This window comes from Cynocephalus volans, chromosome 10, assembly GCF_027409185.1.
Source record: "Cynocephalus volans isolate mCynVol1 chromosome 10, mCynVol1.pri, whole genome shotgun sequence".
NCBI classification, from domain to species: Eukaryota; Metazoa; Chordata; class Mammalia; order Dermoptera; family Cynocephalidae; genus Cynocephalus; species Cynocephalus volans.
Window position 1 is genome coordinate 34,442,013 of NC_084469.1, and position 72,089 is coordinate 34,514,101.

Here is a 72,089-nt window from a genome sequence, read left to right on the forward strand (position 1 = left end):
GTTTAGTGGCTGAGGACCTAGCCAAGTGGACTAGGCCCAGTACAGTTACAATATTTCATTATACTGATGATGTGTTACTAACCTCTGATTCTCTTGCAGATTTAACCCAGGCAGCTCCAATGCTGCTAAGCCATTTGGAACAATGTGGGTGGGCCATGAACACAGCCAAAGTGTGAGGACCTGGGCTGTCAGTCAAATTCTTGGGAGTGGTCTGGTCAGGTAAAATGAGAGTCATCCCAGAAGCTATTATAGATAAGATACAGGCATACCCTCCACCGACAACAGTAGCTCAGCTACAGACATATTTGGGACTTCTGGGGTACTGGAGAGCTTTCGTACCCCATATGGCCCAAATGGCATACCTGCTGTATTCATTAACAAAGAAAGGAGCCCCCTGGGATTGGACTGAGGAAGTAGAACTGGCTTACCAGGCTACAAAGAGGGCAATACAGCAAGTACAGGCTTTACAAGTGGCTGATCCCACTATAAATCTTTTGAATTAGACGTACGTATAACCCAAAAAGGGTTAGGATGGGGTTTGTGGCAAAGACAAGACCGATTCTGAACACCTGTAGGATTCTGGTCTCAGCTCTGGAAGGGCGCTGAAGTGAGTTATTCTCTAAGAGAGAAACAGTGGCTGTGTATTCTGCCTTGATGGCCACTGAAGCTATCACAGGAACTGCCACAGTCCTAGTAAGGATGACATACCCCATACTAGGTTGGCTGCGCACATGGGCAACCACCCATAAAACGGGCATAGGTCAGACTCCCACTCCATCTAAATGGGGAGCATATATAGAACAAAGAAGCACTGTGTCAAGGAGTTCTCTATCTAAAGAGTTGCAAACTGTGCTAGGACCAGTAGAGGTTGTGGAGGAAACTTTGACACAACCATTACCCCTGGAGGTGGAAGCCACACCTTTCCATAAGGGACAGGGACCTATCACAGAGCAAGCTTGGTATACAGATGGCTCCAGCATGGGACCCTCAGCATCGTGAATGGCTGTTGCTGTCCAGCTCTTAACCGATACCATGTGGTATGAAAATGTAACAGGGCAAAGCAGTCAACAGGCTGAATTGAGAGCAGTATGGATGGTGATAAAAAATGAGCCTGGGCCATTAACCATCTGTACTGACAGCTGGGCTGTGTACAAAGGTTTGGCCCTATGGATCTCTACTCAGAAATATCAACAGTGGATGGAAGGCCACTGACCCATGTGGAGACAACCCATGTGGCAAGAGTTATGGCAATTAGGACATGAGAAGGAAGTAACTCTTTTCCGTGTCACAGGAAATTCCCTTAGCCAGTCCAGGCAACGATGAAGCCAATGCATTGGCTAAGGTAAGATGGCTGGAGAGATCCCCAACAATTGATGTAGCCCAGTGGTTACATCAATGAATGCAGCATGCTGGCAGCAAAACTATGTGGATGGCGGCTCAAAGATGGACCCTGCCTATAAAATGGGAAGATGTAGTAAACACTTGTCATGCTTGTCCAGTATGCACTCAAGAGAGTCCACACCCCAGCAGGTGCCGCATACAAATGGGCAAATAACTCAAGGGAGGGTGTCCTTGACTTGATGGCAAGTGGACTTTGTCAGACCACTGCCAAGGTCAGAGAATTCCACATACATTTTCACAGCTGTTGATACAGCTACTGGTCTTCTGTTTGTATGGCCTTGTAAGGCCCCAGAGCAGGTAAGCACTGTGAAGGCACTGAATAGCCTTATGGCCATGTATGGCTGGCCTGTAGTCATAGAGAGTGATAATGGAACCCACTTTACTGGACATGAGGTACACAATTGGGTTTCCCAGTTGTCCATTCAGTGGAAGTTCCATGTGCCATATCATCCCCAGGCAGTGGGAATGATTGAACAGTACAATGGTCTTTTAAAAAAGGAACTAAGGCTATCTGCTCAACCCCCATCCCTGAAGGGGTGGACATGGCGATTATAGCCGACAGTCAGGATTCTAAATGAGAGACCCCACAAGGGCGGGCCCTCTCCAGTGGAAGCTCTGTCACATAGGGCTGCAGCACCTATACAGCTGCAAGTCACTACTAAAGATAAGCTTTTGAAGCCAGGACACAGCAAGAATGGAAATATTCTCTTACCAGCCCCATCCTGTTTCCAACAGGGACAGACAGTACAATGGGAATGGCCTTGGAAATTAGAAGCCCCCCCATATATGCTGGGTAGGCCTAATAGGGCCTTGGGGGAAAGGATTAGAAGACTTGCAAGTTTCACCTGAGTGACAAATACCTGGCCTCCCTAAGTAAAAGTAACATGGCCTGGAACAGATAAGTTCTCTATTCCAAAGGGCACATTCGTATTATCATGGCAAATTATAAGTTCCCCTATACTGTTACATGTAGAACCTACAGATCCAACAGTGTTAGCAGATAATGTATGGTATCATAAACCAGGTAAGACACCTATTCCTGCAACCATCCTTTCTCAGGATGGCAAACTGGCATGTATCCTACCAGAGGGGCGAGAACTCCCCCTATTGGTACCAGTAACCCTATGCCTTTTCTCCCATAGTGTTGTGGCTGCGGGCACCAACATACATTCGTGTGGCCAATGAGTCGGCTTGCTGAATATGCACTGAACTTCCCATCAGCATGGCTACTGGATTCCCGTGGAATATCACCCCAGTGATGACTACTAACTGGACGTGTGTGGCTAATAGTTAAAAGGGTAGAACTACGGGACAAGCCTTAAGGCATATTGAAGAGACAATAGGTTATATGAATGTAAGGGTCATTTATCCTCATTAAGGGAACATCGCGGAATATTCTGAATGTGTAGATTGTATGGTGAGGGACCCTAAAGGGGTGGATTGTAGGGAAAATATAGGAAAATAGTCAGGGCCCTTCAGATGTTCAGAATCTTGCCAAACATTTGCTGTAAATATCCATGTGTGCCCAGATGTTCCTTGGTTACTATCTAATGTAATGGCATATGGGCACCAGGTGTCCTGGGTTATGGACCTAAGTGTAAAGGACTAATGGCTCTGATATACGGCACTTCTCAGGAGGCTCCAGGAGGCCACTAGGGCGGCTACTCCTAGCTCTGAATAAAGCCTATTAATTTTTCACCCACAGCTTCCAGGATCTTGTCCTATTACCTAGCTCATGGACCTGCATGTGGAGGGTTTGTGACGCAGTCTGTACAACAGTCTTGAGTGGTCTGTGAGCCCTAGCCCTAGCTTGACACACAGTCACCCTACTGTGCAGTAGAACACCAGAACTTATTCTTATCTAATTGTAATTTTGTACTGTGAAGCTAGGGCTTACAGACCCCTCAAGTCTGCTGTATGATTGGGTTACAAACCCTCCACACGCAGGTCTGTGAGCTGGGTAATAGAAAAAAAGGTTCTGGGAGCCATGGGTATAGAAAAATGAATGGGTTTTATTCAGATCTAGGAGCAACTGTCCTAGTGGCTTCTCTGAGAGTTCTGAGAAGCACTATGGACCAGAGCTGTTAGTCTTTTATACTTAAGTCCATAACCCTGGACACCTGGGTGCCCACACACAATTTACATTAAGTAGTAACAAGGAACACCCAAGGATATTTACAGCAAATGCTCGGCAAGACTCTGAACATCCGAGGGGCCCTGACATTTTTCTATTTTTCCCAACAATCCACCCCTTCAGGGTCCCTTGCCGTACAATCTATGTGTTCAGAATCTTCCGAGATGTTCCCTTAGCAAGGATAAGTGATCCTTACATTCATACAACCTATCGTCTGTCCAGTATGCCTTAAGGCTTGTCCTTAAGGTTTGTCCTGTAGTTTTGTTCTTTCAATTATTAGCCACACATGTCCGGTTAGTAGTCATCTTTGGTATGAAGTTCCGTGTATATTCAATAAGCCAACACATTGGTCACACGAACGTATGTCTGTATCCAGTTGACTCTGGTGCCCGCAGCCAGAACACTATGGGCGAAAAGACAGAAGGGTTATTGGTACCAATAGGGGGAGTTCTCGCCCCTCTGGTAAGATACATGCCAGTTTGCCATCCTGTGAAAGGATGGTTGCAGGAGTAGGTATCTTACCTGGTTTATGATACCATACTTTATCTGCTAGTACTGTTGGATCTGTAGGTTCTATATATAACAATATAGGGGAACTCATAATTGGCCATAATGATAATACAAATGTGCCCTTTGGAATAGAGAGCTTATCTGTTCCAGGCCATGTTACCTTTACTTGAGGAGGCCAAGTACTTGTCACCCAAGGTGAAATTTGCAAGTCTTCTTATAATCCTTTCCCCCAAGGCCCTATTAGGCCTACCCAGCATATATGGGGGGCTTCTATTTTCCAAGGCCATTCCCATTGTACTGTCTGTCTCTGTTGTAAACAGGTTGGGGGCGGTAAGAGAATATTTCCATTCTTTACATATCCTGGCTTCAAAAGCTCGTCTCTAGTAGTGACTTGCAGCTGTATAGGTGCTGCAGCCCTATGTGACAGAGCTTCCACTGGAGAGGGCCCACCTTTGCGGGGTCTCTCATTTAGAATCCTGACTGTCAGCCATAAGCACCATGTCCACCCCTTCAGGGATGGGGTTTGGGCAGATAGCCTTAGCCTCTTTTTTAAAAGACCATTGTATCACTCAATCATCTCTGCTGCCTGGGGATGATATGGCATATGTAACTTCCACTGAATAGACAACTGGGAAGCCCACTTCTGAACCTCATGTCCAGTAAAGTGGGTTCCATTATCACTCTCTATGACTACAGGTCGGCCATACGTGGCTATAAGGCTATTCAGTGCCTTCACAGTGTTTACCTGGTCTGGGGCTTTACAAGGCCATGCAAATGAAGACCAGTAGCCGTATCAACAGCAGTGAAGATGTATCTGAAATTCTCTGACCTTGGCAGTGGTCCAACAAAGTCCACTTGCCATTGAGTCAAGGGCACCCTTCCTCAAGTTATTTGCCCGTCTATATGGGGTACCTGCTGGGGGTGTGGACCCTCTTGAGCACATACTCGACAAGCATGACAGGCATTTACTACATCTTCCCATTTTATAGGCAAGGCCCATCTTTGAGCCACCATCCCATCCACATGGTTTTGCGGCCAGTATGCTGCATTTGTCAATGTAACCACTGGGCTACATCAGTAGCCAGGGCTCTCTCCAGCTGTCTTACCTTAGCCAAGGCATCAGCTTCATCATTTCCTGGACTGGCTAAGGGGAAGTGTCCTGTGACATGAAAAAGGGTCACTTCTTTCTCATGCCCCAATTCCCATAACTCTTGCCACATGGCTTGTCCCCACAGGGGTCGGTGGCCTACCATCCACCATTGATATTTCCAAGTAGAAATCCAAAGGGTTAAACCTTTGTACACAGCCCAGCTGTCAGTACAGTTGGTTAATGGCCCAGGCTCATTTTTTATCACCATCCATACTGCTCTCAATTCTGCCCATTGACTGCTTTGCCCTGTTCCATTTTCATACCACATGGTATCTGTTAAGCTGTCCACGATGCTGAAGGTCTCATGCTAGAGCCATCTGTGTACCAAGCTTGTTCTGTGATAAGTCCCCATCCCTCATGGAAAGGTGTAGCCTCCACCTCCATGGGTAAGGATTGTGTCAAAGTTTCCTCCACAGCATCTACTGGGCCTAGCACAGCTTGCAATTCTTTGGACAGAGGACTCGTTGACACAGTGCTTCTTTGTTCTATATGTGCTCCCCATTTAGATAGAGTGGGAGTTGGAGCTATGCCTGTTTTAGGGTTGGTTGCCCACGTGGGCAGCCAACCTAGTATGGGATGTGTTGTCCTTACTAGGACTGTGGCAGTTCCTGTGATAGCTTCAGTGGCCATCAAGGCAGAATACACAGCTGCTAGCTGTTTTTCTATTAGAGAATAGCGTACTTCAGCACTGTTCCAGAGCTGAGACCAGAATCCTACAGGTGTTCAGAATCGGTCTTGTCTCTGCCACAAACCCCATCCTAACCCTTCTTGGGTGATATTCACATCTAATTCAAAAGGCTTAGTGGGATCAGCCACTTGTAAAGCCTGCACTTGCTGTATTGCCCTTTTTGTAGCCCAATAAGCCTGTTCTGCTTCCTCAGTCCAATCCCAGGGGGCTCCTTTCTTTGTTACTGCATACAGTGGGCATGCCATTTGAGCCACATGTGGTACAAAAGCACTCCAATACCCCAGAAGTCCCAAATATGTCTGTAGCTGAGCTACAGTTGTGGGTTGAGGGTATGCCTGTATCTTCTCTACAATAGCTTCTGGGATGACCCTTGTCTTACCCGACCAGACCACTCCTAAGAATTTTACTGACAGCCCAGGTCCTTGTACTTTGGCTGTGTTCATGGCCCACCCACATCGTTCCAAATGGCTTAGCAGCATTGGAGCAGCCTGGGTTAAATCTGTAAAAGAATCAGAGTTGAACAACACATCATCAATGTAGTGAAACATTGTAACCGTGCTGGATTTTGTCCACTTGGCTAGGTCCCCAGTCACTAAAACATGACAGATGGATGGGCTATGCAGATAACCTTGGGGCAATACTTGAAAGGTCCACTGCCTCCCTTCCCAGGTGAAGGCAAACTGATCTTGGCTATCGGCCAAGATTGGAATAGAGAAGAAAGCATTTGCAAGGTCCAATACATAATGATAAGTTCCCAGCTGAGTCATCAGCTGATCCATCAAGTTGTGATCCGAAGGCACAGCTGCATGCAAAGGAGGCATTACTTTGTTTAATTCTCAATAGTCTACAGTAATTCTCCAGGTACCATCAGGTTTTTTCACTGGCCATACCAGAGCATTAAATGGGCTATGAACTGGATGAATAATGGCAACTTTTCCTAATTCCAATATAGTGGCACCTATCTCTGCATGTCCTCCCGGTGGGTGATACTGCTTTACATTAACCACATGTCTTGGCTGGGGTAACACCTGTGGGTCATGTTTAGCATATTCCTGTAACACAGGCTTTATTGTCTGTATTTGTAGCTGAAACTCTCCAGCTGTTGTTTGCAGGTACAAGCCATAAACTACATCCATACCCAAGATGTACTCAGCTACTGTGATATATATATATATATATATACACACAGTGTACACACGAGGGGGCAATCGTCCTGTGCTTAATGGCAGTGACACAGCTTTGACTTCAATAGTATGTCCTCCATATCCATCTATATGAACTGTGGCCCCTGGAAACTTATCTGGATTGCCATATATTAGGCTACATTCTGCGCCTGTATCTACCAACACCAAAACACCCTGCACATTAGTCCTTGACCAGCCTCTGGTCCTCGCCTGCCCTCAAAAGATGAGTACCTTGGCCTGCTCCCTAATCAAACTGGAGCTTTTCATCGGCTTCCTCAGAAGCAATCAAAAAATCCTTTAAGTCCACCAAGCGCACTTTGCTACCTGTTTCTGGATTTTTAGTGAAACATTGTTCAGGGCGCAATTGGTGCCACAAGGCAAACAGGACCACATTTGGCTGCCAGTCAATTTTCCTGCTATCAACGCCTGCTGCAAGCAAGTCAAGCCACATCTGTTTATGGCTAGTCTTGCTTGGTCCCCTCAGGATAAGATCCTGATCATTTCTTAGGAGTTGGGTCTTAGCCACCTTCCAGGCCTCTTTTGCTTGTCTTTTCTCCTCTACTTCACCTAAGCTGGCTATCATGGTTGTTACATCATGTATAGGATGACCAACGTATGAGACCAGTATGGCCATCAGTGACCCAAAGGATGTTGATGGGGCATTTTGCAGCACTATGTCTCTCATGCTGCCTGTAAAATTTTCATCATCCGGGCCATGGGTGTTCACATTAAACATGGACTGCCTCATCCCCAGCTCCCGAATTATTTGAATCAAGTCAGTATATGTTTGCCATTTACTCACAGTCTTGGGCAGTTCTCCAGCATTTGCCCACACAGTTCAGGCAGCTGCACTCACCCATTCCATTAAGGAGTGATTACCCAGCGCTGGTGCATATCTGTGCTGTTCTGTAGCCTCTGCCTCAGGGACAGGTACACGGCGATGGAGGCCAATTTTTCCATCTCACCAGAGCATATCACACTATCCACCCCTAGGTCCCATAACCACAGCAGCCAGGCAGCTAGGGGCTCCCCCTGTTTCTGCCAGAACTATCTCCCTAAATCAACTAATTCAACCTGGGTATATGGGCCATAGGTAGTGAATTCAGTCACCTCTGGATCACCCTCTCATTGTCCACCTGGTCCTATAGGCTGCTCGTGTTTCAGTTTCTGGTGCACAACAGGTCTTGCCTGGAGACACAAAGTCTCCTCCAACTCACCACTGGGTTTGTCATTCTTCCAGGTGTGAGAGGCAGGGGTGCCCAGTTGCAGCACATCATCCTCCAGACAGATTATCCGTGCTTCCAACAGCTCTGCTTTCTTCTTTAAGTCTCGATCAGTTTGTATGATAGTGAGCAGTAGCCAGCCTCCAGTCAGCAGAAAAGTGGCCACCAGACACCATATACTCAAGGATAGTCACATTTCCTCCCCCTCCCAAGATGCTCTCTGAGGTCACACTGCTTCATGGAGTGCCTGGTCTATGCTGACTTGTAGTATAGTCAGCCGCAACCAGATCCCGGTCAACAGGAAAGTGGCCAGAGGGCACAACATATTCAGGAGTAGCCACATTTCCTCCCTCTCCAAGCGGCTTTTGGCTCCTGTACCTGCTCAAATATCCTGCCGACTATGCCAATTGTAAAGCTAGGGCTTACAGACCCCTCAAGTCTGTTGCACAGACTGGGTTACAAACCCTCCACATGCAGGTCTGTGAGCTGGGTTATAGAAAAAAAAGGTTCTGGGAGCCGTGGGTATAGAAAAATGAATGGGTTTTATTCAGATCTAGGAGCAACTGTCCTAGTGGCTTCTCTGAGAGTTCTGAGAAGCGCTGTGGATCAGAGCTGTTAGTCTTTTATACTTAAGTCCACAACCCTGGACACCTGGGTGCCCATACACAATTTACATTAAGTAGTAACAAGGAACACCCGAGGATATTTACAGCAAATGCTCAGCAAGACTCTGAACATCCAAGGGGCTCTGACATTTTCCTATTTTTCCCAACATGTACCCATTGGCCAACCTCTCCCTGTTTTTCCTTCCTCGCAACCCTCTGTTAATGGAGTACTACTGCCAGACAGCAAGTGAGCTTTTAAACAAATTAATTAATTTTTAAATTTACCAATAAAAATTGTATATGTTTATTGCATACAACATGATGTTTTGAAATAGGTATACATTGTGGAATGGCTAAATCAAGCCAATCAATACATGCACCACCTCACACTATTTTTTGTGTGAGCACACGTAAAATCTGGGCATGAGATTTAAAACACATGGGCTTTGTTATTCAACACACAAGGTCCTGGTTTATGTATCAGTGAGCCAACCTGATTTGCCATTGGGCACCCCCTCCCAGTCCCTGCCCCAGCTTTCCTGGTATTGGCACACTTTCACCCCCCACCTTTCCAACCCCACCTCAAGTATTCACAAACTCTTCAGAGCAGGAGCAGTCAGCTCTAGAGTCTATGACCTTGTCCTACCCTTCCTCATCCCAGTGACCCAGACCTGAATGATTTGGTTCGTCTTTGCTATAGAGTTACAATTACAATAAGACCTTGATGCCTTAGTTCCAAACTTAAAACCTGTTCAATGTAAAGAAAGCCTTGATAAGAGAATTGACTAAAAGGTAGTATAATTGATTTGTTTCTGTTCACTTATTTTAATAAAGAGTTATAACAAAAGGAAAAAAGGAGGAGATAATTCCCCCACGTGTTTCTTTTAGTTTTTGTTACTGATCCTTGACCAGTACTGTTAGTCCATCGACATCTTGGCTAACTTGTGTTTCAAGCTATCCCTTTCCACGACCAGGTCCAGGACCACTAGGGTGGTCTTGGCTGCATGGTCTAGAAAGCAACATGTATATGGATGGGGTTGGCTGAGCATGGCCAATAAGTTATTTCCCATTTGTGGCAGCAGTAACTGACAATCCAGTTTCATTATATGACCATTCGGTGATTTCTGTTGGGATAATGGGAACTATTCTCTCAACTGAGAGACAACTGTGAATCTGGTTTGTTAGTCTTTCTGTCTCAATGTGAGTACAGATTGATTAAAAGAGTTTTCATACATACTGGAAAAGAAAACAGTTGTCAGATATCTAGACTAATGAGTCTTTGTGATTCTGATTATACTTTTTCACCTGTGGCTGAATTTGTGGCATGGAGGGTACAGATTCTCTGCATGACAAATTGGAAAAAGTCATTACTTCTCATTGTCTGAGAGTAAAATACATTCCTACCTTTAAAGAGTGTTCATTAAGTTATACAGTCTGTTAAAGGAACTCAGTTCAGATTGATTTATAGAGACTAAAATACACTTGTATAAGTCTACTTTTCCTAGAAACCCACCAAAAGAAACTGAACTTCTAAATTTACTGAATGTTTGAACTTATAGAAACAAAATCTCTTCTCACAGAAATTATTAGCTTATTAGCATGGCCCCCTAAGAATCTAAATCCACGTGATCATATTGCTTTAATAATTTTGGTTTAAAAGCAGCCATATGTCTTTTCCCCAATTTGATCTGTGTGGAATATAACATAAGCACTTAATATTTGAAAAAAAGTATTCAACTAAATTGAATTATTCTGAAGAAAAGTTATTCAATAGTGACTAATTTCTATGGTGTGCCAGCTTAAACATAACTTCCAAGATCCTTAGTTAACTTTGAGACCCTAATCAAATTAATTACTGGGCAATCTTTTGATACCTAGATAATTTCTACATAAGACAGAATATTAAAACATTGGTCACCAAACATTATTTTAATAAATATACACATTTGTTTGTTACCTGTATAGGCTGCAGAGGCATTGTATCTTTAGGTTCTTAGAAGACGATTCTTCCATGGGTCTTGCATTTCTGCACATCTTGCAAGCAGAGGCACTGCCTGCCTGTGTTCTAGGCTGTCCTTTCAAGGATATTTGTACAGTAAACAGCTGTGGAAAATAGAGATAGTGTTTCCCTCCAGAACAAAGAGCAGGTGTCTTTACTATCCAGTGTGATAAACACATCAGGGCAAAGGAAATGCAAGCTAATTGCCTATTATAAAAGATTTGGGTCCCCAAAATTCAGTGTTCCTCAGCTGTGGGGCACAGCATCTACCTGGGCCCCTCTCCATCACCCCCTTGGACATGGGAGAAGGGAACTGAGGCAAACATGATGCTCAAGCTGTTGCTGTGCTGGAATGACATCCTTTATTTCTCATCCAGAAATGTCTTATCTTCTATTAGCATCTATGAAATGACGGCAGACGAACTCATTAACTTGAAAACAGGGTCAAAATCTCAGATCCTTCAAAGACAATCTCAGATTATTCGTATTTCTCAACAAGGCTGTGTTTCTTTTTTTAAAAAAAAAATTTTGCCACTTTAAAAATTGTAAAGGGAATGTGTGTGACTATATGTCTTTGTATTTGTGTAGTCATGAGCCCTGATGGATCTCTAGATGCTTGTATATGACAGACAGTCCTCAGTTACCTATCTCCCAGCTTTATGTGTGAAAGCAAAATTTGTTACCTTGATTAACAGTAATAATTAATCAAAGCAGTTGAAAGGGGGTGGAGGGAAGGGTGGAAGAAGGAAGGAATGAGGGAAAGAGAGAAAGCAAAGACCACAACAATACATCAGACTTTCAGAAGGAGAGAACAAACCTAAGGATACTAGAGATGGCAGGGAGGGAGGGAGAGGATTTGGGAAGTGATAGGTCAGGAAAGGGGCATAAAGATACATCACAATTTTTTTTTTAAAAGGTGACCAGAAAGGGGATCTTAAGCCTTGACTTGGTGTTGTCAGCACCACACTCTCCCAAGTGAGTCACGGGCTGGCCCTAAGAAATATCATGATTTGTAAGAATGAATATACTAATAATAAATAAAAATGTAAAAATAAATTAATTAATTACTTGAAAATATGGTAAAAAAAATCAAAGTGGTTGAGACTATACTAAAACAATGATGGCAAAGAAATTTCAATGTGTATTCAGGAAATAGGAGATGTTTTTGTTTATCAAGGGAAAAGAGAGTAGTTTTTACTTAAAGTGTTTAGTTACTTCAGAATTTGAAATGTGATAGTGAAGGAAAAAGCCTAAATGGATATAAGAAGTTGTTAGAAAGTTTGCAGAAATGAAATTTATTTTCTTTAATTACTGTGAAAAGAAGCAATGACATGTTAAAACTCTGGCAACATTGGCTTAATTTTAATGAGTTTATTAATAAAATTTTTGAAAGCATAAAAATTCTTTTCTGCCAAATATCACATTAATTCGAGGCTGGTATTGTGTTCTTTGTGTTAAGTAACAAATTGGTCTTGGAGTGCTCAGTCCGCTCTAAACAGCAAGCACTGAAAGTTAGTCTCTATCAACTACACAGTCTGCTCAGACAGCAGAGATTCTGCATCTCATTCTAATAACTTTCTGTGCTTTATGCTGGATTTGTGATCCCTGGAATATGAAAACAAGCAAAAGCTCCTCACTCCTGAATGTGTTCAGGTTTCCTACAATTGTGTTACTCGCTGCTGTTTTTATTTTTTAAAGATTGCACCGTCAACTCTATGTATAACCATTCCTTATTTCTGAGCATTTATGCTACTATCCTAATCAAATAATTAATCTTCTCTGATAACTCTTTTTTTTTTTTTTTTTTTTTGGCAGCTGGCAGGTATGAGGATCTGAACCTTTGCCCTTGGTGTTCTAACACCGCACTGTAACCAACTAAGCTAACCAGCCAACCCAATAACTCTTTTAATTTTGTTTTCTCAAGATCAGACCCTAAATTGAGAAAAATAAAAATCTGAAAATGCCTGTTACCCTAACCTATCTTTGGGGTTTCCCAGAAGGCCACTGGACAACCACAAAGACTTTTACTTTAGAGAAAGAGAGATGCTACCATTTAAAAGAAGAGGCTTTGGTGTGCTCCATATTCTTAATTCTGTTGATTTGGTTTGATGTGCTCCATATTCTTAATGATCTCAACACTATTTTAAGAACTGCATGGGAAGAGCTGTCCAATGAAAAAAGGAATTCAACCATCCCTAGGTTAGTTATATATTGGCAAAATGTTAATAATATAAACATATTTTGGAGATTGTACACTCCACAATAGACTGAAAAGTCCTGGAGATTTGTCAATGCCTTCAGTGTCCATAAAATGTTCTTACTCTTTAGGAAACGTCAATCAAATCCTCACAAAATAATTCAGTATTACATTTCAATAGGTAGCATTAGTCTACTCCATTATGATATTGCTGATTATTATAAAAAGTTAACTGTAGCTATTCAGCTTTATCAGCATGTGGTTTCTGTTTCCCTCTGATGCTTGCCAGAAGACCCTGCTATAAGCTACATGGTTTTTAAAAAAGTGTGTCTTCAACAAAGAAGAACAGTCTCAAAGTCTCATGGAAGGCATTGTACCAAGTATTTTTAAATACTATCATTTCAAGGAATAGACTTATGAATATGGACTTCTAAGTAGACATCACTTAGACAACTGTCATTTCTACCATCAGACTGAGTCAGGATTTCGAGGACTATTCCAGTCCAGATGCACAGGACTTCATGAAACTTGAATGCTGACCCGCCACCAAGCAGAACGAGAACTAATTAAGTAGGATTGCATAAGCTGATGAGGGGAAATAAACTTGAGGTTTGGGGTTCAGAATATTACTGGTATTATTTTAATGTTCTATTTTTGAAAGTTTTATAATAAAGTCCTTTCTCTTTCCTCTTGAACTATCTGCAGTATTTAATTTAGTAAAATAGTCTTTGACCATTTATGTTCTCACTAATCCCTCAGGATTCAGGAAAAAATACTCTTTCTAAATCTCTTTACTTTTATTATTTATTGATTGATTCATTCGTTCATACATTTATTCATTTATTTTTGGCAGCTGGCCATAAATCTCTTTACTTTTAATGGCAATGTAATTATTTGCATAGATTCAATAGGATTATGTCCTTTTTTACCATGACATTGTTTGAAAACTCAATTATGTGACAAAATCATTTGAATTTTCTGGAGTGTCATATTTGAGATACATTTTATTTAATCAGGCATTTCAAGTCCACCATTAAGGAACAGGTACTTACAAAGCCCTCATAGGAAGTTGATCTGGTACCTGTTCTAGGTAAGGAAGGTTATTTACTGAGGAACCAGGAACCTTAGCAGATTTGGGGACCTTGGGAAAGTAGAATTCACCTACATTTATAGGTACCACAGGCAAAAGCTGGTGAAAATAAATTTCTTTGGTTTGGTTTTCTAACCTCAGAATAGAAGAGCAACTAAAAGCAATAATTTTTTTTTTAATCTCTGAAGTGATAGAGGCTGCAGAAATACAATATATGTAAATACAGCGTAGGTTAATGAATCAGGCCAAAACACGAGACAAGGGTGAGTTGATCAACTAGTTGGTTGCTTGGTTGGTGGGTGGATTGGTTTTGGTGATCAAAAACAATCTTTGTAAATTATTTATGCTCACAAAGAGGAGCTGACAAGAAAAAACTTGGAGAAGAGCAAAAGGACAGCTACATATCATTTCCGTTGTGATGCTGGATATTGTCTCACAGGCCCAGCTGAGGGTTGCCTAATTCTATAGGGACATGTACCTTCATTTCACTTACTTCTTGAATAAGACATTTTAAAATCCTAAAGAAAAAAACAGCCAAATAAATAATTCTTGTTTGATAGCAAATGCAAATAAATTTTGTCCAACAGACATCAAACTAGTTCCGTGTAGCAGAAAAGGTAACCCCAAATGTGCAGTTTTATTTGACAGTCAAGAATTAACCAGTTTTGCCTGTAATTTAGCAACCTTATTCCCACATTCTTCATTTCAATAACTAAAAACACTTCTGTGTCTCCTACACTCCTTTGAACCAGCTCTACCATTTTAAGTTTCCCTCATTAATGAGTTACATAAATCTTAAACTCACTTTGAAAAATACAATGCGTAAGGCAGAAAATTAAAGCTGTGCAGAATGATACAAAATGAAAGTACACAGTAGGTAATATTTGGAGCACTAGGCTGAGGTGTTTTTACCCCAAACATTAAGCCTCTTGGTACCCACTACCCTGCCCACCTCTCAGGTACAGTGATGGCCTTTCCCTTTCTCACAGTGGGCCCCGTGCTATCCTCACTAGCGACCACTGCCCACTTTAAAGAACCGGTGACAGCACCTCATAACTTGCCTGTCCTGTCAGGGCACAGCCTGAGCAGGGCAGAGGCATCTGCTCCTGGAAGTTGGCTGTCCTTGATCACCTAATGGCATCAGGTCCCCAGGCTGAGAAGGTTCCCTGATATTCTTCCTTTTCTTTACAAACCCTCAGCCCAACCCTGACCCCAGATTACTGACTAGATGCTATTGTGGAGCCTCTGATAGACCTGAGACCACCTGAGGACTCTTGTGCACGTGGCTGCACTGAATTCCAGTATTTGCTGCCCACAGAACCAGCCGAGTGCCACTGCTCCTTTTGGGATCTCCTGCACACTGGGCAGTGCCCTCCAGACCTCATCAGTCCTGCATCCCTTCTGGGCACTTCCTGCCGAAACCTCTCTCCGTATCAGCCTGATGGTTCTCATGGGGTGCTGGTGGGCAGGGAGAGGTGAAATGTGTTACCTCCCAAGAGCTAAATCCTGTCTTTGCCATACTTTCCCTCTGACCTTGTCCTCTTTACTTCTAATGGACACTAATGGAGACCCTCCTAGGTGCCAGGTGGTTTTCTGACATGGGTAACACAGCAATAAATGGGTCCTGCCTTCTCTTAATGAACTTAGTCATGAGCTAGTTCTTAATAGCTAAGATGCTTCCCCTGGTATGCTAGATTGATTGAAAAAATAGCAATCTTCACCCCTCCATATATCCATTCTCTACACAATATGACTTTGTAGTTCCTCCCACCACAAGGTGGAGTCTATTTCTCCCCTTGTTGAATCTGGGCTGCCTTGGGATCTTCTTTGGCCAGTGGGATGCAGCAGCAATGATGCTTCAGTTCCAAGCCTAAGACTCTGGAGTCCTCACACTCTTCCAATTACTCTCTTGAAACTGCCCAGCCACTATAAGAACAAGCCCAGGCTAGCCTAATGTGGCAATCATCCTCACTGTCCCAGCCCATAGCCAGTCAAATGTCAGACATGGGAGCAAGGCTACTCCAGACCAGCCAACCCACAGTGGACCACAGACACGTAAACAAGCCCAGCCAAGATAAGCCAAACCTGACCAGACCAGAAAACAACCCAGCTGACCTGTAGACTCATGAGCTACAATGAATGTTTACTGTATAATCATTGAGATTTGGGGTGGTGTAGTGGATTGAATTATATCCCCCTAAAACTTACTGAAGTTTGAATTGTGTCCCCCAAGTTTCATGTATTAGAAACTTAGCCCCCACTGTGACTGTTAAGAGGGTGGGAAATCCTATTACGGTAATTGAATGGTGGGGCCTTGAAGAAGTGATTTGATTGTAGGACTGTGCAGTAGTGAATGGATTAAAAATAGTGGCCAGGGGTGTGGTTCTGAGGGATTTAAAAGAAGAGGAGAGTCTGTCTTTCTCCTTCTCTCTGCTCTCTCTGCCTCCACCATCTTGCAATGTGAGACCCCTGGGTCACTGTCACCACCACCAGATGGACTTTGGACTTCCCAGCCTTAGAAACTGTAAGGAATAAATTTCATTTTCTTTATAAATTACCCAGCTCCAACTATTTTGTTATAAGCAACAGAAACAGATTAATACAGGTGGTTTGTTACATAGCCATAGCCAACCAATACACTTGGGAATCTTACACACTTCTCCCAACAACTCTGGGATCTTCACGGAAATTACACAATTGCTTTTCCTGATCACCCAAAGTTTACACAGCTCTTAAGTGACAGAAAAGTTCTGAACTCAGCTCTATATGAGAAGAAAATGCTCTTTTCACAATAACGTAGGACTTTCCAAGACCTCATCTAGCTCCTCCACTCTGCCATTTTTAGGTTGCCAAAAATCAGGCAACGCAAAATACATGAGGTCTCACAAAAGAGTATATACTGTGTGATTTCATTTCTATGAAATTCTAGAATGGGCAAAACAAATCAAGAGTGAGAAAAAGCAGATCATTCATTGCCTGGGGATGGGAGGGGCTTAGATTGCACAGGGGCAGGAGGGAACTTTGGGGGTGATGGAAATATTTTATATCTGGATTAGAGTAGTACTTACCTAGGGATTTATATTTGTCAAAAGCCACCTCTGCTCTTTAAATAGGCGCATTTTATTGTGTAAAAATTATACCTCAATAAAAAGTGAAGGAGAAAAAAAATTCAAAATGGTAGCAATGCTTCTAATCTCCCAGGATTTATTCCTCTCCCAGAGAGGTCTTGTTAGGAGGTCTCTGGGGAAGAATCCCCCTCCCCACTGCCATTTCTGTGACCCAGCGGTCTAACCAGAAGAAGCTCAGTGACTCTCCTAGGTGACCTTGCTCAGGCCAGCCTCACAGACCCAGTGGTAGGGCTCCTGGCAGACGTTGTCATTCCACATGCCATTGGAGAGGACATGAGCACAGTCCTCACCTCCACCCAGCCTGTGCCCATGCCAGTCATCTGGCTGGCCTGGCTTCCAGTTCCTGAGGGGAGAAGAGAGCAGCAAGCTAGGAGGGTGGATAGAGTAGGATTCTGGTCTGGGAAGGAGGAGTCAGATCCCTGAGTGGCAGGACAGAGGATGCGGGGTGCAGAAAGCCAGGGCCCACTCACTGGAAGTTGGTCTCATAGTTTGTTCCATCCACCCATTTCCAGGTTCCTTCAGGGTCGCTGAGGCCTATCCAGGCATAGAAGGGGCCTGTTTGTTCCTGGACAAAATTCTGGGGTGACAGAAAGGTAATGGTGACTTCTCCCTATCCCAGCCAACTCCTCGGACTAGTGATTCTAAACTTCAACTGTCCATCAGCTCAACTGAGGAGTCTGGGGAAGTGCATCTTAATGCCCAGGCCAATTAAATATCTGAGGGTGTGGTTCCCATGGCAGGAGTTTCTAAAGCTCCCAGGTTAGTTCCAACATGCAGCCAAGATTGAGAACCATTTCCCCTCCTGGGAGCTGAATACCAAAGACCCTCACCTGCTCCTCTCTGGAGTTGATGACCACCAGGTGGGCGTTCTCCAGCTGGCAGTACCTCTCAGCCTCGGGCCAGGACTTCATGGAGTGAGAGAACCAGTAGCAGCTGCCCTCGTGCTCCACCCAGTTAACCGGGCAGCAGGTCCTTTCGGAGCCTGAGGGGACAGAAGGAGGGTGAAAGGGATGAGGCAATGCTGGGGCAATGTGGGCAGGAAAGTAAGGCTGGGTGCCCCCCCACACCCTCCTCACCATTGCCCTGGAGAACGGCCATCTGGCAAGTCAGGGAGTTCAAGCCCTTCACCAGCTGCTGGACCCACAGGAGCATTTCTGAATGATCTGGACACACACAGATGGGTAGTGGGGACAATGGCCTGGGTAGAGCTTCTGCTCAGTGAGTCCTGGAGCTCAGATGCCCAACCGTCCTGCCCTCCCATGCCCCTCCTGCCTTCCCGCGCCCCATCTGACCTGCCTTGACTTCCTGCTCCTGTTTCTCCAGCTTGCTTTGCAGAGAAAGCACCTTGTCGTTCAAGCTACGGACTGCACAGGAAGGCGGCTCAGCACCAGCAGGCTGCTCCAGCCCCACCCCCACCTTACATACACTCTTGTAGGGTCTCACCTGCTTGCAGTTCCTGCTTGTGATCCTCCACTTCGACTTTCAGAGATGTTATCGTTTCTTGCAGGCTGCCTCCTGGAAGACGTGGAGATTCCTGCTCAGAAATCAGCTGCCCCCCACATTTCCCCACCCCCAGCCCAGGCCATCCGAGCCAGGCTCACCCCGGGAAGTCAGTGCCTGGACCTCAGCCACAGTCTTTGAGGTGAAGTTGCTGAAATTTGTTCTCAGGGTCACCAGATCCCTCTGAAACTTGGAATCTGATCAGGTAAATGGGATGATCAGAATTAAGGTTTGTCAGATCCCCTCTGTGCCCAACCAACAGGGCACTTCACATGCATGTCTCATTCGGTCCTCACAGCGACTCAGTGGGGCAGGCACCAGTGTCCTCCAATACTGCACATGAGGAAACTAAGAGAGGTGAGGTAATTTGACTACTTCACCCAACTAGTACGTGACAGAGCCAGCTGCCATCCTGATCATGGGTGCATCACTGTCCCCCCACTGTTCCCACCAATCACCCCATTAATGTCACCATCAGTGCCTCAGCAGTCCCATTGTGGCCCCTATGACTATTGATAGCACTGCCATTGTCTTGACCCTCATTGTTGTCCCTGTAACTGCCCCAAACTCTGTGTCCATCAGTACCCTTGCTAGGCTCCTACCACAGCCTCCATCCCTGCCCACCCCTGCACCCCGTTATGTCTCCTCCCTGCCCACCACAGGAGACCCACTTTGGGATCCGACCACACAGATGACAACCAGCAGCAGGAGGCTGAGGCCCACGGAGAGCAGGAGGAGGCGGGGCCCGGCACAGAGACTCCGCAGCAAGTTCTGGGGAGGAGGTGGTCCTGCAAGAGGAGAGGGTGTCAGGATGAGCAGGGCCCAAGATGTAACAGGTCCTGGAGACCTGTCTGGGGATGACGGTGGGTGCGGGTAATGCTGGGGGAGGACAAGACGAGGAGGATTGTGGGCAGGGGATGCCTGGGTCTGTGACCTCACGGACCAGCACAAGTCCTCAGCCACATGGGCCCCTCACACCCTTGGGACCCATGAACACAAATACACCCAGACAGGATGATGGCGATAGGTGCAGTCCTCTCGTCAGAGCAGGGAGGTGGCAGAAGACATGGAGAGCTGGGAGCAGCCGGGCCTTAGCAGGCTTATCTCATGTGTGCTATCAGGTTAGCAACGAGCTTCCCTTCCAAGCCCACCCTTCCCACCCCCTCCCCCCACACATACCTCTCATCCCCTCCCTGCAGAGCATAGGAAGCCACGTCCACTGTGGTCTTCCCTGTCCCTGTCTTTCTGAAGACCCTGAATCCTCATCATACTGGGCCCCCACACCGACCCCCTCAAAGTGGGGGACCCACCCGTACACATGGCACAGGTACAGACAGATCCTTCTCAACATATGCAGAGGGCTTTGTACAAGAGATCATTTCTCCTTTCCTCTTACCATTTCTCAGCTCCTGGTTTTTCTCCTCGCTCTCTAAGTGCTGGAAGTTGCTATACTGCATTGCCATGCCTGGACCAACTCAGCCCCTGATGCTGCCAGAGCTGAAATGGAGCAGGCCCAGTGTCCAGGCTGGGCAGAGCTAGGTAAGACAGGAGGCTGGGGCTAGTCTGGAGCTGAGGTCAGGGCTGCAGCTGAGGTAAGAGGTGAGGGCCAGGGTGAGAACAGGTCTGGGGTTAGGGCTGGGATGAAAATGGGGCTGGGTTTGCAGCTCACGTTAGAAGTGGGCTCAGGATTGGGCTTTGGGCTGGGATTGAGTTGAGTCTGGGATTGAAACTGGAAGTAAAGTTGGAGTTAAATTTGTTGTGGGGACTGGGTCTAACATTGGGGCTGGACTTGAGGTTGTGTCTCATGCTAAGACTGGGGTCAGTACTCATGTTGGAGCCATGGATGGAATAGGGAATCGTCTCAAATCTCCCCTTGGTAATTAAATCTCAAACTTCCCCCTTATATTTCTTCCTATTTAGTACCACCCAAGACCCTAAGTCCCCCTCTCCCTGCTTCCTCTAACAGTTCTTTGACCCCTCTGTCTCACCTTCATTCCCAGCCCAGTTACCTGTGGAAAGTCTGGAGGCTGATTCTTGGGTTTGTTGTGCAGCAATGAACAGAGGCAGAAAGTCAGCATTGGAAGAACTAAATACTGGAGAGTTGGGGTGGGGTGACCAAAGGAGGAGCCACACACGTGACCGGAGCCCTGCTGATCTTCCTGTCTGACAGCCCAGGGTCCATAATCTGGGACATCCCATTTCCTCAACTTTGGATAGTAAATAATAATCAGAATGAACTGAAATTGGAACACACCCAGAGATTGCATGTGTGTGTGTGTGTGTGTGTGAGACAGAGAGAGAGAATTAGGCACGGGGCCAACTTTGCTCTCCTCCAGGGGGTGTCTACTCCCTTTCCCCTTTTTTGGAGCTCCCCTGACTTCCTCATTTTTACCACCTGGGAAAAGGAGCTACCCCAGAAGGGACCAGGGGCACCGTCTGCTGCTTCTCCTCTGCCCCACACTTCCTTTCACTTCCTGCCTCTGAATTTCCCAGAACTGCTGGTGTCTGCATCATGGCATCCCTGAACCCAGAGGAGCCCGTTCTCTGCTCTTGCTCAATCCTGGCCTGAGTTCCTGGCATCTGAGCGTCCTCTGGGGCCTCAGCCGTCAAGGTCCCCAGTTCCAGCCTCACTCTCCTCTTTCCACTCAGAAAGAGGGCGACAGAGAATAGGCCTTCCTGGCTAGAATGGGAGGGGAAGAGCCGGGAAAAAGAGCAAACTTTTACCGAACATCTAGTCTGTGACAGGGACTGTGCCAGACCCTTGCCTTATATAAACATTTGATTCCCACAAGCACTTTGGGAAGCATTTTGGATGATAGACTAAGGCTCAGAGCCCAAGATCACCCAGCTTGTAAAGAAGACAGCCAGAGGTCAAGGCCAATGCCACCAACACGCTGGCCTGGCTCCCTGTACACGCACTGTCTTCACAAACAGGATTCCAGTTCATCCCTGCCAATCCCGCTGAGCAGGCCACCCTAAATCCATGCACACATCCTTTTCAAGAGGAAGGAAACCAAGCATGTTACAAGGTGGAGAAGGAGAGCAAATATATTTTAGGTTACACTTCCTGTGTAAATGGGATTGTGTTCTGCGGCTTGCTTTTTTTTTTTTTTTTTTTTTTATTGAATTAGCAATGTATCGGGAAAATTTCTCCACACCAATTCATAAAATGTACTTTATTCACCTGCGTCTCATTTCATCAAATGTACCATAATTTATTAATTAAGCATTTTGCTATTGACAGACATTTATATTGTTTCCAGTATTCTTCTTTTGCTCTTATTTGTTATTTGGTATTTTGAATGTCACCAGTTGGGTTTTCGGAAGCCAACTCTGAGACTGAATTTGGGGTGTATGCTATTTATTAGGGATCAACCCCTGGGACAGGAAGCGGAAAGAAGGGCTGGGCAGAGGGAGAAGCTGAACAGACATGGAGACCTGACAGAGCTTCAGCCAGCTGACATGGGGGGGACTTTATAGCCTCAGCTCTGTCAGTCACCGGATGTGGGTGGCTCCAGCAGGGATGTGACCTCAGGGAAGTGGCTGTCGGAAGATCACATTCCCCACAGCTGGACACCACGTCCTTCCTGGAAGGGGATCTGGGCAGCTGATCTCTGTGTCTACTATAGTGTTGCATCGTGTTTGCATATTTGGGGATAATCAACATTTTTACATTGTTGAATCTTTCCTGCAAAGAACATGGTGTGTGTCTCCATTCACTCAATATGTGCATTTATGCATCCATTCAACAAGTACCTACAGAGCATCTGCAGTATGCCAGGCACGCGCCTTCGGAGGAGGCACGCTGAGGTGGGAGAACGGGGTGTATGAGGATCATTCATTTGCCAGAGATGCCAGACATTTTACAGAGAAGTGAGCTAGACAGGAGAGAGAAGCAGGTAAGTCACAGGGGGGAAATGGATGCCAGTTCTTTAAGGCCTTGGAGGCTGTCATTAAGGATTTGTTTTTACTGAGACTGAGGGGTAAACTTTGGAGCGCTTGAAGCCAAAAAATGAGACAACCTGACCTAGATGTTAACTGTAACATGTGGCAGTTGTGCTGTGAATTTCATGAAAAAGAACAAGTGTGGAAACAGACAGCCCAGGTAAGGAGCTACTGTAACATCCAGGTGAGAGATGATGGTGGTGTGTGCATGGAGGTGGTGAGACGTGTTGTGATTCTGAATATATAGTGAAAGTAGAGCAGACAGGATTTAGCTGATAAATTGCATGTGGGTTTCACCAAAAAAAAAAAAAAAAAGTCCCCCAAGTCCAGAAAATGCAATTTGACCTTTGCCTTTTCAGATATATTTCTGTGCATATTTATATACCTGTAAGCACACACACACATACATGGTGGGTTGTGGGGGTTTTTTACACACATTTTTCTCTGTCACATGCTTTTGCCTTGGGGTCTTGAGGATTTTCCTGCCCACCTCCTTCATTTTAAAGGCTCCAGGGTGTTTGTGATATGATGACATTTATATGTCATAGAATGTTTCACTTGCTCTATTTTTATTAGCATTTGTCTAGAATACATTTCTCTTTTTTATTTAACATGCTTCTGTTGTTTTGTTTTCGGTACATGCACACAATGTAAAAACAGCATATAACTGCATTTTTTTTACTCAATCTAAGAATTTTTATCATTTATTACTAACATTAAACCTACTCACATTTGTTATAATTATTGCTATGTTTGGATTTGTTCCTGTCATATAATTTTGTGTTTTCTATCTACCACACTTTCTTGCCTTTTTTTTTTTTCCCTTGCTGACTTTTAAAGATTATTATTTTCTTTCTTGCATTTTTTGTTCTCACGATTTAGAAATTATGCGTCTGGTTAATATTCTTTCAGTGATTACCTTCAAAATTTTCTGTCTGTAAATCTTTATATGATACTCTGAAATTCTCAGTCATGGGACTAGCTATGAGCACTTTTTGATCCATTGTGCAGGGAATTTGCTGGGATCTCTGTCATTCAGCTCTAGGGAATACTCTTCTGTTATTTCTATCTTAATTTTTTTTTTAATTATTATAGTATGTACACATAAATACATTAGGGGAGTGTAAAAAATATTATAACCAAAATGAATGACTTATTAGAAGAATTAGAAGGTAAAAGTTGAGGATATTTCCCAGAAGTAGAGCAAAATGAAGCATTTCTTTAAAGCTAGGAACGAGATAAAGGATGCTCATGTCACCAGTTCTTTGTGAGATTCTACAGCCAGTGCAGAAAGACAAGACAAATGAGTGAAAGATTGAAAGAGAAAGAAAACTGTCATCGTTGGTTGATCATACGACTGTTTACTTTAAAAATCCTGGAAAGGGGCCGGCCTGTGGCTCACTCGGGAGAGTGCGGTGCTGACAACAAACACCAAGGCCACGGGTTCGGATCCCATATAGGGATGGCCGGTTAGCTCACTGGGTAAGCGTGGGGCTGACAACACCAAGTCAAGGGTTAAGATCCCCTTACGGTCACCTTTATAAAAAAATAAACAAATAAAAAATAAAAATAAAAATCCCACAAAATCAGCACACAAGTTATTAATCTAAAAAGTGGAAGGGATTACATATCTTTTGTTTTCAAAACTCCACTTCCCTTGAAATTTATGTTGGGTGTTTGATCATCTTTCAAGTTTGACTGTTGCTAGAGTTGTAACAAGTAGTAACAAATAGTCGTAAAAATTTGCATCCCCCCTGTGGTGTATGAGACTACCAGTGGTTCCTCATTCCAGCTAACCCTTGATTTTCTCCGTCTTTTTCATTTTTGCCATTTTGGAGGATATGTAATGGTACCGCGATGCGTTTTTTTTAATCAGCTTTATTAAGGCATAATTTATATGCAATAAAATGCACCCGCTTTAAGTGTACAGTTCAATAAGTGTTTAAAAGTGTAAACACCCATGTAACTATCAGAATCGAGATAAGGAACATTTCCATCACCCTAAACCTTCCATTGTGCCACTTTTCAGTCAATCACCTTGATGCCTGGCCCAAAGTAACCAATGGTCTGAATTTTCTCATTATACTTTAGGTTTTCCTTCTCTAGAGTTTCAAATAATTGCGATGATACAGTATGCACATCTTTGGGACCTGGCTTCTTTCACTTGCCATGGGTTTGAGATTCACCCATGTTGTTGCAAGTATCAGGAGTCCATTTCTTTTATTGCTGGGTAATACTCCATTGTATGAATATATTATAATTTATTTATCCCCTCACCTTTTGATAGACATTTATGTTCTTTCCAGATTTTAGCTATTGTGAAGAAAGCTACTATGAACACTTTGTACAAGTTTTTTTTTTTTTATTAAGTAAGACACTTTTATTTTGTTTTTTTTGTTTGTTTGTTTGTTTGTTTTAAATTTTATTTTGTCGATATACATTGTGGCTGATTATTGCTCCCCATCACCAAAACCCCCCTCCCTTCTCCCTCCCCCCTCCCCCCCAACAATGTCCTTTCTGTTTGCTTGTCGTATCAACTTCAAGTAATTGTGGTTGTTATATCTTCTCCCCCCCCCCCGGTTGTGTGTGTGTGTGTGTGTGTGTGTGTGTGTGAATTTATATATTAATTTTTAGCTCCCACCAATAAGTGAGAACATGTGGTATTTCTCTTTCTGTGCCTGACTTGTTTCACTTAATATAATTCTCTCAAGGTCCATCCATGTTGTTGCAAATGGCAGTATTTCATTCGTTTTTATAGCTGAGTAGTATTCCATTGTGTAGATGTACCACATTTTCCGTATCCACTCATCTGATGATGGGCATTTGGGCTGGTTCCAACTCTTGGCTATTGTAAAGAGTGCTGCGATGAACATTGGGGAACAGGTATACCTTCGACTTGATGATTTCCACTCCTCTGGGTATATTCCCAACAGTGGGATAGCTGGGTCGTATGGTAGATCAATCTGCAATTGTTTGAGGAACCTCCATACCATTTTCCATAGAGGCTGCACTATTTTGCAGTCCCACCAACAATGTATGAGAGTTCCTTTTTCTCCGCAACCTCGCCAGCATTTATCGTTCAGAGTCTTTTGGATTTTAGCCATCCTAACTGGGGTTAGATGGCATCTCAATGTGGTTTTGATTTGCACTTCCCGGATGCTGAGTCATGTTGAGCATCTTTTCATATGTCAGTTGGCCATTTGTATATCTTCCTTAGAGAAATGCCTACTTAGCTCTTTTGCCCATTTTTTAATTGGGTTGCTTGTTTTCTTCTTGTAAAGTTGTTTGAGTTCCTTATATATTCTGGATATTAATCCTTTGTCAGATGTATATTTTGCAAATATTTTCTCCCACTCTGTTGGTTGTCTTCTAACTCTTTTAATTGTTTCTTTTGCTGTGCAGAAGCTTTTTAGTTTGATATAATCCCATTTGTTTATTTTTCCTTTGGTTGCCCGTGCTTTTGGGGTCGTATTCATGAAGTCTGTGCCCAGTCCTATTTCCTGAAGTGTTTCTCCTATGTTTTCTTTAAGAAGTTTTATTGTTTCAGGGTGTATATTTAAATCCTTAATCCATTTTGAGTTGATTTTAGTATACCGTGAGAGGTATGGATCTAGTTTCATTCTCCTGCATATGGATATCCAGTTATCCCAGCACCATTTGCTGAAGAGGCAGTCCCTTCGCCAGTGAATAGGCTTTGTACAAGTTTTTATGTGGATATATATTTTCATTTTTCTTGACTAAATACCTTGTAAGGAACGTGAATGTTAAACTTTATAAGAAACTGCCAAACTATTTTCCAAAGTATTTCTACCATTATACCTTCCTAAAAGCAATGTATGAGAGTTCCAGTTATTATATATTTTCACCAACAGTTGGTATTTTCAGACTTTTTAATTTTATCCATTCTAGTACGTCTGTAGTGGTGTATCATTAAGACTTTAATTTGCATTTCCCTGATGACTAATGATATTGAGCATCTGTTCATAGATTTATTGGCCATTTGGATATCTTCTTTTGCGAAGTTTCTTTTTGAACCTTTTGTCTATTTTTTCATTGTGTTTTGTGTGTGTTTATTATTGGTTTGTAAGAATTCTTTCTGTTCTGGATACAAGTCCTTCATCAGATAGAAGTGCTGTGAATATTTTCTACCAGTCTGTGGCCTGTTTATTTCCTTTACATTGGCTTGCAAGGAACAGAAGTGTGTCTTTTTGTTTGTTTGTTTGTTTGTTTATGTTGTCTTGTCAATTTTTTCTTTCATGAATCATGCTTTTTGTATCCTATCTAAGAAAGCTTTGCCTACCCAAGGTTACAAAGATTTTTTATTTTTTTTAAGTATAATTAGTTTTATTTTTTAATTTTACTTAATAATATAGAAATGTATTAAGATGAACTCTTGAAAACAAAAATGTTCTTAACTATCTGATTTAGAAAAATTCAAAACTGTCATAAGACAAAAGATGCAGAAAGGAAATAAAGGAAAAAAACTTAGACCATAATGAGAAATGAGTTTTGAGCTTGATTTCAACCTCCCATAACAAAGTCTGTCAAAGAAAATGAACGATAGTTACATATTTAATAAGTTACACAATATATAAATTATTGTACCCTTAAAGAATTATGTAAAGTTAATGTTTGATTAAAGTATTTATGTCAATGGTGCTTTGTAGACTGCTTAATAGTCTTTTTTTTATTATTCTTTAAAAAGAAATCAAAATTTGCAAACCTTTATCTAAACTGACCAAGAAAAAAAGAGAGAAGACAGAAATTACTAAAATCAGAAATAAAGCAGAGGCATGATAAAGCAGTTGCTTCTTCTATTACGCTGGAGCGGGCTTTGTGGAGAGAGATGTCTTCGACTTTTTCCTGTCTCTGCTGGTGACTCTCCTGTCACTGCAGTCGAGTGTCTGGCAGGCCACCTGCATGGTAGCTCTGGCTTCTGCTGCAGCTGTGACAGTAGCTGAGGTGAGCCACCAACAAGGACGTGGTGTTTTCAGCATGTTCCTTGCCTGTTTCTGGGCAGGGGATGCTGCCTTTGGCTCCTGCCTAAGGACCCCAAGATTTTTTATATTTTTTAAAAAATTTTATAGTTTCGGGCCGAGCCCGTGGCGCACTTGGTAGAGTGCTGCGCTGGCAGCGCGGCGACGCTCCCGCCGCGGGTTCGGATCCTATATAGGACTGACCGGTGCACTCACTGGCTGAGTGCCGGTCACGAAAAAACGACAAAAAAAAAAAAAAAAAAATTTTATAGTTTCAGATTTTATGTATGTCAAGACCATTATGAATTAGACTTTTTCATATGTACAGCTGTTCTAGCATCATTTATTGAAAGTACTTCTTTCTCCATTTAATTAATAGTTATTTTTTCCTAGATGTTTGACTGAATTCACCAGAGAAGTCATCTGAAACTAGATATTTTCTTTGTTGGAAGGTTTTAAATTATGAACTCACTTTGAATTTATATGTCTGTTCAGATTTCCTATTTCTTTTTGCTTTAGTTTTGTTAATGTGTACTTTTCAAGAAATTTGTTCATTTCATCTGATTTACTGGCAAAAAGTTGTTCATATTACCATTTTGATGTGTGTAAGATCTGTAATAATATCTTTTATTTAATTTCTAACACTAGCAATTTCTGTCTTCAGACTTTTTAAATTAATCAATTATCAATTTTATTGATCTTTTCAAAAAATAGCTGTTGGTATCGTTAATTTCTTATTTTTTTATGTCATTGATTTTTGCTCTTCATTATTTTCTTTATTTTTCTTCTGTGAGTATATACTGCTTTTCTTTTTCTGTTCTCTTAAGAAGCTTCAATTCTTGGATATTTTACCCTTCATTTCTATCAAGAATTTTATGTTGTAAAATTTTCTCTAAGCACTGTTTTGATATATTACTTTATCATTTTCATTCAACTCAAAATATTTTCTATTAATCTATGATTTATTTTTTGATCCATAGGTTATTTAGAGGTGCATTGTTTAATTTCAAAATATTTGGGGATTTTTCCACATATCTTTTTGTTATTGATTTAATATATTTAATCTTTAATTCCATTTTAATCATAGAACATTTATTATTTTAAGCCTTTAAACATTACTGACGGCTTCCAGTTCCAGGTGAAATGAAGTAAACACATTCCATTCTTTCTCTCCCACTGAATACAACTATAAAATCTAAATGGAATATATGCATTAACTTTTTGAAGACTCTGAAAAATGCAACAGGTTCATTGGAGAAAAACACCAGAATTTGAAGTACCACTGAATTGGCAGTGAGTTTACGATTTTTTCCTCCAGTATCCCCCAAACTGAGTTCAACACAGCCAAAAACCTGGAAATGAGCAGTGCAGTATGGACAGAGAGGGCTCCAGGAGATGCACTCTAGCTCTGGCTTGAGTACTGGGAAAAGGAATTTCTAACCCTCAGAGGAAATATGGAAATCTCCTGGAATTTTTTCTCTTCTCTTGTGCCCAAGCCCATAGGCAATCTCATGGCAGCAATGACAGCAGTGGGATAACTGGGGCCAGCAGAGGCCAAACTCTAAGGGAGATGGACCGTCCTCTCTATTCCAGTTCAAATACAATAAGAAAACTGTTGTTTCTTTTTTTCCTCTACGTTCTCCCTTCATTTAGACCTCCAAGTTTCTCACTGGAGGACAGAAAGGAAAGCTGCAGGGAGCCAGAAAGTACCAGGAAGATCATGGAGAGATATACACCTGGTAAAGCTATACCATAAGGTTGTTTACGATCTTCTGGGATAACCCCTGAGGCATACATGTGGGAATCTAATCTTGACTGGCATTCTAAAGAGTTTGAGAACTGAACTAATGGATAAACTAATGCTTATATCCCAGACTAAGCACTGTGTGGCACACAGCCAGGACAGACCTGAAGAGCACTAAAAAGGCCTATGAGAACATAATATATCAAAAGACCTCAGAACTGAACTGATATTGGAAACATAGCCTACAGAGGTGTGCTGGGACTTGCAGCCTAAACCTAACCAGGTCAATTGCCTATTAAACAAAAATATCAACATTCTCCATAGAATTTAGACAAGACCCAGGATCTCATAACTTAATATTTAAAATGTCGAAAATATAATCCAAAATTATTTGACATATGAAGAACCACTACAATTTCAATCTGAATAGTAGAGGCAATAGACACCAATGTCAAGGGGATAACGATGCTGAAATTCTCTGACAAAGACTTTAAAAGAGATATTATAAAAGTGCTTGAGCAAACAATTGATAACACTCTTGAAACAAATGTTAAAGTAGAAAGCCTTGGTAGAGAAATAGAATGGAGATGACATAGGAGTTAGTGAATTCAAAGATAATTCAATAGAAATTATTTAATCTGAACAACAGAGAGGAAAAAATAGGAAAAAAGTAATAGAGCCTCAGAGATCTGTTCTACAATAACAAAATATCTAATATTTGTATCATTGCAGTTCTCAGAAGAAGAGGATAAAGAATATGATGGGTAAAATAGTGGACTTTTGTTTTCTTCTTCAAATATTTAAAACATGCTTGATGGCTAAAAGCAAAAGCAAAAACAAAAAACCAAAAAGTAATATTGTCTGATAGGGTTTTCAAATTATGTATATTTAAAATATAAGACAACTGTTTTAGTCTGTTTTGTGCTGCTATAACAGAAATACCTGAGTATTTTGTAATAAAATAACTGATAAAGAACAGAGGTTTATTTGGCTTATGATTCTGGAACAGCTGCATCTGGTGTGGGCCTCATGCTGCTTCTGCTCATGGTGGAAAGTGGCAGGCAGCTGGCAGGTACAAGCAGATCACATGGCAAGAGGAAGCAAGAGAGAGAGAGGAGGTGCCAGGGTCTTTTGAACAACCAGCTCTCATGGGAACTAATAGAGCAAGAACTCACTCATTAATCCCCCCACTTAGGGAGAGCACTAATCCATTCATGAGAGATCCTCCCCTGTGACTCAAACAGCTTCCAGCACTGCCACATTAGGGATCAGATTTCCACATGAGTTTTGGCATGGACAACACATCCAAATGCTATCAACAACTATAGTGTAAAGAGAGCTGCCATAACAAAATACCACAGACTGGGTGACTTAAACAACAGAAATTTGTTTTCCCATGGTTCTGGAGGATAAAAGTCCATGATCAAGGTATTGACAGATTTGGTATCTTCTGAGACTTCTTTCCTTAGCTTGCAGATGGCCACCTCTTGCTGTGTCCTCACATGGTCATTCCTTTGTACATGAATATCCCTAATGTTCCTTATTGTGGATCCAAATTTGCTCTTCTTATAAGGACACCAGTGAGATTGGATTAGGGCCCACCCTAACCACCTCATTTTAACTTAATCACCTCCTTAAAGACCTTGTCTCTAAATACAGTCAAATTCTGAGGTACTGGGGGATTAGTGCTTCAACACTTACATTTTGGGGGACACAATTCAGCCCATAACAAAAGAGAAGATAAAGAGAACTATCAAATAGTAAAATGCTTGCATTCCAATTAAAGTAACAAAGCATTGATTCTAGGTAGACTGAAAGAAGTTGTGTGTATTTTGTAATTCCTACAGCAACCATTTTTTAAAAATAAACTATTCAGAAAGATGTGGTCAAGATCACAACAGAGAAATTAAAATGGACCACTAAAAAAAAATGTTTAAACAACCCAAAAGAAGACAGAAAACAATGGAATTAAAAACAGAGGAAAGAAATAAAAAACAAATAATGGTACGCCTAAATCCAAACATATTAATAATAACATTAAATGTAAATAGTCTAAACACACCATTTAAAAGACAGAGCTGTCAGAATGATTTCTTTAAATTACCCAACTGCATGCTCTCTATAAGAAACTCACTTCAAATATAAGTAGGTTAAAAGTAAAAATACGGGAAAACATAACTAGGCAAACACTAATGAAAAGAAAGCTGGAGTGGCTATATTATATCAAAGTAAAATTCAGAGCAAATACAATTACTATGGATAAAGAGGGACATTATGGAATGATAAAAGTGTTAATTCACCAAAAAGACATGCCAATCTTAAATGTATGTGCACCTAACCACACAATTTCAAGATACATGATGTGAAAACTAACAGAACTGGAAGTGGAAAGAGACAAATCCACCACTGCAATTGAAAAGCTCAACACTCCTTTCTGAGTAATATATGGAACATGGAGACATTAAAATAAGCAAAAATAAAAAAGAACTGGAAAATGCCATCAACAAACTAGATCCAACTGGCATTGTAAAACATTCCACCCAACAAGAGCAGAATGCGTATTATTTTCAAGTGCAGATGGAACTATCATCAAGATAAATCCTATCATAGATCATAAAACAAACCTTAACAAACTTATACAAATTGAAATTGTACAAAGTATGTCTTTAAATCATAATGGAATTAAACTAGAAATCAATAACAAAAAGATCATTTAAAATCTCCAAAACTTGAAAATTAAATGATGCATTTCTAAATAATCCATGGGCCAAAGAGAAAGTCTCAAGAGAAACTAGAAACTATTTTGAACTGAACTACAATTAAAATAAAACATATCAAAATCTGTAGGATGCAGCTAAAGAAATGCTTAGAGAAAAATTTATAACATCAAATGCTTATATTAAAAAGAAGAAAGGCCTTAAGTCAATAACCTAAGCTCCCACCTTAAGAAATTAGAAAAAAGAACAAAACAAATCCAAAACAAGCAGAAGAAATAATAAAGAGCAGAAATCAATTAAATGAAAACAGAAACACAATAGAGAAAATCAGTGAAACTGAAAGCTAGTACTTTGAAAAGAACCATACATTTGATAAACCTCTAGCAAGACTGACAAAGAAAAAAGGAAAGAAAACACAAATTACTAATATCAAGACTAAAACATGGGATTTCGTTATAGACCCTGAAGACATTAAAAGGATAATAAAGAAACATTATGAATAAATCTATGCACAAAATTTCAATAATTTGAATGAAATGGGAAAATGCCTCAAAAACCACAAACTACCAAAACTTACCCAAGATTAAATAAATAGTTCTATAACTATAAAATAAATTCATAACTTAAAACTTCCAAAAAGGAAATCTCCAGGCCTAGATGGCTAACTAGAGAATTCTACTAAACATTTAAAGAAGAAATAACACCACTCTGCACAATCCCTTCTAGAAAACAGAAGAGGAAGAAACACTTCCCAATTCATTTTATTAAACTAGCATTTTCCATGACACCAAAAGCAGACAAAGATAATATAAGAAAACTACAGACCAATATCTCTCATGAACACAGACATAAAAATCTTCAACAAGATATTAGCAATTTGAATCTAGCAATATATAAAAAGGATAATACATTACAACTAAAGGGGTTTATCCCAGGACTGCAAGACTGGTTTGATATTCAGAAATCAATCAATGTAATCCACAATATTAACAATTAAAGAAGAAACACCACATATTTGCATGAACTTATGCAGAAAAGGCTTTATACAAAATTCAATACCCATTCATGATTAAAAAAAACAAAAACAAAACAAAACAAACAAAAAACTCTCCTGACACCAGGAATAAAAGAGAACCTTCTCAATCTGATAAAGGGCATCATATACTAATGTCATTCGTTGTTATTAATAAGACTTCTTTGGATTTTTCTTTCTTATACATTCAGCTGTAAAAAGTCTTGATTTCAGAGCTCAAAAATCCAGTCCAGTTTGAAGTAAAACTTTAATAACACATCCAAGCAAAAACCTTTGTGCAGCATTGACTGAGGGGATCTGCAATGGACTGGCCTATAGCACGCTCTGTCACAGCTTTCCTTAGTTCCCTTCAAATCCCTTGACCCTTTTAATGCGCACTCTTTCCCAGCATGATTTTATGTTTAACAGTATGCACCAGTGTCTCTCTGTCAGAGGACTGCCCTCAAACGGCCAGACCATGCTTCACTTGGGAGAACAGAAGGCAGGAAGTATGTTGGAATTTATGTTCTTGCCAGCTACAGGCAGACCCTAACCAATGACTGTTGGGTGCCGAGGTATAAATACTCCAGCTCAATTGTTCCTGATGGAGACAACTCTGAGGTGTGACCAATTGCTCCCCTGTGGAATTGAGCTGAACTTACACCGTCACTACCACCACAAGACTTTGCTTGATATGGCCTTCAAACCCTTCCTAATGAATCACTTTCACAAGGATCCTTATCTCAGGGTCTGCTTATAAAGAACCGAGGACAGGAATCATGGGCTGTTCTGTTCCTTTCTCTCTCTTTCCCTCTTTTCCTCACCAGTCCTCAAGGGTTGGGACAAGGGACACAAGAACTCAAGGCAATGAGACCTAGGACCTGATGCTATTGTAGTGGTCATGATGCTCTCCACAGCAAGCATCCCACACTGGCCTTTCAAGGAGTCTATTGGTGGTGCCTCAGGTGGGATCCTCTGTGCCACAGAAGTCCCTCCCGAAGATAATGCACTCCTTGGTTTACTATAAGGTCCTGCCCAGCTTACAGCTGTCCACCCACAGCCTCTTTCAGCCTCACTTTCCCATGCAGTCCTCTTGGGCAGGGTCCTTCCTAAATGGCTAAAGCCTGACATCTATGGAGTCCACTAGGCTCGCAGATTCTTTGACATCCTTGCCTGCCAGACAACTAAGTGCAACTTGGTCAACTGATGAATGGGACAGTTCCAGCCAGGTGCTCAACATACAACAAATTTTGGTACTTTATTTATTTATCTATTTATCTATCTATCTATCTATTTATTTATTTATTTATTACTGGAAGATATTGGCTCCCATAATCTGTTCATCTTTCAGGAGTGGTTTTACTTTATCAAATGTTCTGTTTACAAATTGCAGATAGATCTACCATACGACCCAGCTATCCCGCTGTTGGAAATATACCCAGAGGAATGGAAATCATCAAGTCGAAGGTATACCTGTTCCCCAATGTTCATCGCAGCACTCTTTACAATAGCCAAGAGTTGGAACCAGCCCAAATGTCCATCATCAGATGAGTGGATACGGAAAATGTGGTACATCTACACAATGGAATACTACTCAGCTATAAAAACGAATGAAATACTGCCATTTGCAACAACATGGATGGACCTCGAGAGAATTATATTAAGTGAAACAAGGCAGGCACAGAAAGAGAAATACCACATGTTCTCACTTATTGGTGGGAGCTAAAAATTAACATATAAATTCACACACACACACACACAAAACCGGGGGGGGGGAGAAGATATAACAACCACAATTACTTGAAGTTGATACGACAAGCAAACAGAAAGGACATTGTTGGGGGGGAGAGGGGGAGGGAGAAGGGAGGGAGGTTTTGGTGATGGGGAGCAATAATCAGCCACAATGTATATCGACAAAATAAAATTAAAAAAAAAAAATAATAATAATAATAATAAGTGTAAAAACTCCTAGAACAGTAACTCACATCTAGGAAGTGCTTAATTAATTATAATTATTAATGATTATTACAAAAAAAATGTTCTGTTTACAGTCATAGAACATGCTGAAATATTTCTTGCTTCTGCTATTTCAGAAGCAGAGATGAATCTATTTCTTCACAATTGCCACAGAACTCCAGAGGACACATTCAGAGCCTCTCCCAAAACTCTTCATGCTCAAGTAGCAATATACAGTGGTCCCAACAGGGCCTGCATCTTAGCTACCATCTGCTCTGGTAGGGAGATGCCTGTCTTTCCCACTTGCAGACAACCGATATCGCTACAAATGGTTCCCTTGGGACACCAACATCTGACTGTGAAGGTGTGAAAAAAGACTCCCATTCCCCACATGGAGAGAGAAAGAGTTGAATCCCTTGCTACATCTAAGAATTCCCTTGAAATCATCTTAAATCTCAGTCCTTCTCTTACATAGCTTGGGAAGAGTGGCGATTGCTTGTTGTACCATCTCTTAGATGCATACCATCTCTAGAGGCATCCAGCTCCTGTCTGTCTGAAAGGTATGACACTTATCAACAATCATTCTCAGCTTTGGGAATCCAGCCACATTTCTATGAAAACAGGAAGTGTCATTTAACTTCCTATTGCATGTGGTCATGACACTTTTCTCACTTCCTTAATAGGGCTTGCCAAGATTTTATTTATCATATTAGTCTTTTTGGGAAAAAAAAATTTAAGAGGATCAAAAGACAAGTACAGACTTAGAGAAAATATTTGCAAACCATATATCCAACAAAGGAATGTTACCTAGAATATGTAAGGAATTCTCAAAACTCAAGAGTAAGGGAAAAAAAAAAACAATCCCAATTAGAAAATGGGCAAAAGACATGAAGAGACATTATACCAAAGAGGATATGCAGGTGTAAAATAAGCACACGAAAAAATGCACACTAACTATTAGAAGAATGCAAATTAAAACCACATCAATATATCACTACACACCTATCAGAACACCTAAAATTAAAAAATATTGACAATAACCAAATGCAGGTAAAAGGAAGCAGATGACGTGGATCATTTATACATAACTGGAGAGAATATAAAATGGTATAAACATTCTGGAAAAGAGTTTGGCATTTTCTTCTAAAACTAAACATACAACCACTATATGACCCAGCAATTGAACTCTTGGGCATTTATTCCGGGGAAATGAAAATTTATCTTCACACAACACTTGTACATGAACGTTCATAGGAACTTCATTTGTAATAACCAAAACCTGTAAACAACCAGATGTCCTTCAATGGGTAAAAGATTAAACAAACTGTGGTACATCTATATCATGGAATACTACTCAGCAATAAAAAGGAATGAACTACTGGTACATAAAACAATTTGGATGAGTCTCCAGCGAATTACGTTGACTGAAAAAAACAGTCCCAAAGGGTAACAGACTATATGACTTTGTTAATATAACATTCTTAAAATTACAAAATGATAGAAATAGAGAACAGATTGGTGGCTGTCAGGGGTTAGGAATTGGATGGGGGTGCAGGGCCAGGGATGGAAGTGTGTATGATGATAAAAGGGCAACAGGAGGGGTCCTTGAGGTGGTGAAAATGTCTGTATTTTGATTTTATCAATGTCAATATCCTGGTCTTCATCCTGTGCAATAGTTTTGCAAGATATTTCCATTGGGGAAAATTGGGTAAAGGTCACACAGGATCTCTCTGTGTTAGTTCTTACAACTGCATGTGAGTCTCCAATTATTTAAAATTTAACTTTTAATTTAAATGATTAAGTTAAATAATCAATTTTTAATGAGTTTTAGCTACAGTCATTCTACTAATTTTCAGAATCTTCCACTATTCTGTCTTTATTAATTCCCTCCTCCAACTAGATTTAGTTTATTTTGGCTTATTTATTGTCAGTCTTTACTTTTTAGTTATTAAAAACATGAGGCTATACATTTTCCTCAGAGTCCAGCTTTAGCTGTATCCCCTGTGTTTTACATATTTTATTATTTTATAGATAATTTTCACTTTGAATGATGGTCCTATGGGAAAGTATTTATCTACAAATAGCTATTTTAGTTCTCTTTTTATGCATAATTTTAATTTAATTGTATTATAACAGGAGAACGGGCCCTTAAAAACCTCTCCCTTATGGTACTTATTAAAGTTTTTCTTTGATAGATTGCTATAGCAAAGTTACTTCTAAAAGCACCATACAACAACTTTTGTTTTTATTTCTTATTATTATTCTCATTATCAGAAGGTATTGGGTTTCACAATTTGCTCTCTTTCAGAGATGATTTTACTTTATCAAGTGTTCTGTTCACAAGCACACAACATGCTTAAATTTACTTCCTCCTACAATAACTCATCCCAGTATCTCAAAAGAACAATATATTGTGTTTCTTGTAATTTTCATGTTAGTCTTCATTTACTTTTCTTCATCTATCATTAGTGTGGTATATTTGTTACAAATGGCAAACCAATCTTGATACATTATTATCTACAGTTTACATTAGAGTTTACTCTTTGTGTTGTACAGTCCACAGGTTTTGACCCACGTATATGATATGTATCCACTTTTACAGTATCGTAGGGAACAATTTCACTGCCCCCTGCTCCACCTGTTCATCCTTCCCTTTATCTCCTGAATCCCAGTTTTTCCTTTTCCAGAATGTCATGTAGTTGGAATCATACAGTGTGTAGCCTCTTCAGATTGGCTTCTTCCACTTAGCAATACTAACTTATTTTCAGTGTAATAGTTGAAAAGTTATATTTTCAATTCAAAATATGGATCAGTGGTCAAAAAGGGTAAGTTTAAAGCATGAGCCTGAAATCTAAGATAAGGAGGAAACTCCTGAGCAATGACAGATGTCATTGTTGCCTGTCAGACACAGGTTTCCTGAGATTTTTCATAAGAATTTCAAAGACTCTGATCAGGAAGTACCTGACACACCTGGCAGATCTTGAGCAAATAGCCACAGAATCCTCATCAAGGCCCATAAGACCAATCACCTGGCTCTTGACCCTCGTCTTAGCTCACCTCCTTCCACTCTCCCAGATCAGAAAGAGCTTGGCAACAGCCCCCTATACTGAATGAAATAAAGGGCCCTACCTAAGCACAGCATTGGTAATTTCCAGGCACCAGTATTAAAGAGAACATCCATAGAGGAGAAAATTCACATACAAAGGATTAAGCCTAAGAATAGGATCAGCTCTCACGACAGCACACTGAAAGCTAGAAAACATGGAGTGAGGCCAACAAAACATTGGAGATTATTTTCAACCTAGAATTCTGTCTTCCCACAAATTATCAATCCGTCTGTCAAAACATGTCCCTCCTGTCCACACTTTTTGATAAAGCTACTGAAGAGGATGCTTCGTTGAAACAAGGGACAAAACCAAGAAAGAAGACATGAATCCAGGCAAGAAAAGATCCAACCCAGGAGAAAGAGAATGGTCCAGAGACATCCCAGGATCAGCAGAAAGTCCCAAGAGAAGGGCTCTGCTGCAGGCCCAAAGAACAGCCTCACCAGGTGGGAGCTGAGCACACGAGACTCAGTGGGGGTGCAGAAGTGGATTTAACGTGAGCCTAGTGGAGCTTAAGCTTGAGAACCCCTCATGCACCCCTAACAAGGTCCCAGGAGGGCCCTAGAAACACATCTTCAAGTGATCATAAGTTTTTGTAAATTATGAAAACAAAAATTATTTCAACCATTATCAGTTCAGGTGACCACTGTTACCTTCCCCTCCTTCACACTTCCTTGTGTCAGGCGACTTTTTAAAACCCATCTAAGAAGTTAGGTTGGGAACATTCTGGGATTGAGTCAAGAGGGACATGGATATATAGTTTACAATCACATCGTGTGTGTGCTTGTGGTTGGCCCACCAGCACAGGAATGGCTCTCAGGGGTACGTCTGCCACCCACCCGGAGGACTCACTGGGTGGGGAGAGGGGGTTACACACAGGGAGGACTGAGCCACCCTGAAGCACCTGACACCTAGTAATAGAGACGAAACATGCTAGAGGAAACACTGAATTACCTATCTCTTCTCTGCACAGAAAACAACTTTGCAAATCTCCATCACATGCAGAAGTAAACAATGAATATGCCACAAAAAAATGAGGGGAAATTGGTTTTTTTCAGAGGAATGTTGGAAGATCAATTATCAAAAATATTATATAATTTTTCTCAATTTTGTAATGTGTATGGTAGCTTTCAGATTTTCTAATTGGCGGGTTTTTCCTAATTTAAATAAACAGTAACTCATGCTTAATTTTATATTAATAATTTTGTATATTATCCTACAGACGGCTCCCAAAATGGTGTACGCTTCAGGCCCCCCAAAACTTGGATTCACCCCCTTGACTATAGGCAAAAAGTACAACTAAGATACTAATTATATGACTGGTTTGCTTGTGTGAATAAGTTATACTGTCTGGATTTCACAGTTAAGAAAAACTTAGTGATATGAAGCAAATTTTAAAAGGAAACAATTATTGACTTCCAAAGAAATAAAAGTTGTGCAAGAAAGGAACTATAACCAAGATATTCTATTCGGCTCAGCAGTAAATATACTGACACTGCCGTAACTGATACAAATTCTAAATTAGTATTTAAATAAAAATTTAGACTAAATTGGAAGATCTTACCTCATCTTCATGATAAAGGGTGACTAATGTCTACAACTGAAAATAGAGATGGCAGTGTACGTGTATGATTTAGAACTACAGATGTCAATACTGAAAGAAACAGCTGGAACACTGAAGGTGATTTCTCTGGGCAGCAGGAGTAGCTAAAGGCAGCAAGTCAGGTGCCTGCTTGTAGCATGTAAGATGTTAAAGTGCATGTATCATTACTTTCATAATTTGTTTAATTTTATGTCAATCACGAACATTTTGTAGGAGCAGTCCTAGAACATCTTGCACCTAAAAATCAGGAAGTCTTGACCTATCACAAGCCTACAAGCAAAAAATTACTTGGAACATTATATGTGAAACAAACAAAAATGGCAACCATGAGCCCACCACAAGGACAACTAAATAATGTATGGCACATCCATACCTTGGAATTCTCTATGGCTGCCAAGTTCAATGAGATAAAACCTGTCATGTCATGGCATAGATTAGAACAATGGCCACAAGACACTGTGACGTAAAAAAGCAAGCTATATGTGACATACAGTGTTGCATATGTGTGTGCACAGGGAATGTTCTAACAGGAAAGCCATGAAATAGCTAACTCTGGGGAGAAGGGAGAGAGTGAGAAAAGGATACCCTGTGAGAGTGTGTGTGTGTGTGTGTGTGTGTGTGTGAGAGAGAGAGAGTGTGTGTGTGTGTGAGTGTGTATGTGAGTGTGTGAGTGCATGTGTGTGTGAGTGTGTGAGTTCATGTGTGAGTGCGTGTGTGTGAGTGTGTGAGTGCGTGTGTGAGAATGTGTGTGAGTGTGTGAGTGTGTGAGAGTGTGTGAGTGTGTGGGTGTGAGTGTGTGAGTGTGTGTGAGTGTGTGTATGTGTGTGTGAGTGTGTGTATGTGTGTGTGAATGTGTGTATGTGTGTGTATATGTGTGTGAGTGTGTGTGTTGTGTGGGGGGGTGTGTATGTGTGTGTGTGTGAGTGTGAGTGTGTGTGTGTGTGAGTGCATGTGTGAGTGCGTTTGTGTGTGTGTGAGTGCGTGTGTGTGAGTGCATGTGTGAGTGTGTGTATGTGTGTGTGAGTGTGCGTGTGTGAGTGCGTTTGTGTGTGTGTGGGTGCATGTGTGAGTGCGTGTGTGTGTGTGTGTGAGAGACTGTATGAGTGTGTGTGAGTGTGTATGTGAGTGTGTGAGTGTGTATGTGTGTGAGACTGTGTGAGGGTGTGTGTGTGTGTGTGAGTGTGTGTATGTGTGGGTGTGTGTGTATGTGTGGGTGTGTGTGTATGTGTGTGAGTGTGTGTATGTGTGTGTGAGTGTGTGAGAGTGTGTGTGAGTGAGTGTGTGAGTGTGTGTGGGTGTGGGTGAGAGTGTGTGAGTGTGTGTGTGAGTGAGAGTGTGTGTGTGGGTGGGTGGGTGTGAGTGTGTGTGAGAGAGTGTGTGTGAGTGTGTGTGTGAGTGTGTGAGAGTGTGTGTGAGTGAGTGTGTGAGTGGGTGTGGGTGAGAGTGTGTGTGAGAGTGTGTGGGGGGGTGGGTGGGTGTGAGTGTGTGTAAGAGAGTGTGTGTGTGTGTTTGAGTGTGAGAGTGTGAGTGTGTGTATATGTGTGAGAGTGTGGGGGGGTGTGTGAGAGTGTGAGTGTGTGTGCGTGGGTGTGTGCGAGAGTGTGTGAGTGTGTGTGAGAGTGGGGGGGTGGGGGGGTGGGGGGGTGTGAGAGAGTGTGTGTGAGTGTGTGTGAGTGTGTGTGTGAGTGAGAGTGTGTGGGTGGGTGGGTGGGTGTGAGTGTGTGTGTGTGAGAGAGTATGTGTGAGTGTGTGTGTGAGTGAGTGTGTGAGTGTGTGTATATGTGTGTGAGAGTGTGTGCGTGAGAGTGTGTGCATGTGAGTGAGTGAGTGGGTGTGTGTGTGTGTGTGTGTGTGTGTGTGTGACCTGAAACATATTTTACTAATAGTATATATTACTTTTGTAATTTAAAACTGATGTGATTTCTTAAAGATCCTTTTAAGGTCAACCTTGGGAAAGGGAAGTTTACCCACTGTGGAAATGCTGGTTGGAGATATGTCCAGATCTGTGTGGAGTCAAAAAGAAGCAGCCCACTGAAAGCAGAGGAGAAGCCACTTATCTCTTTGCAAACATTTTCCCTGGAGGCTGAGAGTGGAGCAGAGGTGTTCTCTGCATCCTGCTCTGGGGAGACCCCAAAAGCAGGGAAAGCTGCTTCCTTCTGGAACCCCTGGGGGTGAGGGCAGACCCTGGAGACCCAGCCCAGCTGGCTCCTTCCCCACCCAAGTGCTGACCATGGAGTTTTCTGCTCCAAGCTTCTTCCCTCCCCTCCCTGCTCTGTCTAGGACTTCTACCTTGTTCCTTTCACACCCTTCTCTCTCTCTTCTTTGCACCCTACATTTCCCAGTTCCAATAAAAACAGGCCACACAGAGTTTCAAGTATTTGATTCTTTTTCTACTCCACTGAGAAGGCTGAAAATTATAATAATTACAATGACTTGCAGAAGAAGGTGGGACCTCAGCCTCCCTAGGGTCTGAGACTCTCAAACCATTTTCTTTCTATCTTCCCTCAATGCCTCCCCATACCCCTGACTCTATTTTTCTTCCTTTCTTCAAAATACCCAGTAGAGAGGCTGGGGGACAGGGCAGAAATGGGGCGCAGTTAGACAGTCGTGCCGGGGATCAGGGCTCCTAGCCGGTAATATTCTGCCTCATCTCACACACCCAGCGGTGCAGCTCCTGGCAGGCGATGTTGTTCCAGCGACCATTCCACTCGACTACGGCACAGCTTTCACTTCTACCCACCTCGTACCCACGCCAGTAACCTGGCCGAGGGAAACCCCAGGTCCTAAGAAGGCAAAAAGCTCAAGTTTTGACCTCCCCCCATCCCAGGAGTCCTCATGCCCACCCCAGACAAGCACAACCTTGGAGGTGTTCAGTGGCAAAAGGTGCAGCCTTGTAGGTTGGGAGCCTGGGGAGCAGAGGGTTGGGGAATTTTGTCCCAGACAGAGGGTGGGAGTGTAGGAAGAAAGGCCAGATGGCCATCCCCCAGACAAAATATCAAGGAGATAGAGAGAGGGAGGCCACGTACCTGTAGCCGTACCTATAGTCGGTACCATCCACCCATCTCCAGGTTCCATCACTATCCGTGAGCCCTATCCAGCTAGTGAAAGGTCTTGTGCGCTCTATAATGAATTTCTGGAAAACAGGAGGGAGGAAGGTTTCTAGTCCCTTGCACCTTTATCCTGCCTCCACGCAGGCATTTGAGCTGAGGCCCCTCAGCCTTCCCCATCTGCCCGCAGGCTGAAGCATCAGCTCCCAACACGACTGCTGCCTTGCTTTTTCTTCTGTCATCATAGCTGTTGCTTAGTAAACATTTACTGGGCTAGACTTTGTGCTAATTACCTTACAAGGATGATTTCATTTAATTCTCAGAAGTCCTCTACGTTGGGTGCCATAATGATTCGCACTTTGCAGGTATAGTCACATATTGCATGACAACATTTTGGTCGACAACAAACTGCATATAGGATGGTGGTCCCATATGATTATAATGGCTATACCATATAACCTAGGTGTGTAGTAGGCTGTACCATCTAGGCTTGTGTAAGGACACTCCGTGACTTTCACACAACAATGAAATCGCCCAATGGTACATTTCTCAGAGCGTATGCCATCGTTAAGTGAGGCATGACTGGTAGATTCCAGAGAGCCAATCCAGTACCTGAGTTGTGACCACTGTCCTCTGTTCACAGTCCTGCTCCAGTGTCCCACTTCATTCCCAGTTCCTGGCTTCTGCTCCAAATCCTGTCATCTCCCTGTCTTCCACCCACAACCTCAAACTTTTGTAATCCTGATCCTAGTCCCTGCTCCTGCTGCCCCCAGAGACACCACACCCATCAAGGATCTCAGTTTCACTCGCCTCTCAGGTACATCTGCCCTTGGTTGCTCTTGCTTCCATGTGTAGCTGCCATTTCCTAAGGTTTTCCAGGACCTAGAGCTTCCAACCTTGGACCTACTGCCAAGAGCCCCATTATGACCTGGCTACATGGAGTCTGGCAGTCTGTGCTGAAAATAGGAGGATGCCCTGGTATCAGAGGGCAACCAAGTCAGCCAGCTGGCAGAGGCTTGGATGAAGGTCATCTTTGAGCTTGCAGAGAGAGCTCCCCAGGACTCAGGAACACCCCCTAGGCCAATAGCCCCCCAAATGGCTTTCTCATACAGATATGGCTATTCCTGGGGGCTTAAGTCCCATGGTTTGGTAGAGAAGCAGGGGAAAGTGTGGTCACCTCCTTTTGTGGAGGAAGCAGAGTGATGGGTTGACCAACAGGCACACCTAACAATTCCCTTCGACAGCATGTGCAGGGTCCCCAACTGCATTTGGAGGAAAATTGCCTAATTCCATTCATGCTCCTTACAGACACAACTAACCTTGCAATTACTCACCTCATCTGAGGGCAGGATCAGTTACTGTAGCACCCCTAAATTCTAAAATCCTGCAAAAGACAACGTCCTGTGCACGAAGGGGCAACCCTCAGAGGCTGGGGAGGCAGCTCCCAAAATTCAGAGGCATCAACAGAGCTGAAGAGAAAGTGCCCGGAGACAAGATATTCCATTTGCTGCTACCTGCTGCCCCAGTACCCTCATCCTATTGCCACAGGAATCAGAATAGAGAAACAACAAATACAAATCATCAATATCCAGCCCTTGTGTGAAACCCTGAGAAGAGAAATCAAATAGTGCCAGATGACCAGAAAAGATAGTCCAGGATAATTCATCCTGCCTTTGCTGGGTGAAAAACAAGAGAGAAAGGATTGCACCCATTCATAAAACTGGAAGAGAAGGAAAATCATCATAGAACTCATGGCCCTGAAAAAGAGGAAGATGAGGAAGAGCAGAAAGAGGAATACATAAATGTGACATTAAAAAAGAAGAGAGGAGTGAAAAATACACACTTCGAAAAGAAGACTTGCTTCAGAGTACAAGGGATTGTTGGAGAACAATTTTCTTACATCCTCAAAACATTAAAGAGGAGATGAATGACATAAAATATCAAAGAAGATATCAAAGAAGAGAAGAGAACACAATGATAAGGAAAGGAATTGGAGAGAAAATGTCGAGCTATACTTTTAAAAAATAAAAAGCACCTCTTCAGAAAATCAAGACTGAGCTATGACAAATGAGCTTGAGAAAAGGACCCAGAATGCTGAAGAGAAGAGGAAATGATGGAAGCAGTGGTAACTATGGCAGGTAGATGGGGGAAACAGGTGTGGATGATGTGCTCCGGAGGAAAAGAGAGCAAATGGACAAGAAAAAATGTTCACAGATGTGATTAAAGGAAATCTTCTAAAATGTTAGAAGACCTAACTTTACATGTTAAAAGGAATCTCCTGGTACAGAAAGAAAAAAAAAAAAAAAAAAACAGAGACTGAACAACAGCAAGATAGGGCTGGATGAGGTTAATGAAATTCAAGAATAGAAAAGACTCCTTCAGCTATTCTGACAAAATGCTTAAGGAACCTAGGAAAGAAAAGAGTCAGGCATGTGAGAAAACGGGTGCTGGATTCCTCATCTTTCATATGGAAAGTGATATAAACTCTTCTAGTTTTTGAAGCCAACGAGTTTCAGCCCACCATTTAAAGTTATAAAAGTGATAATTAGAATAACTGAAAATAAACTTCATCTATTCCAAAATACCGTAGGGAAGAAAAAAAAAAAGGACAAATATCACATAGCACATGTGACAAGACAAAAGAAGCATATAAAACAGAAAAAAGGATTTAGATTAAAAATATCTATTTAAAAATAAATGTAAATGACATATACTCATCTATTAAAAGAAAAGGTACTCATTAAATTTTTAGAAATCAAAAACAAAACCTATACACAACCTATATGAGAAATACCCTAAGGTTGGCTGTGCAGTAAGCATCCCTCAGGAGAATGCACAGGATGGACCCAAGATTAATTAAATCAGAATATTTATGAAATATTTACCAGAGGTCCATATTTTTGAGAAACTCTTTAAGAGATTGCAATGTATAGCCAAGGCTGAGAATCACTAATGTAAAACAAAGAGATTCAAAAAGGTTAGAAATGAAAGGATACACAGAGATACACCAAACAAATGCAAGTGAAAAGAAATCAAGGACCATGGTATTTATATACCAAATAAAGATGAATTCAAGGCAGAAAGCATGAAGTGGGACACTGACATTCATTTCAAAATGATGAAAGCACAATCCACCATGAAGCTGTAGCAGACATGAACTTGGTGTGTGCCAAGTCACAGAGCACTGAAATCTCAGGTTGAACAGCATGAAATTGACATTTTTATAGGTCAAAACTGATGAGCAATTTCAACCTGATCAGTTAAGCAATATGTTTATAATCAGGCTGCCATGTAAAGCATGTACACAGCCTGATGCACAGCAAACACTCAGTAAATATGTTCTGGCCTCTGTATCACCTGGTTTAATTACTGTGGCACCATGACACTTTCAAGTTTGTACTTCTGTACAAAGCCCTTGCAGACCCCACAGTACCAAGGCAGCACATAGTAGTTCAAAACAGTGGCTGAAGAGGCCCAGTGGATCTGATCTCTTGCTCCATCGTGACTTGCTAGCTGTGTGGCTAGTTGCTTACGCTTTCTGATCCTTAGTGCCCTCATCTCTCCCTCCCTCAAAGTGGGGATAATAAGAGTGTCTGCTCTGTAGGGGATTAAAGAAGTGATATACGAAAGTGCCTGGTATATAGCAAGTACTCAGAAAATGCTACCATTATTATCCTCCTTTTCCTATGTATTCTAATGGGTTGGTTCTTTCCCAAGACCTGTGGTGTTTAGGGTTGCTGTCTGGTGGCAGCAGTGGGAAGGGAAGACATGGAGCTCCTTGGAGGGACCTGGTAACCCACTGCAGGTGAGTCACCGGAATCCTGCCCATGCCATTCCTTTCACCCAAGTGACCACCACATCCGAAGGCCAGCACAGCAAGAAGGGACTCAGCACCTCCTCTGTGTCCTCCACCTACATCCTGGCCCTGTCGGTCATTCTGTGTCACATTCTGTCTTCAAACCTGCTCCCCATCCCCTGGTCACCCAGCTCCTGTCTCTTTGCCTGAGCTCCTGGCTCTCTCACCTCTCCCTGAAATCTCCCACCTCTCAGTATCAATGGCTGCACCACTGTGAACCTCCAGAACGCTACCACACTTCTGCTTCTCGAGCCTTCCTTAGGCTCAAAAGAAAGAGTTGCATTTAAGGGTTTCCTCCTGCCCTTGGGAAGCACGGGCTCACCTGCTCCTCCCAGGAGTTGATGACCACCAGGTTAGCGTTCTCCAGCTGGCAGTATTTCTCAGCCTCGGGCCAGGTCTTCCCAGTGCGAGAGAACCAGTAGCAGCTGCCTCTATGCTCCACCCAGTTAACAGGGCAGCATTCTGTGGCTGAGGGGACAAAGAAGAGAGGGAGCTGAGAGCCAGCTGGAGGGGACAGGACCCTAGGACTGGAGGGGACAGGACCCTAGGACTTCCCCCTTCACTACCGTTGCTCTGGAGGAATGCCATCCAACAAGCCAGGGCGCGCAGATCAACTGGGAAGTGCTTCAGATGAAGGAGCAAGGAGGCGTGATCTAGGGGACAGATGGACAGCCAGTGACATGGGCAGACATGTGGGTCCCCACCTACCAAACCAGGCACAGGACTCCAGCCTTTGGCTGGGAAGGCACAGATATATACACAGAAACACACCACACACATACACACAGAGAGACACACCAAACACCACACCACACAACATGCGCACACTCTGGGATGGTCTCTGACCTGCTTTAAGGTCCTGCTGCTGTTTCTTCAGCTTGGCTCCCAGAGATGTTATCTTGTCACCTGTGCTACCTCCTGAAAAAGAGGGAAGCTAAACTGTCTGCCCTCCGTTCTGCCCCTTGAGCATTCCCCCATCCTCATGCTCCCGGGTGCCAGTCAGGGGCCATCCCCCTGACCCAGCACATGGCCAAGTCTACCATCTGGCCTCCCTGCCTCCACCCAGGCTCCCTACACTGCCACAGTGGCTCAGGTCACTCTCCTGATTCAATCCCTGCAATCCCCAGTTTCTCAAAGCCTCACTCTGTCAGCCCCACCTATCAGCATGGCTCGCACCCCCTCCCCCGTCTATCTGGCCACCCCTCCCCTTGCCCCGCCACTCAGCTCACACCACACTGGCTTGTTCACAGTCAGGATGTGCAGTGTCTTCCTCACCTCCTGGCCCTCACAGATTCTGTTCTCGCTGCCTGACACTAAGCCCTACCCCCTGCACCACCCAGCCCCTAGCCATCCCTCAGGCCCTCGGCTCAGGGACCAGGTCCCTGGAAGCTTTGCCCAGCATCTTGGGCTGGGGGGGTCTGCCCCAGGCTGTGCCCCACAGCACCTCCACACACCCCTCTTGCAGACATGGCACTGAGCCCAGCAAACCCACGTGGATGAACCAGCACCCCACAAGCCAGCCCGCTCACCATGGGTGCCGAGAGCCTGGACCTCACTCAGGGTATTCAAGGAGAAGTTGCTGAAAGTTTCTTTCAGGGCCCGCAGCTCCACTTGCAGCTGTGTGCCTTGTCAGGAGACAGCGGGGACAGGATGAGGTAGGGGGAGTTGTGTCCCCCATCGCTGTCCATGTGACTGTCCCCCTCACCACCCATCACTGCCACCATCACTCACCCCATCATTTTCCCATTGTTGCCCCCATCATCCCCCACACATGCCCCATACCACCTCCGTACCCTCTCCTCTCGCTGCTCCCATCTCTGCCCCATCACTGCCCACATCTCCCCTGTCCTTGTCCCATCCCTGCTGGCCTCTGTGACCCTCACTTTGGGACCCGATCACACAGATGGCCACCAGCAGCAAGACGCTGAAGCCCAGGGCGAGCAGACCAAGGGGGCGCCTGGAGCAGAGCTGCTGCAGAACGGGCTGGGGAGCAGGCGGCCCTGTGAGAGAGGGGGTGTCAGGAGCTGGCCTCAGGCAGGAGCTGCAGCAGGAAGCACACGGGAGCACAGGGGCACAGAAGAACGAGGAGGCACAACACAGGCGGGGGAGGGAACCAGATGGGGGAGGCTGGGGGGAGTCAATGGTCTTGCACCCCAGCTTTTGAGTATTGCACCCAGACACACACATTTACACACTCACACCCACATGAACATGGGCAAGCATGCACACACCTACACAGGTACACAGAACATGCATGCACATGACACACGTGTTCTTGTGCAGAGCCCCAATCTTGGACCTGGTGGACAGAAAGACACAGAGGGTGCAGGGGACCGACCTGACCCTTGCTAGACACATCCTAAGAAAGCAGGTCTGTGATTAGCTCCTCCCACCCGGCCAGTGGAACAGGCCTCCGGATCACCTCTGGCCTTAGTTTCAGCTCTTCTAGGGCCCCCATCTCCTCACACTAGGGTCCCCTGGGACTAGGCCTGTGTTCTTAAAATCCACACCTGCGTCCCTCATACAAATCCAAAACTGAAATAGCCCCTCCCCTCCCAAAATTCCACTGAGATCCTTAGGTCCAGGTCATTCCACCATAGACCACAACCCAAGGGCTGCCCTCCAGGCCTATGGGCTCTCATCTCCCACCACTCAGAGCTTCCTCCCACAATCCCTCGGGCCCTCGGTCCCCCAGAAACCCTCGTTCCACTATAAACTCGCCCTTGGCCCTCAGTCATCTCCTAGAATCCTGTTCCGCCCTGGGTCACCCTGCCCCTGACCATGCACACTCACATGCTCTCACACACAGTTTTCACTTCACTGTCACACACACAAGCACACATATTCTCTCATACACACACGTACTGACGCACACATTCGTACACCTCTCACACATGCACACACTGACTCACATTCTCCCACACCCACACACTCTCTCGCTACACACACCCACATCTTCATGTGCACAGAGCTCGTCTCACCCCTCCAGCTGTCTCTCCAGCCCAGAGGAGTGACCGTCTTCCCAGCCCTGAGCACCTTCTTTTGCAGCGTCCACCTGCAAACTGAACGCTTTCTCTACTTTGCCTGGGACCCTGACTCTGTGGGCCTCCCTCTCTCCTCACTGCTGTCACACCCAGGCACCTACACATCCTGGGGAGCCTCTGTTAGGGGTTCAAACTTCCTCCCCGGGTCACCTCCTGCCACCATCCTGAGTTGGATACTGCCCCTATGAGTGACACCAATGACTGCCACTCTCCTCCACTGCAGCCACACTCAGGACCCCATGTTGACCCAGAAAGGTGGTGCCTCTGATGCCTCCACTGCCCACTTCCCTTCTGAGCACAGCCTCCCCCTTGCCTCTCACCCCCGACATGCACCCCGATGCCTTCACATTTCTCTCCATCCAGAAGCTCTCCCTGACCACAGTCTTCTCCACCCAGCTGGGACTCCACGTCAGAGCCCCTGGCTGCTCTCTCCAATACTGTCCATTCAGCAGACCCTTGTCCTGCTCCCAGCCTGACCTGTGATCTACTCCCAGCTCTAGGTCAGCCCAGTAATCTGTCTCTGCACATCCACCCTGACATCAGCCTGCACGTGGTGTAGTCCAGCTGCTTCAGCCACTAGCTCTGAGACTGTGGTGTGTAAAATGGCAATATCAGTAGTACTTACCTGATTGCACTGTTCTGAGAATTAAATGAATTAAAACTTGTGAAGTGCCGCTGAGACAAGTGTGCAAGTAAAAGAAACAGTCTGCCCAAGATGGAATGACAGGGGACAGATTTACTCTCCCCCCAGAAACAACCAAAAAGAAACAAACTATAAGGAACAAGGGTTTTCAAGACACTGGACTTCAGGCAATGAAGGGCAATGATCCCTGAGAGACAGGAAACGATCGAGATGAGCCCTCTGTTTGCCCCAGCTTACTGCCTGGAGAAAGTTTTCAGGCCACAAGGCAGGAAGAGGAAACTGAGGCAGAGCCCAGCAGACTCCCTAAGTTGAATAGATGGAGCTGAAGATCTGAGGAGACCAAGATGGTTTGAGTTCAAGGATCAAACTGATTCCACATTACTTAACTGCATTCCAGAACAAAGCTCAAGAATATTCAGAGGAATACAAACGTATCCAGCACCCAACAAGGTAAAATTCACAATGCCTGGTATCCAATCAAAGATTACCAGGCACACAGAACAGGAAAACACAACACATAAGGAGAAGTTAATAAATCCATCAAAACAGATCCAGAACTGATGCAGATGTTAGAATTAGCAGACAAGGACATTAAAACAGATATTACAACTGTATCCCATATGTCCAAAAAATTAAGTAGATCCTTGGAATATATTTAAAAGTCCCAGGTTGAACTTCTAGAAATGAAAACTACAATATCCAGAACAAAAGATACCCTGGGTGAAATTAATGGAAGATAAGACATGAATAAGAAAATTTTAAAGACATAGCAATAACTATGTAAAATGAAACACCAAGAGAGAAAAAAGAATTTTTTTAAAAAAGGAAAAAGCCCCAGTGAGCTGTGGGACCACTGATATGCATGTAAATGCAGTCTTTGACCGAGAGGAGAGGGGAGAAGCAGAAAACATATTTGAGGAAACATTGGTCAAAACATTTCCAAATTTGCTGAAAACTATAGACACATGAAGTGCTAGAGAGAGCAGCAGATGGACCACAGGAGCAGTTGATAAAGTCAGCTCATGCGATGACCCCTGCGGGCAGCAGATGCTGCTGGAGAGAACTGCACTGACGTGCTCATGTCAACTCAGACTTGCTCCTCCGTGTTGTCCCTCAGCCCACTCGGAGGAGCTCCCTCTCCCACTGATTTGAAAAACTCTGGACTCTCTCCAAGCCTCCTGTTCAAACGCTGAATCCTCTCACCCTCAGAATATTCAACATCCAAAGATTTTTGAGTGTTCACCACGTATCAGGCACCGTGCAGAGCTCACGCCCTCTGGAAAGGCCTGCCAGCCCTCCTCCAGAGAAAGAAGAAGCCATGGTGGGGACGCCTATCCCTCTGCCTCCACCTGCCCTGCCCAGCACCAGCTCCCCCAGTCTGCCAGCCTGGGGAATGTGGGGTCCCTCCTCCCAGCTCAGGCTACCCCATCCTCTTCTCTGAGCTCCAAGCTCCCATCCCTCCTGTCTCCAGAGAACCCGCTCCATCACCAGCACCCACACATCTGGCACCCCTTCTCCATCCCTGGCGCCCACCTTTTTGTCATGAATCACTCAGATCTCTCTCACCTGAAAACCTTTTTCCAAACCCTTGGGGCCTTCGGTCAAGATTTGCTTGAGAAGGGTGCCAGGAAGGAAACCTGGGGGGAGCAGGAATCTTCCAGCATCTCTCTGTGCCCACTGTCCCATGCATCCCGACTCACCCCCACACCCCCACACACAGTTCTGCTGCATCTGCGTTCCTCGCGTGCACACACATCCACATGCACACGCACACGCGCACACACATGCACATACAGGGCACGCGTATTGCTCGGATTGGAGGAGGAGGAGAGAAAGTCGTCTCCAGCTTCCAGGTAGTCCCACACCTCTAGGTACACACCCTCTCCTGAAGTCCTGGGGCAGAGAGGAAGGTGAGGTCAGGGGGCAAGCAGGGGTGTCGGGCACCTGACACCTAGAGGGGTCAGTCCCTGTTCACAGACTGAATGTGACAGAGGTGTCAGAGACACAGAGCGATTGACAGCTGAGAGGGAGGTGGAGCAAAGCCCTAGAAACTGGCCACTTGCCTTTCCAGAATGGATCTTCTCTCCTGGGATTCTGCCCACGAGCACCTGGCCTCTCATTTCTGCCAAGCTGGTGGTCACATTCCTCAGAGTCCAGCTGCTGGATGTCTTGAAAGTCCTTTGCCATGATGGGTCCAGGGCTGGAGCCAGGCCTGGGGTTGGATTGAGGCTGCTCTCAGGGTTGGGGCTTGTGCCGAGATGCAGATTCACGTGGAGGCTGATGGTGGGATTGAATGTAAGGTCTGAGCAGGTCGAGGTGCTGGCTTGGGTTGAGTCTGAGGTTGGAGGTGAGTTTGGGGCTAAAGTTGAAATACTATTGGGTCCTGTTCCTTCTCAGGGAATTGCTTGGGCCTTGACATGGCCAGGAGCCTTCCCTTAGTCCGCTCATGGGCCAAGCCACCCCACATCTTCCTATTCAGCCCCCCCCCGTCCCTGAACCAGGGTCTTCTTGATCCCAAACTTCCCCAGTCCCACCTGCCTCCCCAACCCTGGTTACCTGTTAAAGGTATGGAGAGCTGACCCCTGGCTCCACAGGCAGCCCAGCCCCGGGTGAAGGAGGGGCTAATGCCGGGAGAATCGGGGCAGGTGGTGCTGGATAAGGAGTTGAGAGGGGAGGAGGGGGCCCTGAGCCCCGTGTGCCTGAGTGTCCAAATGACTCTAACCTGGCACTTCCTGCCATTGGGACTTTGGACAGTAAACAGCAGTGGACACAGAGTTGGGACTCAGGCAATGTGCAGTGAGGCGGGGGATATGGCCACCTCTGTTCTCATCCCCAGCAAGGGAGAGTCTCCTGGTCTGTGTCCCCCACCCCCACATGCAGTCACCTCACTCCTCATGCACCCTTTGGGAGGGGGAGCCAGGCCAGGACAGGCTGGGGAGCAGCCTGCTGTTTCCACTCTGTCCCTCCCCCTTTCACTTCCCTGCCTTGGAATTTCCCAGAATTGTTAGTGTCTCCAAATATCTCTGACCAGGATCAGAGGGACAGGTTCTCTGCTCTTGCCCAATCTGGCATCTGAGCTGCAGGTGCCAGCTTTCTGTGGGCTCCGCCATGAGAGTGCCCAGCTCTGGCCGGCTCACCTCACCCTCCTGGGGAGTAAAGTCCTCCACGCAGCGTGGGGAGAGGAGGAAGGAGCCTTGCAGAGAGGGGCCCTTGTGGCAGGAGGCATCCAACTTCAGTGAGCCCCTTCGGTGGCCCAGGCCCTGGGCACACACACATTTGTCCTAGTGCCTAGCTGCTAGATTGCCTCCAGTTGTCTTCTCCTGCCACCCTCACAGCACAACACCCCCACGAGGCAGGTACGTTTGCTATTCCCATTTCACAGGGAGGAAATGGAGCCTCAGGGAGATTAAGTGACAGGCTCCAGGTGGAGGGGCAGGTGTGTAGGGAAACTGAGAAGGCAAAACAGGGCAAAGGGGAAGGATAATACCATAGGAGAAAGGCCTCCTCCGTCCTGTGAGGGGGACTGGGCTCCATGAACTGAGAGGCGTGATTAACTAACTGTCGACGCTGCACTAACAATAGCTTGGGAAAGAAAACAGTTTCTGTCCGTGATTTTCTGGCCCTCACCAAACTTGGGCTGCTGGCTACAGGCTGAGTTTCCTTCATAAAGCGGCCCATGTTTCCCCTGGTGCTGAAAAGGGGCTCAAACAGAGGCCTGTCCCCTTCTGGTGGTGACTTCCCAACCCACACAGGAAGGAGTCACACACTCCAACATCCTGACCTTCCTACCAAGCTCCAAAGCACTGGTGGCTGCTTCGCTTTTTGACTGTGACCCACAGTGCGAGATGCGTTTGACTGAGATACAGAACACCAGGAGCTGAACGCTCGGTGCACGCTCACGTGTTCGTGTCTTCTGAATCCCCAGTGCCTGGCACATAGTCGGTGCTCAACACCTACGAGGAGCGAATAAAAGAATGAATTTAGAGGTATGTTACCGGCACAAAATTTCACGATACAGTGCTTACCTTACTTCTATTTCATGACCAACTGAATTGAGTTTCCCAATCCACTGATCGGTCACGACTCAAAGTTGAAAAACATTGCCGTGAAGCCCCACTCTCAGCAGGTATGTGATTTTAGTCCCGAGATAGGTGCAGGAGCTTAACACATGGGTTTTCTACTGCTTGTCAAGGTTCACCAACAGCCAGCCCGGGCACACGGCGTGTCGTGGCTGTCCACCTGCACTGAACCGATTCCGCATTTCAGGGTATGTCACAACCCCCACTCCTGACACTGGAAACTCCATACATTCTCTGCATTCTTCTCTTTCTCCCTATCTGAAAGTCATCATTTTAATTTACCAAAATTGACATATATTGGACTATTTCTGAAGTTTCCATATTGTCTGCTTACTGCTTTGTTTGGGTTTTTCTGGCTTGGGTTCTGGAATCCAGTTTCATTCAGTTGCTTTTCTGTGGTTTTTGTTTGTTTGTAATTCAGGCACAGAAGGTTAGGTTGGCCATACCTAGGCTTCCTCAGAGATCTCAGCAAGACTCTTTTCTTGCTTTGTTCTTTCCCCACCATCCTGTCTCCCCACACCAGTTTCCCTGCTCTCCATAGACAGCCAAAGTGGGTGGGAGGACCCCATGTGATAGTCTCCAAAGACGGCGGCCATCAACTTCCCCACTCACTATATGAGCAGGTCACACCACCCATCCAGAGGTACAGTCTCTTTCCCCTCCCCTTGAAGCTGTGCTGACCATGTGACTTGCCTTGATCAATAGAAAGTGCTAGAAGTGACACTGCCAGTTCTGGGACTAGACCTCAAGAGACCCAAAGCTTCAGTTTTCAATCTTCAAAGTCAGCCACCATGATATGAGGAAGTACAGCAACCCTGCTGGAGAGACAGGCCACACAGAGGAGCCACAAGGTTCCAGATGTGTGAACAAAGCCTTCTGGGAGCTTCCAGCCCAGCCAAGCCTCCAACCGAATGTATCCAAGTGTTTAATCCTAGCCAATACCACACCGACTGCCCAGCCTAGCCCTGACAAAATTTCTCACCCATGGAATCCTGAGAAATAATAAATAGTTGTTTGTTTTAAGCCACCGAAGCTTTGGGATAGTTTATTATGCATCAATATGTATGTATCTTTATAAAATATGTGGTATAGTTTGCATGTGTTTTTTATACACATAAATGGAGCTTTTATAAATCTCATTTGTTTCTGATCTGTTTCACCCAACAATAAATTTTTAAGATCTATCCATGTTGTCATTTGTACATCTGGTTTGTTGCTATGAGCTGCTGCATAGTATTCAGTGGTATGTATCCATCATAGTTTATTTCCCCTGATAATGAACCCTAGGTTGTTGCTAACACCTATTGCAATTAACACTGTGATTAATATTCTCATGACGTTCCCATGTGGACCTAGGTGAGAATCTCTCTTGGAACTATATCCAAGAATAAAATTGCTAGGTCACTGCTATGGGTTAAAACGTGTCCCCCAAAAGTTCATGTATTGGAAACTTGACCCTCCTTGTAACAGTGTCAAAAGAGTAGGAAATCCTAGTACAGTCATTGAAAAGTGAGGCCTCCAAGAGGCCATTGGACTGTGAGGACTGTACCCTTGTGAACAGATTAATCGATTGATGTTTTAACGGATGGTCATTGGCGTGGTTATGATGGCTTTATAAGGAGAGCGAGTGAGAAATTTAGCTCTCTTGCTCAGCCCCTTCTGACCATGTGACACCCTGCGTTGCTGTGGAAAGTTCCCACACAGAAGAAAGCCCTCACCAGATGTGTTCCCTGGACTTCGGACTTCTCAGCCTCTGAAACTGTACGAAATAAATTTGATTTCTTTATAAATCACCCAGTTTCAGATATCCTATTATAAGCAACAGAAATAGACTAATTGTGGTCGCAGAGTATTCTCATACTGAATTTCACTAAGCACTGCCGGACTGTTTTCCAGAATGACTGTGCAGGTTGACACCCCATCAGTGGTATTTGAGGGTTCCTATTTTTGCTTCTTCACTTGATACTCTTCAACATCCCGGTTGTTGCCTATCTGACGCCACTGCCTTGTTCTTTCATTCTGCAGTCTGACTAATAGAGGGTTTGAACAATTCAACTATTTGTAGATCATCCAGTTTCTCCCTGGGTGAACTGCCTCTTCCTTTCCTTTATACATTTCTCTGTTGGGTTTCCTAAATTCATTTTGGTTGACAGGCCAGGATTTCTTATATATTCTAGATACTTGTTCAGACAATAAGACCTTTTGAAAATAAAAAATATTATTGTTAAAACCAAAAAAATTAATAGAAGCTCCAAAATTTAGAAAACCTTCCAGAAAAAAAAAAAAAGGACAGAGTTTTTTTTTAATGAGAAAATAGCTAAATTGGAGGAAATTCTTTTTTTCCTGGCCTCATCCTTTTGCATGTATTTCCCACTAAGGAAAATCTCTAGGCTTCTCTCCAGACTTCCCCAACTCACTCCTCCCAGGGGAGGAGACTGACGTGTTGGGTGTGCCTGACTCTGCTACTTGGATCTCTCTTGGTATCTACCTGCCCGCAGAGAGCACACCTTGTAATCTCCTTTCTGCCAGGCAGCACAGAGCTGCCCGTTCAGGGAAAGCCTGCTTTGCCCAGCTCTGCATATAACTGGGTAGACAAGTCTGCCTAATTCTTGGATGAACTAATAACAAACCCTTTTGATTTAAGGATTTGAGCCAAATCCTCCTTTATTGCTTATCAGCAATACTCTTGATATACATGTATATGTCTACTGTGTCTTAGTTCTTAATTGGTATCAAACTTAAGAGAAAGAGAAAAGGTTCTTTCATATTAGCCCCATAAAACCTCCACAAGATAAATTTGGAGAACCAACATCCAACTAATAGGATTTCTACAAGATAAAACAGAGGAAGCAAAAAGTAGAAAATTATCAAAGAAATAATATAGGAATGGTACTTTGGTATTTAAATAGAGATAAAGAGAAGATTCTAAAAACTACCAGAGAGGGACAAAAAAATCACCTACAAAGAATCAAGAATCAGGATAGATTCACTTATAAGCTGTTACATGGAACACAAGGAGACAACAGGATGCCCTCAACCTTCCAAGGGAAATTTTTTTCAATCCTGAATTGTAGAGTCAAATGATCAACGCCACAAGAAGGTAGAACTAAGAACTGTCAGACACTCCAGTGCTCAGCATATTTACCTCCTACTCCTACTATGTGAGTAGTTACCATAGAAAGTGAGCAAATAATCCAAAAACAAGATGTGTAGAAGAATATCTCAATATGAGCCCTTTCCACTGGTCAAAGAAAATCTTATTCAGCTCTTTCTGTATTTTTGCCTAGAGGCTGGCTTTTTTCCTGGTGAAGTTCCAGAGCCTGGCCTTAAGAATGCAGGTCATCATAAGACCATGAGTCTATGCAAGAGATGAGATCTCATCGACAGGTTGTTAAAGTAAGAATGTTCTCAAGTCTACCCATCTTGTCTTCCCATAAAGTATGGAGATAGGCAGACATTCACAATTTTTGCTGTCCTGTCCTGTTCTCTGTAACATTAAACCTATCCTTGGAAGGCTTAAGGCTCCCAAGGCTTTAAAAGAAATTGTTGCCATCACTGGTAAAAATAATTTCCCCAAAATGCCTGTGATTCTTACTGGTCATCTTCCTTGATAATTTGTTGCACTTGGAATCCCTAAGCAAGTATAAGATTCTTATTTTAAATCAGAAGAGGTTCACTAGCCTTCTCCTCTTCTCCTATAGCATGATGCAATAACTAAGAGTTACAACTCTGTGAGATTAACACTTAGCAGATAATTTTAAGTAAGTTAACACTCAAGACACTCAGACAGTGGCTAAGAACTCCGTAAAGGAAGTCCTCCTAAGAAAAGACTTTGATTTTAGAGTTTTTATCTTAAGAAATGAAAAATTGTTATAAGGACAACATTGCAAGGTGAGAATAGCTAGTCTATCTCCAGTAAAAGCAAAAGAAACTATGCAGGAAAAAAAAAATGTTATCACAGTAGAGTACTAGGTTCTGCAGGACATAACATTTACATATATATACAATCTGAGTGCTTCATTTTTTTTTTAACTAAAAATGCTGATATAACTGCATTTGGGAGATGGAAGTGGCAGAAAAGAGCTAATCTTTTTCTCTCATAACAGGAAATAAGTAGTTGCATTAATAAATCCCCACCTCCCCCTTGTGCAATGGTCATATTGCATTGGGAGGGCAATAGATCTAGTCAGAGGAAACCTGACAAGTAATTGCACTTTTGCTTTATGAAATAGTTGGCCCTGGGACTTGATATGACTTGTGCACTGGCAGAAAGCCATTCAGAGAACACAGTATCCTTATACTTTGTGGATCTAAGTATCTGTCCACTGTATTCTAGAGTATGTTAGCAAGAACTCTAGGAACCACACCTGTAGGAAGGGCATGGAGTTAGCTGTAACCATTGTAATCACCAGATGAAGGGAGCAGAGAAAGGGAGAGCTCAGGAGAGTCAGGACTCCAGCTGAGACAAGCAGTGGCTGGTGGTGCCACTCAAGAGCCAAGGAGCCCATGGGGAGATCTGCTTTGGCGGTAGTGTCAAAGAGTCTCTGAGTTTTGTTTGGGACATGGGTTTATCATGTTGTTGGAGCTAGCAAGTAGACAGTTGGACACAGATCAATCCGACACTCAGGGAAGAGGTTGGGCTGGAGACTGGGAATCACCAAAGGTAATCAAAGCCAGGGAAATGGAGAAGAGGGTCTAGGATAGAGCCCTAAAAACACCTACATGGAATAGATGGACAGAGAAAGAAGTACTGGAAAGGAGACTGAGAACGTACAGCCAGATACATGGGAGGAAAATATGGCAGGAAGCCAAGGCAAGGGGTTCAAGAAGCATGTGAAGACATCCAGTCCAAGATGAATATCTGAGCCTGTATGTTTCACTCTACACCATTTCCAGACATTTTCTGTACTGAAATTACAATAGCAATAATTCAATAGCCATATCAATACTGGAAATTTTTTAAAATTTTTCACTCTCATGCCACAGACTTTGAGGAATTTCTGCAAGATGTGATGTAGATAAGAGTGAGCAAGGGGCAGAGCAGCCCACGACTCTGGTGTGGAGGGTGCTGGAGGGAACCCCATCTGGGGAGTAAATGGAAGGACATCCAGGGAATGCCACAAATATTCCTGCCCTGCTCAAGTGGCAGGAGCTGGGGACAAGGGCATGCACAATCACACTGACATCTGCAAAAAGTGCCCTGGATACTGGAGCCCCTAGTGAGCCGAGGCCCTCCACAGTTACTTTCCCCTCAGCTTTCCCTTGGCAGGGCAGACTGCCCCTCAGGAAGGCAGAAGTTCTGCAGAGCTTGGCTGCTAACCCCAACAGCAGTGCCTCTTAGAGAACAAGTCGCTGCCCCCAGCTACCTGTATATGCCGCACAAGTCCAGAGGACAAATTCTGAAAAGTGAAGAAACTCTCAAAACATCTGCAACTGTCAGGAGGTCCACCCACACGTTACTAGCTCTCTAAGATATGTTACCCCAAAGACAGAAAATGTAAACATCTACTTTCTCCTTCCCTCTGGGTCTCTATTTTGAAGAGGCTGTGTACACAAGGAGAAGGCAGCTGTCTATGAGCCGGGAGGAGCGTCCTCACCAGAAACCACTCTGCTGATGCCTTGACTTGGACTTGCAGCCCCCAGCACCGTGAAGCCATAAATCTCTGTTAAGCCACCCAGTCTGTGATATTCTGTAGCAGCCTGAGCAGACCAATACAATGGGCAAAAAGACAAAAGAGAACTGGACATACAAGGACTCGGCAAATCAAAAGATGGAAATAAGTCAGAGAAATTATCCTCTTAAAATAGACTTATTAGCAATAAACAGGGAAAAGATTTTTAAATCTACAGTTTATATGCTAAATGAGTTACTCTAGCTTCTATACAAGAGCGGGAAGTCACAAAAAAAAGAACAACTGATGACAAAAAAAATTATTTCAGGGGAGTAGCATGATGGTTGATAATTTCAGAACACAATGAAGGAGGTGAAGAGCCCATTGGTAATAGCAGAAAATTGAATCAGTGACTTTCAGGGCGGAAATGGTAAATGTTCCCAAAACTCAGAGCTAGAGAAAACAGATTTGTGCACCCATGTTCATAGCAGCATTATTCACAATAGCCAAGAAGTAGAAGCAACACAAGTGTCCATCAGTGAATGAATGGATAAACAAAATGTAGCATATACAACAAACAGAATATTGTTCAGCTAAATGCTGACACATGCTACAACAGGGGTGAATCTTGAGGACATTACACCAAGTGAAATAAGCCAGTTGCAAAAGGAGAAATACTCTATGATTCCACATAGAGGAGGTGCCTAGACTAGTCGAATTCATAGGGACAGAAGTAGGAGGCTGGTTGCCAGGGACAGTGGGGAGGCAGGAAATGGGGGATTCATGTTTAATGGGTACAGAGTTTCAGTTCGCAAGATGAAGTTCTGGAGATGGACAGGTGGTGATGGTCGCACAACAATGTGAATGTACTTAATGCGACCAAACTGTGCACTGAAAAATGGTTTAAATGGAAAATTTAATGCTATGTATATTTTACTACAACAAAAAGGGGAGTGGGGATGTAGAAAAGAAAAGAGATATAAATTACAGCATTTTATCAAATTTAAGATGCTATCAGTTGTAAGATATGCAATGGTGTATGCACTAAGGAAAAACAATGACAAAATGATTTCTTATCACTTAGAATTTCTAATGTATACTTATTAGAAGAGCTTTTTAAAGCTTATTTAGACATATGTTTTAGTCTATACTACTCACGTGCCTATACGAGTCCCCAATAACAGCAGAAATTTTGTCAGAGCAGGATAAGGGATGTTGTGTTTACTTCTAACAATAACTTGAGACATGGACAAAGAGTTCCATTCATTTTCCCCCAGTGCCACCTGCCTGACATCCACCCCGTCCCACCACACACATACAGGCAAGAACAAAAGACTAGATCACAAACTGCCAGGTTCAATGAAGTCCAGGTATACATGGAAAGAAGTGGATTTTTAACAAGTGGATGTGTTTTTAACAGCAGATGAGATTCTAAAATAACAATCAATAAAAGTGGTCTGGAAAAAGCGGGGAGGCATTTAGAGAAAAGAGTGTCTACAGGTGAGCAGTGCCTTGTCCTCCCCTCTCCCACCCCTGGGGACAGGAGGGGCCCACATGGCTCCCCTGATGTCAGCTCCCAAGAGAGCTCCCTCAGAAGTCCAGGGATACTTTCACTAACAGGGTAATGGGGACTCTGCTTCTCAATGGATGTTTTCTGAGGGCAAGGGACCTCAGAATTATCTCGCTCTAACAAAGCCTGCAAGAACCACCCCTGCCTAGGGTGAGGGAGTCCTCTCTCAGCAACCCACAGCTCTTGGAAAACTGGAAGAGACCTTCAAGGGTTCCTGTAACCCCACAGTGTAAAGGCAGAGCATGCGTGATCGGGGGGGAAGTCACTGGGCTACCTCAGAAGTCATCCAGTTGTGCAAAAGACATCCACCCAGAAGGGCATGCAGTGTAGACCACCATGGGGGCTTCAGAGAGCTACCTTGTCCCCCGTGGGATCATCAGCATGACAAGTCCATCAAATATCACATAAATACTTGGTATAGTTGGATCCTGCACAGACTGAATAAATGGTAAAGAATTTGATATTCACCAGAGCAGTAAAGGTGCATAATTCCATCTATTCAAGTCCAAACAAAAAAAAAAAAGATGGAAAAATGTGGAACCCAGGGAACGTGGGCTGTGAGTTCAATCCCATCTGGAGAGTATGGATGTAGCAAGTAGAAAATGACACAGACCTTTTCCCTGGGACTCCAGGAGAATTATCCTGATCATAACAAGCCCCAGGGCCCAAGTCCAGTCTCAGTACTCTGTCCAGCAAGTGGCCCCTCGCAACCCTGGCATCCCCCGGTGACATGCAATGGTGATGCTTTTCCTTCAGTAAAGTATATTCCCAGCCCAGGAAGATTTGAAACTAAGTATATAAATGACAAACGAAATAATATTTTTGTGCTAAATTTAAGAGCAATCTATATTTGGCATTCGAATATGCAAAGAAATTTAATGTACCAAAAAAATTGAAATTAGCTTTCTGCTATCAATTTCAAATATCAAATTCAGTACTTGATTTTAAACTTGTGGTTTCATTTGAAAGGTATGAAATAATTTGATTATGTTTGTAAACAGTACTGGAATGTTTAAGAGACCTTGAAATTCATTATGAATATTAATTTAACTTACTTGGTTAGTTTTTGCTTGTTAGGTCAATCGTTTTTGACTACTGGTTTTTGTTGTTTGTTTACTTGTTGGCAGCTGGCCAGTAGAGGAATCAAACACTAGACCTTGGTGTTATCAGTACCACATTCTAAACAAGGTCAAGCATTTTTAAAACTGGAAATAAAATATGCTAAATGTGTAAATTCAGTTTTAAATGTTTCCAGGCATCTAACTGCATTGTGATGAAATTGATTATTTAAGAAGAGTTTTGTGTCATTAACTTGCATTATTATGCAATAATCGGTGAGTAAGTGTAGTTGGTGGTTCTTATTTAGCTCAGTTTATAAAAAGAATAATCACATTAATAAGCTGAAGTTATAAGAAGCTTAGGGAAAACTAGTTTTAAAATGTACTTTAACAGGTTGCCTACTAATTTTATAAAAGCAAAGTACATGAATAACACCACAGACACCAAAAACTCACCTTGACTTTAGGGTCCACATGCCAAGGGACTGAGTTTTATCCAGGGCAAGCTGCCTAAGAGAATGCACCACCCATGCCATGAACACCCACAGTAGAGCCCCCTGGACTCCACTCTTGCAGAGCACATGAGTTGGGCAAAACATACGCAGCTCCATCAGCACCAGCCTGAGAGGCCTAGAGGCAAGTGAGCCTGGACACCAGATCCCTACGTCAGATCCCTACATCAGCCTGGACACTAGATCCCTACATCAGGAGGCTGTTTCCACCTCCCCACCCCTACCACACACACACGCTGCCTCCCTATTCCCAGCTCTCTTTTTCTCCATAACATTTGTCACCATCTAACTTATTATGCATTGTACATTATTCCTTCTGCACATACTTGAAGGCAGGTACTGCGAGAGCAAGGACTTTATCTCCTTCAGTCCTAAATCCCCAGCACCTAGAAAGGTACCAGCACATGGTCTGCTCCCAGTAAATACGGGGTTTTTTATGAGTTTCGGAGGGGTGGGGTTTGGTGGCTGGCCAGTACAGGGATCAAACCTTGGACCTTGGTGATATCAGCACCACACTCTGACCCACTGAGCTAAGCAGCCAGCCTGGCTCCCAATGAATATGTGGTGCATGAAGGAATGGATGGCCTTTGTGTCTCATTGCCTGTTTACATGTCTCTCTCCACATCTGGACTGCAAGCTCCTTGACCTCAGGAACCGTCTTACTCACCACTCAATCTCCATGCTCAGCACCATGCCCAGAAAGAAACTGAGGGCCCAATCTATATAAAAGTGGCTCCCTATTGGAAGGCAAGTGGGGCCTTTGGAATCAAATAAACGTGAGTTTAAACTCTGGTTCTGCTGCTTACCAACCATAAGTGAACCTTGGACAAGTTCCTCAATATCTCTGAACTTTGGTTTCTTCAGCTAGAAATGGGTCTAATAATACCTGGCTCATTCTGTTCTTGTGGAAATTAAATGTGTAAATGTAAGGAAAAGAGTCTAACCCTGAGTCTTATGCAAAGTCCATCTCATCGTAGGTGCTTAATAACAATCAGTTCCTTTACTAGCTTTTGCCTCCTCCAATTGCTGCAACGAAAGCACTTTTTCCTCCTCCCCCTGAGCCTCAGGTGCTTAAACAACATTTACTTCCCTGGGGACTGTCAGGAATCAGAACCAGGCCAGGCTGAAGATCTCGGCATCTGAGCCCCAGGGGAAGGCCCAGCTCAGGCTGGAGGAAGGGGAGAAGAAGCTCCGAGCCCCTGGTTGGGGATTTGGAGACACCAACAATTTGGGGAACTTCAAGGGCAGGAAGTGAAAGGAGATGCGGGGGTGAAGGGACACAGCAAACTGCACTCTGGATCCTTCCAGGCAGCTTCCACCCACTCCTAAGTCACAAGGAGGAAGCCAGGAGAACCAACAGGAAGGGGCAGGAGGAAAAGACACTCTGGAGGAGTCAGGATGGCCACACCCCCACTCCCAGCTCAGGCCCAACCTGCAGCCTAACCCAGACCCCTGTCCCAGCCTGAACCTAGGACCAGCTCCAGACCCCTGCCTCCATCAGCCCTCACCCCATGCCCACTGGCAACATAACCCCAGATCCAATTACAAGAAAGTGAAGAGCAACTGAGGGTCCCCAAATCGTGAGAGACCTTTCCTGGTCTCTCTGCCGTCTTTGTTTCACTTCTCCTGGTTTCTGTCTTCCTTCATGTATCTGCCTTACTCTGTGCCTTCTCTCTCTCCTCCACTGCCTCCCTTTCTGCCTTCCTCTGGCTGGTTTGCTCATGTATTTTATGGCAGATATTGGTTAAGCATTAATTTGGGGGGATGCCCTAAGCCCCTGTTAGTCTTCTGAAGGGAGATCAGAGATGTGAGTTGTCAAATCATAAAATACTCTAGCTGGCAGGGACGTTCGGCCACCCCAGGCCAACTGCCTCCATCCATGGAGAGGAAACTGATGCCCAAAGAGGAGAGAGTATGTCCACGGTCCCACAGCCCATGGCCCCAGAGCCCCTCCTAGATGATGAATCTTGACAAGACACTGAGTAGAAGCATGTGTGTGAGTTTGCTAGGGCTGCCATAGCAAAGTACCGCAGACTGGGTGGTTCAACAACAGAAACTTTTCTCATGATTCTGAAATCTAGAAGTCTGAGATCAAGGGGGCAGCAGGGTTAGTTTCTCCTGAGGCCTCTCTCCTTGGCTTACCTGGGGCACCTTCTCACTGTGTCCTCACCTGGTCTTTCCACGCACCTGTGTCCTCATCTCCTAAGGACACCAGTCATATAGATTAGGGCCCACCCCAACAACCTCATTTAACCTTAATTTTCTCTTTAGAGACCCTATCTCCAAACACCATCACATTCTGCTGAATTGAGGGTTAGGACTTTACCATATGACCTGGGGAGGTCTGGGGGCACGATTCAGACCATAATAGTGTAGAACAGAGAACTCTTACCTGTGAGTGTGTGTGTCTGTTCGTGTGTGTGTGTCACACGTGTTGGGGAAGGAGGGGTCAGAAGAGAGCTGCTCTCCCCAAATCCAGCTCAGCCAAGCCCCAGACCCAGGAGGAAGGAGGTAGGACTGCTCTCGCATCCATGGCAATCACTTTATTCAAAAATATTTCTTTAGTGCCTTCTCTCTGCTGGACAGTGTTTTAGGCAGCTCTGCCCTTAGGACTAGGCCATCGAACCCTCTTTAGTAGACCCTCTGTGACCTTCCTCCAGCCACACTCCCTCCAAAGAAGTCCACAGCATTAGGGGATATGCCCACCTGGGCATTCTAGACCAGCTCCAGGACCCCAGAACTCCCTGCCCAAACATTTCTGCCACATTCAGGGCCTGCACTATTCTCCTTGTCAGGTGGATCCTCTCTCAGCTTGGGGGCAGCCAGGGGGCTCTGTTTTTGGTGGGTAGGGATGCAGTTCGGCTGTGTAGACTGGGCTGTCTACACCTCTGTACGTGAGGCCTCTCAGTGGAGACTCACAGGGGGTGGGGAGGCCGGGGCCAATGGCCTCCACTGGACTCTTGCCCTGGGCCCTGCAAATGTTAGTGTGGACCTGGATAAGTGCTGGGGGTAAGTAGTGAACAAAGCAGGCATGGCTTTTGTCTCCAAGGAACTTCCTCTCTAAAAGACAGACAAATAATAAATGTAACCTACAATGAGTGACAGAGACCAACCCTCCAAAGCAAACACTTTATTTGGGAATATCAGGGATAGCAATTGGCAATATGTGTGTTATGGTGGATCAGAGGCCCATCCAAGGGGGTCGGGGCGAAGAGGAGGCTTTTATTTATTTTTTTTGGTGGCTGGCCAGTATGGGGAGCTGAACCCTTGACTTCGGTGTCGTAACACTGCACTCTAACCAATGGAGCTAACCAGCCAGCCCCAAGAGGAAGATTTTAAAGACAAAAAGAAGACAAAAAGTCAGCTGCTTGAAACACTGTTGGTGACAGGGGCCTGTTGCAGGAGTTGGCGTTAGCTCACTGGTGGTCACCTGCTGTTGGGCAAGTGTCCTTGTGCGAGTGGCTCATCCGGAATGCTGCGGTTTTGAGGAATTCTTTGCAGTTCCCACACAGGCACACATGCGAGAGGGCCCCTCCGTCACGGCCGCCCGGCTCCATTTTCTTAGGGTCTGGCCATCGTGACTCCATTTTGATACTGATAATTCTCACATAAACAAGCAAATAAATGGAAAAGAAGATAATTTCAGGGGATGGTTGAGCACTTGAAGAAAATAAGTGTGACAGCGGGGGCATCTCTTCTGAGGTGTAGCCAGGCAAAGGTCTGGAGGAAAGAGCACATGCAAAGTCCCTGGACAAGAGAGGGTCGGGCGTGCTCGAGAAAGAGCGAGAAGGCTGACATGTGAGAGAACGGGAGGTCAGAGAGGAGGGAAGGGGCTAGAATCCGGGGGACCTCGGGACATGGAAGGACTCTGAGCCCATGCTCCCTTGTGAAGTGGGAAGGCAGTGGTGACTCAGACAAGGGAGTAACATGATCTGCTTTCCTTTTGGAGGAACCCTCAGGCGCTGCTATGTGAGGAGGGACCTTTAGGGCTGAGAGTGGATGTGGGGGTGGGCACAGAAGTCCCAGGAGTGATGACGAGGTGTTTGCGACTAGGGGTTTGCAGGGATGACAGGGAGTAGAGATCAGATTAAAAGCAGATCTTTGAGGAAGAACCTTCAACTTGGCACTTGTTGGGGAACAACTAGGTGTGCAAGGAAAGTAAGATGTCATGAGTAATCCCTAGGGTGTGGCTGAGAATGAGAGTGGATTGAACTGAGCTGGAAAGGCAGGGGAGGAGTGGGTCTGAAGAGCAGGGTGGAAAAGGAACTAAAAAGAGCTCAATGTGGGACAGGCTGGTTTGCAGTTCCTGTTAGACCCCAAGGTGAGATGTCAGGGCAGGGACACACACACTCACACACATTCTCCCTGGTCCCACAAGCCCCCTTATCCTGAAGAGCTGTCCCTGCTCCTATCCAGCTAGTCCCTGGACACTTGCTACGCTGGCCCCGGGTCTGTGTCTCCTTCCCAAGTCACTGACCCCTGCGGCCATTGCCCTGGGGTCTCCATGGGAATACTGGGAAAAGCAGGGTAGAGGACAGGAAGCTGCATTAAAAACACCAGAACAGTGGCTCAAATACCAGAAAGTCCCCAGTTGTTTCGACAACTCCTATGGACTGATGTTTCCCTGCCTGACCTCCACTGGAGGGGACTCTGCTGAGGGGCGAGCAAGCTTTTAAACTCCGTGCTTCCGTTCCCTATCTGTACGGCAGTGTTCTCTCCTTCCCTGAAAGCCCCTTGTTTACGTCACGCCTCCCTTAATCTACTGAGTTCTGCATCTCCAACATCTGTGGCCTCATTGATACAGACCAGTCCTCTCCGCCTGGTATATAAAATCCACGCGACCCAGGACTTTTTGTGGTGTGGTACCCTATGTTGAAAGAACATGCATGCTTTTAAAATGTCCCAAGGGCACTGGGAGGCTGGGATGGTTGGAGTTGTCTGTCACACTGGGGGTTTTAGAGACAGGAAATGTCAACGAGGTTGTAAGCAAGGCAAACATCAGGAGCCCAATTGTTTTCTGTCTTCTCCATACCATCACAAGGTTCTATGAGGCCAAATACAAGAAAAGGGTCCTGGTGGTGAGACAGGTGGGGCCTTGTGCCAGGAGTCGAGGAACGGACAGGACCCTACTCTCAGGAAGACCAGAGCGAGAGGGAAACACAGATTCATAAATCGGTGCAAGCTCAGAGTGAGCAGGACCCTCGAAGAAAGGTGTCCAGGGAGGACTTTCTGGAGAAGACGGTGCCTCAGCCGCACTCAGGAGAGCCTCGCCCAGAGCCTCACTCTCCAGACTTTTCCACCTACATGCCCCTAATGTCAGAGGAGAATAAACTTTGGAGATCCTCTTGTCACAAGCATATGGTATTTATTTAATATATTTGTGTTTGTTTTAATATAAAAATAATTTCAAATTAAATACTAATGAGTCAAAATAGACTCTCCAGGAAATCAATGCTCCTGACGCATTACCAAGTCATACTGTAATAATCCTAGTTGGACATGTATTGGAGCCTATTATGTACCAGGCACTGTAACATGTGCTCTATATACATTATCTTATTTAAGGCTGATAATAACCCTATGGAGAAGATACTGCTCTTATCTGCATTTTACAGATGAGCAAACTAAGGCTTAGGTGTACCCTAAAATTCTTATGTTGGGATCTTACACCCAATATGATAGTATTAAGAGGTGGGACCTCTGGGAAGTGCATATGTCATGCGATTCATGGCCTTATGAAAGAGGCTCCAGGGACCCCCTTGCCAGTTCCACCGCATGAGGACACATAGAACACACCATCTGTGAGGAATCTGCTGGCGTGTCAATCTTGGACTTCCCAGCCTCCAGAACTGTGAATGATAAATTTCTGTGGTTCTAAATTATCCTGTCTGACATATTTTGTTACAGCAGCTTAAAAGGACTAAGACACAGACCCAGGCCCATCTGACCCCACAGTCCAGGCTCTTGCTATTATGCGCCCCTGGGGTGCACCCTTTTGTCACAGATGGCCTCAGACTGAGAAGCACATGGTTAGAAAGGTGCAAGCTCCGCACATGGCCCTCTCCTGCCTTCCCACATGCTGACCTCTTCCAAGTGTTCTACCCCAGCTACAGGACAACTACTTGGATCCACAAGAATGTGGCAAACTGTTTTGTTTCTTTCTTCCTTTGCACAAGCTTCTTCCTTCCTTCAATCCCAGTTCAAGCAAACATCTGGTGACCTCCTGTTCATCTACCAGGATGTGATTTCAGAGCCCTCTCCTCCAGGAAGCCTTCCCTGACTCACCAAGCAGAGCTCACTGGGCCCTCCTTGGCACACCTTCACGCCGGGCATGGTGGGCTATTGTTGCTTTGGGGTGCTGTCTGTCTCCCTCGCTGCAGGACCATGACACGCTCCGTGCAGGACCCATGGATATTTTGTCTCTGTGTCTCTAACACCCTGCACAGAAACCAGCACACAGCTTGCCCAAATTCCCCTTCTCCGTTCTGCTTTTAGAGTCCAGAAAAGGAAGGCTAACATTTTGGTGCAAACATTGGAAAAGTCTCAGGAAGTAGCTCATCAAAAATATGATAAATGGGATTTGTCTACTGGCTTTACAACTATTTGCATTTTGTAACCCACTCACCAACCAGAGGCCCCCATGCACTCTCTTGGGCCTCTGGTTGAAATCCTTCTCACTCTCCACCAGCACCTTCCTAGAGGGGTGAAAGGGTTACAAAATGCAAACAGTCTTAAATCTCAGCTGCTCCCCATTTGCCCTCAGCACCTGTCAAATACATTTTATTTATTTGGTGACCCCATAGGATCCTTGAGATCACAGGCCACAGAGAAGTAGGACTTGTGATGGTCCTGCTCATTGCTGTGTCCCCACAATTAGTAGAGCACCCGGCACATAGTAGGCTCTCAAGAAACGTTAGCTGATTTCATGGCTTTTGCCAGAAGAAATATTTTAAAGTTACTGTGGTAGCAAAAATGTTGGCAAGGATATAGAGCAACCAGAACTCTCACACACTGCTGATCTGAGAGTAACATGGTAAAATCATTTTGGAAACCTGTTTGATAGTATCTACTAAATCTAGACACATGACCCAGGAACTGCAGCCCTAGGGGTTTACCCAACAGAAACACATCCGTATTTTCACCAAAATACATGTACAAGAATGTTCACAGCCACACTCTTTGCAATAGCCAAAACCAGGAAACTACCCAAATGCCCATCCCCAGTAGAATGGATAAACAAACTGGGGTATATTCACACAATGGGTACTACACAGCGAGCAGAATGAACAGTCTACAACCATTGCAACAATACGGATGCATCTCACAAACAATAATGAGCAAAAGAAGCCAGACTCAAGGGTACATATGACATGGTTCCATACACTTAAGAACAAAAACAGCCAAAACTAACCTGTGCTGTTACAGGTCAGAGAGGGGAGGAATGATTGGCAGGAGGCACAGCAGGGCTCTGGAGCACCGATAATGCTGCTTGTGAGTAGGCCTCTGATTCCAGGTGTGTTCTATTTGTAAAATTTGACTCGTGCATGTTTATGTACGAACCCATATGTAGTATTTCAATAAAAGTTTTAAAAATTGCTTACAGTTGCATGGTGTTTCCTCAAAACATTAAAAAAAGAATGACCATATGATCCAGAAATTCCACTGCTTAGGTATACACCCAAAAGGATTGAAAGCAGGGACCCAAAGAGATATTTGTACACCCATGTTCATAGCAGCTTTATCCACAAAAGCCAAAGGTAGATGCAACCTAGGTGTCCATGCATAGACAACCAAACAAAATGTGCTCCATACATGCAATGGGATATTATTCAGCCTTAAAAAAAGAAATTCTGACACATGCTACCACATGGATGAACCCTGAAGACACTAGACTAGGTGAAATGAGGCAGTCACAAAAGGACAAATATTGCAGACTCTACTACCTACAGTAGTCAAATTCATAGACACAGAAAGTAAAATGGTGGCTGCCGCGGGCTGGGCGAAGGGGGGATGGGGAGGAGGTGTTGCAAGGGTTCAGAGTAGCAGCTTTGCAAGATGAAACGTGTTCTGTGGGTGGTAGCATAACAATGTGAATGTACTTATTGCACTGAACAGCATGCTTAACAATGGTTAAGAAGGTAAATATTATGTTATGTGTATTTTACTACAATTTTTTAATTTAAAAGATTAATATGTAAAAAGTTTTTAAGAACTGTTACAATAGAGAGTAAATGCCACTTCATGTTCTGGGAATTTATTCTTCCTCTACTTCAGAAGTGGGAGTTTTTCCTTCTCTTTTTCTCTTACAGTCCCAATATTTAGGATGGCACCGCCACCGTGTGGTCACAGCTGCAGGAGCCACTCTGCAAGGATGGAGATTCTCAGACCCCCACCAACTTTTGTTTACTATTATGCCTCTCTCCAAACAGCTGAAGTGAAACATTAATCAGTAAAGAGATCATTCTCATAGCTAAGAGTTTTCAATAATTCAACTCCTGAGAACAATTTGGCAACTTTTTTCTCTGACCATTTTTCTTTTATTAAATTATTCAAGCTCAAATCAGATACACTTTCTGGTTACTTTAACTCGTGTCTTAGAGTTGATAAAGGCTTGCAAAGCCCCTGACAGTGTCAAGGCAGCTTGGCATCAGCGGGTGCTAGTTTCCCTCTGTTTTATCCCCGGATCTTTTGAACTGGAGTTCAGAAACCAGGACGATTACGTTTATTTGCCCCAGATTTATAAGAGCTCAGTGAAAAGGGGGCCTCGAGTTTCACTTTCCACGAAAACACTTAATGCAATCT

The 72,089-nt window shown here is 44.0% G+C and overlaps 2 protein-coding genes across 5 annotated transcripts; both read right to left on the reverse strand.

Annotated features, from left to right (window-relative positions):
• Positions 1-17,385: 17,385 nt before the first annotated feature.
• Positions 17,386-20,272, reverse strand: CLEC10A (C-type lectin domain containing 10A). Its single transcript, XM_063111770.1, has 9 exons — positions 20,206-20,272; positions 19,481-19,597; positions 18,911-19,006; positions 18,753-18,824; positions 18,602-18,673; positions 18,386-18,472; positions 18,140-18,291; positions 17,780-17,886; positions 17,386-17,652 (listed from the first exon to the last, which is right to left on the reverse strand). Exons 1-9 carry the CDS (start codon positions 20,270-20,272, stop codon positions 17,496-17,498), a joined length of 927 nt encoding a protein of 308 aa, XP_062967840.1. The 3' UTR covers positions 17,386-17,495.
• A 22,220-nt stretch (positions 20,273-42,492) lies between these two features.
• Positions 42,493-52,643, reverse strand: ASGR2 (asialoglycoprotein receptor 2). Of its 4 annotated transcripts, none has more exons than XM_063112650.1 (8): positions 52,565-52,643; positions 48,653-48,769; positions 48,299-48,394; positions 47,616-47,687; positions 47,321-47,422; positions 47,092-47,231; positions 42,893-42,999; positions 42,493-42,649 (listed from the first exon to the last, which is right to left on the reverse strand). In XM_063112650.1, the coding sequence occupies exons 1-8, from the start codon at positions 52,641-52,643 to the stop codon at positions 42,493-42,495; spliced, it is 870 nt and encodes a 289-aa protein (XP_062968720.1). The 4 variants fall into 4 exon arrangements, with proteins under 4 accessions (XP_062968720.1, XP_062968719.1, XP_062968718.1 ...); XM_063112649.1 differs by having other exon boundaries at positions 48,638-48,769; XM_063112648.1 differs by having other exon boundaries at positions 52,520-52,643.
• Between the last annotated feature and the right edge of the window lie 19,446 nt (positions 52,644-72,089).

Excerpts from the sequence above, each read along its gene's own strand:
- CLEC10A (XM_063111770.1), bottom strand. The coding sequence starts at position 20,272 with ATGGCAATGCAGTATAGCAACTTCCAGCACTTAGAGAGCGAGGAGAAA. Across the intron at positions 19,007-19,480 it reads CTGTGTGGTCGGATCCCAAA|ATTCCAAGTTTCAGAGGGAT; the intron begins GTGGGTCTCCTG and ends TTACCTGATCAG. Across the intron at positions 18,292-18,385 it reads GGCCGTTCTCCAGGGCAATG|GCTCCGAAAGGACCTGCTGC; the intron begins GTGAGGAGGGTG and ends CTGTCCCCTCAG.
- ASGR2 (XM_063112647.1), bottom strand. The coding sequence starts at position 52,643 with ATGGCAAAGGACTTTCAAGACATCCAGCAGCTGGACTCTGAGGAATGT. Across the intron at positions 48,395-48,637 it reads CCAAAGTGAGGGTCACAGAG|GCACACAGCTGCAAGTGGAG; the intron begins GCCAGCAGGGAT and ends TCTCCTGACAAG. Across the intron at positions 47,423-47,615 it reads GCAGCAGGACCTTAAAGCAG|ATCACGCCTCCTTGCTCCTT; the intron begins GTCAGAGACCAT and ends TCTGTCCCCTAG.